The 71482-nt window shown below is 47.1% G+C and overlaps 1 protein-coding gene across 1 annotated transcript; it reads left to right on the top strand.

The window, feature by feature from the left end:
• Positions 1-33293: 33293 nt before the first annotated feature.
• On the top strand, positions 33294-57831 carry LBH (LBH regulator of WNT signaling pathway). Its single transcript, XM_060027601.1, has 3 exons — positions 33294-33531; positions 36120-36222; positions 57404-57831. The coding sequence occupies exons 1-3, from the start codon at positions 33506-33508 to the stop codon at positions 57590-57592; spliced, it is 318 nt and encodes a 105-aa protein (XP_059883584.1). The 5' UTR covers positions 33294-33505; the 3' UTR covers positions 57593-57831.
• Positions 57832-71482: the final 13651 nt, after the last annotated feature.

Here is a 71482-nt window from a genome sequence, read left to right as displayed (position 1 = left end):
ATTTGTAAACAACGCAGTGAAAACAGTGCTTTGTAAATATAGGCAGCTTAAAACAAAAAAGTACTTCTATTTTTTAACTTGACACTTAAAACTTGGAGAACATCACAAATGTTATATTCTTGTGGATAGTCTTATTTAGACTAAAATTGCAAAAAATGTTCACCAACTGAAAATATTTTTACAGCTCCCCCAAACTGTTTACTAACAAGCATCCAAAGGTTCGTTTTTATGGTACTGATGTAGTTTTGAATGTCAAATGACAGTCTGCTGGGATGGAAAATCAAAATAGGGCTTTTTGTTAAAAAAAAAAAAAATAGGACATCATTTAGCCCAAGTGGAAGATACTCAATAAAAAATTTTAAAATACACTTTTTTTCCCTGGTGGCTGTCACATACAGTCTTTCTCTCTCTCCCTTCCTCTCTCTCTGTCTGTACTGCATTCCCTCAACTTTGCCTCCTCTGAGCTTCTGCGCTGGCTCTTGGTTTCATTTCTTCTGTTCTCTCTTCACTGGGTGTTGACTGCTGTTAGTGACTAGTTGTGCTGCGGACGGAGCTCCCTAGGATGGAGGCGAGGGCTGCAGGCGAGGTCCCCTGGGCAGGGCCAGCTTTATAGACATGTGGCCAGTGCAGTCACACAAGGCCCCGCACTCCTAAAGGGTCCCTCCACTCTTGGTTTAATGCTCTGCAGTTGCTGTCTTGAAATTCTTAATAATTCTGTCTTTGAATTTGTGTTTTTGAGTGAAGTCTGATGGGACAGTGGAGCCTGGTCTCATTCATGGTCCCTCCCCTTGCCGCCTCCCGGGGACCCTCTTCCCTGCCCCCTGGGGCTCCAGGCCCTGCCTGCCTGCCCCTCCCCACCCCTCTCCTGCAGCCACTGCCATTCTCTGCACAGGGGGTGACCAGGTCTCACTGGAGGGACAGACCCATGGACCTGATTACAGGTATGGGGAAGGTCACGGTCAGGCACATGCCCTGCTCCCACCCCGCCACATCTCAGGGTGGGGCTGCCAGCAGCCGTCCTCCTTCAGGGCTGGCATAGGTGGCCTGGCTAGAACCTCCTGCCGACCCCTGATGGAGGTACAAGTGCAACTGGGTGTGAGGATTGCAATCCCTTGAGGTCACCTGGCCTCTGTGGCTTGAGGTGATAGCCCTTCAGCTGTGGGAGGGGAGAATGACTTTCCTAACCCAGCAGGGACCCTGAACTTTTATTTTGCATGGGGTCCCCAAATTATGCAGCTGACCCTTCCTCGGGGGTCTCTCTTCCAGTACTTCAGTGGGCACCAAGGTCCCAGGTCTTGTTTCATTCTTTTCCTGCCTCCTGGATTCCTCCTCCCCACTGTCCTTCACCTGTTTCCTCCCGTTCTTTCAGAACTCAACTTAGATGCCATCTCGGTGGGCGCCCCCGCCCCGCCATTCCCAGCCCTCGTTGGTGTCGCTTTCCTTTCTCTGCTTGTGGCACCCAGTGCAGCCTCTGCCATCAACTCTGGCTCTAGTCCTTGTACCCTTGACCTCTTTGGACCTCAGTTTCCTCTTTATAATGGGGGAGGGAGGGTTGGCGAGCTCTTGGAGGCCCCTTCCAGCTCTGCCTTCCAGTCCGTGATTCCACACGTGTGGGTCTCGACCCCCAGCAGGAGTGTGAGTAACGTGCAGAACGAGACCTACCCTTCCCCTTGTCTGTGCCTCAGTTCCCACCCCTGTGCTCAGCACATCGCAAACACCTGACAAATGTGCATTGAACTGGATTGTGAAAGTCTGTAAAACACTCAGTTCCTTGGAACAAAGGCACAGCAGGCCTTTCGGACTCTCCTGCAAAGGGATCTCTTCAGGCATGTGACCTGGTGTGGCTTCAGGCTTTCAGATCCATCTCATGTCCATCCAGCTGCTCCCAGTGGGCTGAGGCCATCATAGTGCAAAGCCTGGGTCAGCCTAGAGGTGGCCTTTCCTGGCTGTGTGTCCAGCAGAGGCCACTGCTGCCCCAATGTGGGTGCCCTGTGTGATCTTCCCTGATGGGCTGGTAACTGTCTGCTCAAGCAGGGTGCACCCTTGACCTTTTGCCCCAGCCTGAGAGTCAGCTGCCCTTTGCCCCTGGCAGCCAACTGGCAGCCACTTGGCCAGAGACCAAGGGGGACGATAGCTTGAAGGCAGGCAGCTGGCCTGGGAGTCCAGCCTTCAGATGTCAGCCCATTCCAGGGGGAGGAGCACAGGTGATGGGAAAAAAGCAAGAGAAAATCACCTCCTCCAAAGGGCATCGATGTCAGAGATATAGTACAGATTTGAACACATAGGGTGGGGAAAGGAAGACCAACTCTACTCCCTCGGACTTCTCAAACTTGAGAGTGCAGAGGAAACACTTGGACAGAGTATTTAAAATTCAGATTCCCAACCTCACACATGAGAGAGTCTGACTCAGTAGGTCTGGGGTGGGCCCTGGAATCTGCATTTGTATACTGTCATGGAAGAAGGTGGGCTTTGGAGAGTCTTGGGATCAAAGCCCAGCTCTGGGGTTTATCTTTGTGTCCCTGCACCCCTCACTTTATCCACTGGAGTTTGATCAGAGAGGCAGAGCCACGATGAGTGATACCAAGTAAAGACATTTGGGGGAGAATTAGGCATCACACAGTTGCGGATCTGGTTAAGCAGTCTACATAAAGTCATTGTTTCTGCATCCAGTGTTGGGCCTGAAGTCCCCTGGGCCAGCAGTTGGGAAGGAAAGATAGATGTGAAGTAGGGGAGAAAAGGACAAACTGGAACCCACAAAAATGAACTGGGCCCCTCAGGGAGAAACTGCAACTTGTATTTGTCTTGCTTCCTTTCAGTGACGCAGGTGACTTGCAGGGTTAGTTGGTGACCCACAGAGCCATACACACAGCTGGCCCAGGATTTGGAGAAGCAGATGGAGAAGACTGGGCTCGAGCAAGAGGGACATGGACTCACAGCTGCCACACACCAACGAGGTGAGCCAGGAGCCCAGCATCAGCCTGCGTGGCGGGTACTGGTTGGATGGGGTTTAAGGAGTGCCCTTTATACAAACAGATTTCCCTCTCCTAAAATATATTTTTAAAATTTGACAAGAAAACCTGAAAATATAGAAAGGATTAAACAAGGAAATAAACCCATAATTAAATAATCCACAGCTACTGTTAACATTTAGGGTTTTGTCTTTTACATATTATTCTATTATATATTATATACACACACACATCTGTATTACATATACTTTCACAATTATAATTAATTTGTGTATACAGTTCTGAATCCCACTTTTTTCTCTTAACATGATTCTTGTATTTGCCCAGTGATTAAAGTTCTTGGAAAACATCCCTTTTATTTATTTTTTTTTAAGATTTTTTTTTTGATGTGGACCATTTTTAAACTTTTATTGAATTTGTCACAATATTGCTTCTGCTCTATGTTTTGGTTTTTTGGCCACGAGGCATGTGGGATTTTAGCTCCCCGACCAGGGATCGAACCTGCACTCCCTGCATTGGAAGGCAAAGTCTTAACCACTGGACCGCCAGGGAAGTCCCCTGAAAACATCACTTTTAATGGATATCATTGTCCATCATAAAGCTGTAGCATAATTGTTCAACAATTTCCCTATTGTTGAACATTTATGCTATTTTCTGTATCTTTAGTGGCAATGTCATGAACATCTATATACACCTTAGTTCCTATCCCAGAATATGTCCTCAGGACGATGGAATTACTGGTTAAAGAGCACCAACATTTAATGCTTTACCCCCCAAAGAAACTATAATCCAAACATATAGAAAAAAATATACAAAGAAGGTGTTTCTTCCTACTCTCAACCCTCAAGCCAGGAATGCATCCAATTTTGACCGTTTGCCTAGTACTCAGTCAGGAATGAAGAGTGGTTCAGTGATACCCAGCTCTGATTCTTGAGTGATTAAGGCGTGAGCCCAGGCAGCAATGAGCACCCTGTTCAGGGTGCCAGGGGACTCTGGCTCGGGGCCCCTCAGCACTGAATCACTGGACTGACATGTGTTCTCCCCACCGTGGAGAGGAGATGCAGGGTGGAGAGGGGACACAGGGTGGAGAGGGGATGCGGAGCAGAGGAACCATTCTAGCCCTGCCCCCCCAGCACCCCCCCTCACTGGAGCCTTGCAGGCTGGGAGTGCCGGCAGAAGGCCCAAGAATCGATGGTCCTGAGGTCAGTGTATCTGAGGTTTGCTCTTGGCCAGAATTCAGAGTAGGGAAAAGAAAACTTCATCTGGGTCAAGGTGAGCCTGTCTGGTTGGAGGTCCCAAGGCTACACAGAGGACAAGAGTGATCAGAGCATTGAGCCAGGTGTGGCATTGAAGGAGAGCAAAGATGCTGGTTCACACAAGAACCCCGCCGGAGGAGCCCTTCCATCTGAGATAGTAGCCCTCCCTGCGGGTGGTCAGCCACACAGTCTTAAACCTCCACGACTTACATCTTAGTGCCAAGGCCATCCCTTCATTTTAAAAGGAAGAAGGAAGAAAACTAGTACCCACTGGGGATTTGCTGAGTGCCAGGCACTTTAAAACACAAGGGAGGCCCATTAATCCCCATTGTTACAAATGAGCACACCAAGGCCAAGAGAAACAAAATGCCTTGCTTAAGGTGACGGGGCCAATTAATTAAGGGCTAGGGCCAGAACTGGGTGCTTCTCAATCCCTGGGTACAGAGGCAGGTACAGTAGGGAGAAGACCACTGAGCTTGGGTACTCATCCAAGCTCTGCTGTGTATTAATTCTTTGAACATAGGGATGGTACTCATGCCTTCTGAGCTTCAGCTTTCCTCTTCTGTAAAATGGGGGACTGCTTGCTTTGTAGGGTTCCTGTTCAGAGTAACAGGGATGATGCTTGAAAAGGACCTAGTGTCATGCTTGGCCCACAGGAGGAGCTCACTAAAGCCAGTTGTAGCATTCACTACTTTTGCTTCTGTCCCACCTCTTCTGGGAGCCCTGATGGGGAAGCCCATCCAGGTATGGATGGATCACAGGGATTTCTGGGAGACTTAAGTCTCTGGAACGAATCCCCTCACTCCCTGACCACCCCACCGGCCCCCATCATGTTCGACCCCAGCGCAGAACGCTGGCAGCTTGATTACTTTGCAACACTCTGGCTTTTCTCTCAGAGCAGAAAGAAGGCTCCGGACTCTACATCACTTTCATGCTCCCCAGATAGACCTGGTCCCCAGACAGAGGAAGGACAAGGCTCAGAGCTGGGGGTGGGGGTGGGGAGGAGGTAACTGGAGCATTACCTGTACGAAGTGTCCAACGTCCAGGTGATATTTTATCCTGCTCCTTGTGAGGGTCTCCAGTGAGCAGAGGACTGTTAGTGGCCTGCGCTCTTGGTGCCTAGGCCTTTGCAGACCCACCTCAAGTTTTCCTGGGGGTTTGGCTAAGCGCTCCCACCTCAGCCCTTTAAAGGCTCTGGGCTGAACTCAGCCACCTCCGACAGGACCACGAAGGACCAGCCGAGCACTCGATGGCTGCTTCCCAGCCCGCCTGGGAAACATTTCATTTTCTATTTGCAGAATCACAGATGTTGACTTTTGATCTCTTCCTCTCTCCCTCTGGGCCTCAAATCAGTAATGACAACTATTTCATTTCTTTTTAATTTTTTTTTCTTTTCCCTATAAAGAGAAAATGTCATGAGGGCTCAGAAAGGCTGTTAAAATATTGTAAGAGTTTATTACACACTGGCTACTGGGGTGAGAAAGAAAAGATCTAGCCCTCTCCACGTAAAGCCAGTGGCAATCATCAGAAGGGGGCTGAGTGGGGCACCTTTAAAGGCAATGTTTTTAACCTTCCGCGTATTTGTACACCATCCAGGGATCTTGTTATGGTGCAGATTCAGATTCAGTAGGTCTAACGAGCTCCTGGATGAGGGAGGTCCACGCTGCTAGTTCCGGACCACACTCAGAGAAAGACGTTGAGGTTCTGCCTGTCTCTATCCTGCTCCAGTCCTGAAGTGCTGTGATCTATAAAACCCTCCCTGCCATCTCCATGCAGCTGGGGCTGTGTAGGTAGTGCTGGCCAAGCTTCTCTCAGCAGACACTTTAATATAATTAAAACCCACACTAGATTCTTATCACTTCTGTTCTGTTTAAACAGAGGATATTCAGATATATACACATTTCCAGAGGTGTCTTTGTTTTTTGGGTTTTTTTTTTTTTGTCACACCATAAGACATATGGAATCTTAGTTCCCCGACCAGGGATCAAACCTTCGCCCCCTGCAGTGGAAGTGCGGAGTCCTAACCACTGGACCGCCAGGGAAGTCCCCAAAGAAGGTGTCTTTAGACCAGAATCTGTCCCAATAGGTCACACAAAGACTCTTATTGGGGGTGGGGGTCTTCCTTCTCTCACTCCTTTCCATCCTTTGGGTTATTTGTCATTTTTTCAAATGAAATTCAGCTCAACCATTATGATATCATGCTGAACCTTTTGCCACTCCACAAATGGGCAAGTCTCTGAATACCCAGTGAAAATTACCTTTTTCCTTCTATATTTGCTAGTTACTTATTTAAAAATTCATGTTCTATGTATTTAGAGCACATAGGCTCAACTTTAAGAAAATGTATTATATGACTGAAACATAATGCAGTGGATAATTAGGGTGCATTAGAAAGTGACCTCAGTTTCATAAAAGGATTCACTGCAGCATGCCTTCAGGTGATGAGCTCTTTTCTGGTCATTTAACTATGAAAATCTTGCTCTCAGAGATTCTGATTTAACTGGTCTAAGGAGGGACTAGGGCTCTAATTTTCTTTTTAAAGCTCCTAGGGTGATTCTAATGCACATCCAGGTTTGAGAGCTACTAGACTAAATGATGTCAAGCTTCCAACTTTAAACTCTTCAGATGACTTGCTGTTCATTTAAATTCAACACACATTTTTGTACACCTGTCGTGTGCCAGGCACTATGTGAGGCTTCAGACACATGAAGTCCTGGTTCCTACATTCAAGGCTCCCACAGACTAGCAGGGGAGATAAAGCATTCAGAATTAATTTTTTCTGGAGACCCCACAAATAGTGAGTCAGGGAAACGGTGTCTGTATTGTACAAATAAAAGGCAAGGAAGGAATGGGCAAACCTGCCTGTATCTCCTCCACATCATCACTATCCCTCTCCCTTCCCTCCAAAGGGAATAGAAGATGGATTAAGTAGGAGAACAATGAGCTGCAGGGCAGACGCTTGGCAATCAGATTTGGGTTCTGGGGAGAATGGGAGGGCTCTGGGAGGCTGAGGTGTGTAGCCATCCAGACTGAGTGATTTCTTTCTTTTTTTTTTTTTTTTAATTTTTTGGCTGCATGGGTGTTCATTGCTGCGTGCGGGCTTTCTCTAGTTGCGGCGAGCAGGGGCTACTCTTTGTTGTGGTGCGTGGGCTTCTCATTGCGGTGGCTTCTCTTGTTGAGGAGCACGGGCTCTAGGCACACTGGCTTCAGTAGTTGTGGCATGCGGCTCAGTAGTTGTGGCTCGCAGGCTCAGTAGTTGTGGCGCACAGGCTTGGTTGCTCTGAGGCATGTGGGATCTTCCCGGACCAGGGCTCGAACCCATGTTCCCTGCATTGGCAGGTGGATTCTTAACCACTGCACCACCAGGGAAGTCCCCAGACTGGGTGATTTCTTAATGCAGGAATGCAAAACCTGCCCGCAAGTGGCAAAGAGTATGAGATGATTCTCAGCAGCTCCTCTGCCAAAACTGTCAAGAAATTCAAGTTGCCTTCTCCACCTCCTTTTCCGAACATGTCCCCAGCCTCCCGGTTTGGGTGCTCTTCTCCCCAGATGGCCTTCCCTGGTCCCCTCACTGCTCTAGGTCCCTCACCCCATCCAGGCTTACCTGTCCCCAAATAACCTCTCACAAATGGTAGTTCTGACCCCTGTGCTGCAGGCATCAGTGAGTGGGGCTGGCTTCCACATGGAGCTACGAATGGCCAAAAGACCCACTCAAAAACACTTGCATTGTAAGGTAGGGACTGTGTTCTTCCAAATGTCACTCCAACGTGGGAGAATTCAAGAATGAGATGTTTTAATAAAGGCAGAACCAGGCAGCCCCCAGCTTATACTAATCCACCGAAGAGCAGAGCAAATGGATTTTGGCAGAAAGTACCATATGCCCCAAGCATTCCCCTTGACCTTACTTCTGGGCCTCACTTCTGGGTCAAGTGGGATGCTCTCCCACAAGGGAGAGAGAACTTGCTCCCAGGCCAAGTTGGCCAAAGGGGAAATGGGCTGCTTCTCAAGACGCTCAGCTTCCGCATTTTGTGAGGATATGGGGTGAGGTTTGGGGGCAGGACTATTTGAACAATGAATAGGGTGTTGGCTACTTTTAATGTGCGTTACAGGGAGCCTCTAAAAACCACTTTGTGACCTGCCTTTAGCTGCCTTCCAGCTCTATGAATCTTTGAACTATTTGAACTGAATTTAGGAGGTCTCCTGCAAGTAGAGGAGTCCTGGAAATCCTGCAAAGCCATGAGTACGAACAAATATTAACTGGGACTCTCCTCAGACCCCACTCTGTGACCCTCAAGTATTTCCTATCACTCAATCCTCACGGTCATTCCAAGGGGTAGATATTATACCCATTTTACAAATAAGGAAACTGAGGCTCAAAGAAGCTGAAAGATTTGCCCAATATCCCACAAAAAACAAGCAGTTTCGAGCCGAGGTTTCCTAACTTTTAGTCTGATGCTCATTGTATGATATTATGATTTGTATTCTGTTCAGACACAGTAAGAGCTGGAAAAATCCCAGAGTATTTATTCAAGAAAGAAAGTGATCTCAAAGAAGAAGAAATGGATTTGGTGGAATTGAATGGATGGGTTAGCTCAGGGCAATCTCGTGAGTTGCCAGCAGAGGGCAGAAGCCTGCCATTCTATATAGGTGCTTACATCCTTTAAAGCCCACGGAGGTCTGGGAGTAAGAATTTTTCACCGAGAGGGAACCCAAAGAAAGAGTAGGAAAGTGCCGGTGTGGACCGCTGTGGTTTCAGGTGGCATGCATCTGGGAGCCAGGGGTATGGAAAGAAAAGCATTCTCCTCTTCTGGGTCCCCTGCACCCAGAAGGCAAGAGGCCCACAGCAGCACAAGACACTGAAACATGCACGGATTCGAATACAAACAATCCAAGATTTGGGTCCTGAATCCCCCAGTGTCTATCTTCTGTCACTCTCCCTGTTTGTGCCTGCGTCTGCATCCATGAAAAGAAGGTAATAACAACTGCCTCGTAGGATGATCAGCTAAAGTACTTTGCAAATTATAAAATGTGCTGGCAGGTTAGTGGAGCTGGGTTTGAATGAAGGCTGCTCTAGTGTCTCTCACTAGCACGTGAGCTGTTGACAAGGAGGCCAGGTTGACACCTGTGCTGGGAGGCCAGGGGAGGGGGTGTGGAGCTGGGGATGTGGAGGTGGTAGGCAGAGGAGGGGATGCCACTGCCCCCATTCTCTGATCAGGTTCACTCTGACCTCAGGACACTCCACTCCAGTTGACATGCTTCACATGGGCTGCCTGTCCTCCGGGGTCCTGTGTCCTCAGAGGAGAGCCCCAAACCTCCCCGGCAGCACCTGAGAGGCCTGATTTTCAGTGATGTGGCCCAGCTCCCTCAGCCCCAGGGATGGTGGGCAGAGTCCCTTCCCAGCCAGACAGCTCAGAACTGAAATGCTGCTGGTGAGGCTAAGTGCGAGAGACCAAGGACCCCGTTGCTGCTCACCCCCAACCCGGCACTCGTCACAGTAACAACACTTTACAGTTCTTCCCAGGAGCACAACTTCCCATCTCATTTGTGATTTTGTTCACCAGGCCAACAGTCCTGAGAGGGAGGTAGGACAGATACAGTTTTAACTCCAATTTTTTAAGAGAAAGAGACTCTCAGCCAGCTTAACAATTTGTCCAAAGTCAAGCAGTAGTTAAAAAACAACAACAAGAACAACAATGACAAAACCCCAACCAATTCAGAACCTGGTCTTATGGCCTTAAAGACACCACCTTGTACTAATTTTTCTATCAAGAGAGATCTTCTATCTCTCTCCATCTGCTTTCTCTCTTTTTAAACTCCCGGTATAGACATATAAGGTCATCATTCTCAACTTATGTACATTATCATCGTCAAGCTAAGCGAAGACCTTCTTTTGTTTTGTTTGATTTAATTTTATTTCCTTTTCCTATCATCCCCAATTTGTGTTCCCACTCAACACCTCTTCTTACCCCCTAAATGGGCACCCCCTCTGATTTGGTTGGTTGGTTCTTTCACTGATTGATTGATTTATTTATTCATTCATTTGTAGGCTTGAGCCAGATACATTTCTGACCAATAATGTGTTTATGATGCTATTAACAAGCATTTTTTTGTTATTGTCGTTCACAACTCATGGACCCTAATTTTGATTCCTTTTCTCCTACACTTCTAGTCATTTCCCATTTATATTTATATGCTTTACTCATCCCCTACTCCTGCATCCCTAAGTATATTACCTGCTACTTGTGCCTACTTAATTTGTTTTATTCTTATTGGCTTCTGATTTGTTTTATATTATTCTAGACTTTTTATCATCTTGGACGTGTTTCCCTCTTCGTTTTGTATTATTTGTTTATTTACTGTACATGCTTCTGAGTCCTTCATCCAGGTTGGTGACAGTGATGTACACAATCAACACATTAGTCAGTCCTCACCGTCACCTAAAGTCCGAGTAAGCTCCTTATGAGGCTGACAGTAAATCACTGAACTCTTGCTTTGATCTTCTACAAGTTTTTCGTACTCTTTAATAGTTGGATGCTGAAGCAGTGGTGTCCCATAGAACTTACCACGATAATGGAAATGTTCTATACTTTTGTACTGTCCAGTATGGTAGCCGCTAGCGACGTGTGGCTATTTGAGCAGCTGCAATGTGGCTTGTGTGACTGAGGAGCTAAAATTTAATTTTAATTAATTTAAATTAAAATTTAAATAGCTTCATATGGCTACCTATTGGAAAGCACAGATCTATTGCATTACTACTCAAAATGTAGTCCCTAGACCAGCAGCATTGCCATCTGGAAGCTGGGAGCTTGTTAGAGATGCAGAATTTCAGGTACACCAACTTCTACTGAATTCGATCTGCATTTTAACAAGATTCCCCATATGATTTCTATGCACACTGAAGTTTCTGCCCTCCTCCCCAGATTTACTGAGATATAATTGACATATAATCGTGTAAGTTTAAGGTGTACAATGATGTTGATTTGATATACTTGTATATTGTGAAATGATTACCACCATAGTGCTAGCTAACACCTGCATCACATCACATAATTACCATCTCTTTTTCTGTGGTGAGAACATTTAAGTTCTACTCTCGGCAACTTTCAAGTATAAATACAGTATTATTAACTATAATCACCATACTGTATATTAGATTCCCAGAACTATTTCATCTTATAACTGGAATTCTGTACCCTTTGACAAATATTTCCCCATTTCCCCCACCTCCAGCCCCTGGCAATCACCATTATAGTCTATTTCCATGAATTCAGCTTTTTAGATTTCATGTATAAGTGATATCATACAGTATTTGTCTTTCTCTGTCTGACTTGTTTCACTTAGCATGATGCCCTCAAGGTCCATCCATGTTGTCACAAATGGCAGGACGTCCCTCTTTCTCATGGCTGAATAACATTCATATATATATAAAACATATGAATGGATAGAGAAGATGTGAGATTATGTCTATATCTGTATCTGTATCTCACATCTTCTTTACCCATTCATCCACTGGCAGACACTTAGGTTGTTTTCAATCTTGGATATCCTGAATAAAATGCTGCAAAGAACATGGGAGTCCAGATTTCTTTTAGAAATCCTGTTTCCATTTCCTTTGGATATATATCTAGAAGTGGGGTTGCTGGACCATATGGTAGTTCTATTTTTAATTTTTTTGAGGAACTTCCATACTGTTTTCCATAGTGGCTGCACCAGTTAACATTCCCACCCACAGTGCAGAAGGGTTCCCTTTTCTTTACATCCTTGCCAGCATTTGTTATCTCTTGCCTTTTGGAGGACAGTCATTCTAACAGGTGTGAGGTAATATATCATTGCGCTTTCGATTTGACTTTCCCTGATGATTAGTGATGCTGAGTGCCTTTTTACCTGTTGGCCATTTGTATGTCTTCTCTAGAAAGAGGTCTCTTAAAAAAAAAATCAGAGCATTTGTTTGTTTGCTGTTGAGTTATATGAGCTCTTTATATTTTTTGGATTTTAACCCCTTATCAGATATATGATTTGCAAATATTTTCTCCCATTCTGTAGGTCTGATTTTTTTGTTTAATTTTTTTCTCTTTAAAGGTATTATGCTTCTTTTGTAAGAATGATACTCAAATACATCATGGCTTGTTTTGTTTTTGCTATTTTGAAAAAAACTGTATGTTTTTCATATATTTTCTATTTTAATATACTTTTTATAGGTGATATATCAATAGGAGAAAGATATTTGTGATATCTTCATTGAGCAAACGCTGAGCTTTCTTATTAGTGCTAATAATTTTTTTATTATGTTGAGTTGTCAGTGTGGTCGGTCAGAGTTCTCTCTCTTTCCTTCCTATAGCTCTTATTTATTTTTCTGATTTTTATTGCTTTAGCTAGGTCTCTAGTACTATGCTGAGCCATAGCAGTGATAACAGGCACCCTTGATTGTGGGGATGAATCTAAACTTTCTCCATGTAATATATATGTTGTAGACACTTAATATATAGCCTTCATCAAGTTGAGAAAATAAACATTTATTCTAGTTTTTTTGGAGACTTTTTAAAAAAATTCAAAAGTGTTTATTTGATACAAATGGTTTTCACAATAAAAGTTCAAATGTTTTTTAAAACATTTCTTGAGATAATCATGAAATTTTTCTTCTTCTGTTCATTAATGGTAAAAATTACATTAATAGTTTTTTCTCACATTAAACTTTCGTGTATTCTAAAAATAAACCTTACTTGGTCATAACTTTTTAAATACACTCTTGGATACAGTTAGGTAATATTTTATGTAGAATTTCATATCGATATTCAAACATGAAATAGCCTTATAGTTTTTTGTTTCTTTTTTTTTACCATCCTTATCTGACTTTGTAATGAAGGTTAGACCAGTCTTATAACAAAGGCGAAACTGATTTCTATTTTCTGGAACAGTTTGTATATGTCAGGGTATTATCTCATCCTTATGATTAGGTGGAACTTATCTGTAAAACCATCTGAGCCTAGGGCTTTTCAGGAAGAGGAGAGATCTTTGATTACACTGTAATTCTTTATTGAATACTTGACAATTTAGTTGGCTGTTTATTACTGTTGCAACTTTGGAATTTCATATTTTTCCAGAATTGTATCAATTTTAATGTCTCCAAATTTCAATTTTTCATAATATTGTTAGTCTAAAACTTTTTGTGCTGGTGCTTCTTTCAATATTAATTGCATGTTTACATATCTTTTTTCTTCTTCTAACTTTGTCATATACTATTTGTATATTTTACAACCTTTTCAAGAAACCAGCTTAATGTCTTGTCGTTTCTGCACTCTGTCTCTCTGATTTCTGACATTATGTTATGTTTTCCTTTCCTCCCCTCCTTCTGCTCCTCTTCCTTCTTCTCCTCCTCCTCCTCCCTCATCCTTCTCCTCTTCCTCCTTCTAGGTTTATTCTGGAGCTTTTTTCTAATTTCCTGCATTGAAAAATTGGCTCTAAGAATGTTTCAAAAGGGGTTTGGAGTAAGCCCTCTGAAGCCTTATATACTTGATACTACTTTTATTTTACTTGCATTTAAATGATGTTTTGGCTGGATATAAAATTCTAGGTTTGAAGTCCTTTTCCACCAACACTAAAAATATTACTTCATTGCTTTCTTGTATGCATTTTTGTTATTGAGGTTTCATATAATTCTGATTCTTTTTCCTTTTTCATTGATCTACTTTTTCTTTATAAATATTTTGAGAATTTTCCTTGTTGTTAATGTTCTTAACTTTTACTACAATATTTCTAGGTGTGAGTTCCTTTTTTTATCTATCTTGTTTAACACTGAATCCTTTCAACAGAAGTTTTATATTTTCTTTATTTCTACAACATTCTCAATTACGATACCTTCAAATATATCCTCCTGCCTTAATTCATTTTCCCATTCTGGCTCCAAAGTCTGTGATACTAACCACTTCACTATCCTCCCGCTCTTGAAAAGAGAGTCAAGATTTCGTTGCCCTCGTCTGCTTAGCCACTGCCTCCTTCCCCCACGCTAAAAGGCCGTGATAGGGGCCTATTTTGCCTCTGTATTCTTAGTGTGTCAGTGCTCACTGTGTGTTGAATGAATGAATGAAGAGAATGGAGGAGTGGCGGTGACCACAGGGCTAGAGCAGGAGGTGCTGTTGCAGCCGGGGCAGCAACCAAGCCTCATGACAGTACTGTGTGCCCACACCCAGGTGTATGACCTCTACAGGGTGGCAGCTCCTTAGCAGAGCCCTCCCTGTGGGAGGAAACACCTAGGGCAGCCAGCCCAGCCCAGTCATGTTCTAAGATAATGACCTGGGGTGAGTGCCTGCCATAGCTTTGACCAGCTCTCCATTTGGCTCAAAGCTCCCTTCTGGCAGCTGTGGGGCTCCCGATGTGAGGCCTGTCTGACTCCTTCCTGTCCAGCTGTGGAACCAATGGCAAGTTGCCCTCCTCTTTGACCCTCCGTGTTCTCTTCCATATCTTGGGGAGAATGTTACTGTCCTTTCCAGCTTCCAGGGGTGTAAGGGGCAGCAAAAAAATATTTAAGTGCTTGTAAACAGGGTGCTGCTCTCATCAGGGACAAACCACAGTGCATGTAAAACTCTCTGACCCTGGAGTCTGCGTTCAGAAGGGAGATTCCCACATGGGCACATGTGGGCCTTGATCTAACCCTGCTTCCTTGGAGGGGGTCAAGACTCCCCACAGGTCTGTGGCTCTTCAGATCATTTGAAAGAAACCTCTGGGAGCTAGAGCCAACTCCAGGTGGGTGATTCCATCCACCCTTCACCCTCCCCTCCCACACCCTCACTCACAACCCTATACTGTATTACCTCACTCCATCCCCCCACCATTCCCTGCTCTGGTTTCATTGAGGCTCCATTCTGACCTTCCCTGCTTGTAAGAGGGTCCCAACGCCCAGAGCATTTCCCTTCCCCTCTGCCCAGCAGAACTTCTTTTGCTATGTATATAACTTATGTCCTGCTCTTAGCTAGGCCTAAGCTGAGGAATTCAATCTAAGTGTTCCTTGGATGATATGGGCTTACTCCTCATAAATGATATATATATATATATTCTTTCAGTAGGGCACCCAAGGTCTTAACACAAAAGTAGAAGTACCAGGTCTCTTGGCAGCCTGGTGGCAGGAAGAGGGGAGCGGTTGTTCCAAGACCTTCAAATAACCCATTTAGGCAGTAATGTGGACTCTTGAGAATATGCCCTTGGTGTCCAAGGCACAGACATTTTTCTGAATGAAATTCTCTCTTTTGGACCCAGGCTATCAGCTCTTTAGAACCACCCCCCTTACTTTCAGCTTCTCTTTTTTCTTTTTTGCGGTACGCCCGGCCTCTCACTGTTGTGGCCTCTCCCGCTGCAGAGCACAGGCTCCGGACGCGCAGGCTCAGCGGCCGTGGTTCACGGGCCCAGCCGCTCCGCAGCATGTGGGATCTTCCCGGACCAGGGCACGAACCCGTGTCCCCTGCATCGGCAGGCAGACTCTCAACCACTGCGCCACCAGGGAAGCCCTCAGCTTCTCTTAATGGCCACTCCCAGCAATCTTTGAAACTTTATTGATTCATACTATTTTCTACCATCTCCTCAGTTTTATTTTTTAAGTAGATCTGATACCCTTTCAATATTCTTGCTTTTCTGATCTTCTTTCATAAAAGTCTTCCTCTTCTATAGCTTTATTTTAAGAGGTTTCAAGCATGAGGTAAGAAATTAGATTTGATTTTCTTGGGCACCATCCAACCCTGAACTCAAAGATTCTGTGAAATTTGCAACATGGTTAACACTAAACTAGCACCACTGAGGACCACTAATGATTAAACCTGCAATAATGTGGCTGGTGCCCTTCTACCTAATGAGAGGATACAACACTAACCAGTAAGTTCTCTGTCTGGTGTTAAGATTACTGAGTTACTCTGACATTATCTAGTTGGAACATTCAAACTAGCCACATTCCTGGTATGCCATGGTAATCCTATCTTAGTAATGACAATAATAGATAACACACAATATACCAGGCACTTTACATACATTAACTTATTTATTTCTCATACTAATGCTGTGAGATAATTAATATTTTCATCCCTACATTACAGAAGGGAAAACTGAGGCAGAGTAAGGTTAAGTAATTTGCCCAAAATTGGAGTTGGTAAATGATAGAGCTGGGATTCAAACTCAGCAGAATGGCCTCTTTCCCATACTACCTCCTGAAGATCAGAAAAGATTATTGTGCACCCCCCTATATGTAATTATGCTGTCATATCTGCTCATAGGAGACTATTGGAACCCTTTTCTTTACCCTTTGTCGTTATGATATGTGTCTAGGTTTTACCTTTTGCACACTGGGAAAAGTTGGAAGAATTAGGAGATCTTTGAAGCAGATAAGAAATAGAAGTAAAGGGCTTCCGTGGTGGCGCAGTGGTTAAGAATCGCCTGCCAATGCAGGGGACACAGGTTTGAGCCCTGGTCCGGGAATGTCTCACATGCCGCGGAGCAACTAAACCTGTGTGCCACAACTACTGAGCCTGTGCTCTAGAGCCTGAGAGCCACAACTGCTGAGGCTGTGTGCCTAGAGCCCGTACTCCACAAGAGAAGCCACCGCAATGAGAAGCCCATGCACCGCAACCAAGAGTAGCCCCCACTCACTGCAACTAGAGAAAGCCCGTGTGCAGCAACGAAGACCCAACGCAGCCAAAAATTAAAATAAGTAAATAAATTTTTAAAAAAAGAAATACAAGTAAAAATACTGAAGCTGCAATAAGAAATAGGAAGTAAGCAATGCTTGAGTAAAAGTGAGAAGGGTTGGAGAGGGGAGCAGAGGAGGAAATGAGGAGTCTTATGGAGGGTTTGGAAATCATAATCACATGTCATACAAAATGAAATGAATAAATAGGAACATTCAAAATCATAAAGATGTCAAATTCATCTATGGAATTTTAATCAAAGTCCAACAGGGTGTTTTGTTTTGTTTGGAACTAGACAATCTGATCCCAAAAGTGATTTGGAAGAGGAAAGGGCCAAGAATAACTGAGAAGCAATTTTGAAAAAGTACAAGGTAGAAGAGCTTACCCTACCAGATATCAAGACTTATCATCAAAATATTTAGTAATGAAGACAATATCATTTGGGCAAAAGGATAGACCAATGGAGCAGAATAGAGAGCCCAGCCACTGGCCCACCTGCACTTGGAAAGAATATAAGGCAGAGATGTCACAAATCAGTGTGGATCTATTTAGTAAACGAGTCTAAGGAGCAACTGTTTTCATATGGAAAATACAAAAGTAGATTTCTACCCTAAATCAACCCCAGGTAGATTAAAGAATTCTTCAATAAAAACAAAAAGCAAAAGTTTAAGATACAAGATGAAACTATAGAAAAATTCTTCATGACTTTAAGATAAAGAAGGATTTCTCTAAGAAATGCACACACACAAATAGAAACCAGAAAAAATGGATAATTTTGACTACATTAAAATTAACTTCTACACAACAAAAGGCCACTACAACAAAGTGAAAAACAAGCCATAGCCTGGGAGAAGATATTTTCAGTGACTATAACATGTAAAGAAATCTCTAAAATTAATTAGAAAAAGATAAACAACACATGGGGGGAAATGGGCAAAGAATATAAACTATCGATTTGCAGAAGAGGAACCCCGGGAGGTCAATAAAAATACAGAGAGATGCTTGCTTTCACTATTAATCAAAGAAATACCAATTAAAACAGTAATGTTATACCATACACACCCACCAGCTCAGCAAAAATTTATGTTAGACAATGCCAAGTGCTGGCAAAGATCTGTTATGTCATGGAGCCTGATTCACTGCTGGTGGGATTGTAAATTGATACAAGTATTCTGGAGAGCAATTTGGCTGTTACTAGTAAAGTTGTAGGTGGTCGTGTCCAGAAATCCCACTCCTAGGCGTACAGTCTTGTATATATGCACAAGGAGACATGTATTAAGATGTATGCTGCCACATGGAAACAACCTAAAAGTCCATGAGACTGGATGACTAAATTGTATTATAGTTATACAATGGAATACAGTACAGTGTGTGTCAGCATAGATGAAAATCTCATAATTGTAATGCTAGGGGAGAAATGCGCATTGCAGAAGATTATGATTATGTATACACACACATATACATGTATAGTTTAAAAGCATAATAATACTTTATAATGTTTATGGATACATAAAAATGCAATAAATATAATAAAAAATATAAAAACATGCACGAGGATGTTGAATTCAAAACAGTGCTTCACTCTGGGAAATGAGAGAGGAGAATGGAGTGGGGAAGAGGACAGAGGGAAACTCAGCTGTGTCTCTAATATTTACTTTCTTTGAAGTAAGAAGACCTGAAGCAAATAAGACAATATGCTAATATTTTCTAAAGCTGATGTGGCCATCATTAATGCTGTCCACCGAATATTTCTGGCTCTCTGCTTTCCAGGCCCATGGTAAGATTGCATTTTCCATTCACTTTGAAGTTAGGGGTAGCCTGGAGACTTTGGCCAATGAACTGAAGTGGAAGTGACTTACATTTCTGGTGTCAGTGCACAAAAGTGTTGGCCAACATGGCAGCCCAGAGACAAAGTTTCTCTCCTCCCCAGGCCCTAAGCAGACATGATATTTCCAGATAACCTGTGGAGTACAGGTGGATGAGTGAGAGATGAACCTTTATTGCTCTTGGCCACTGAAATTTGGGGATGTTTGTTACCACAGCACAACCAACTCTGTCCTGACTGATATAGCTGTGAAGTGTGTCCATAGGTGTTCACTGTGTTAGTCTCTGATTTTATCTACATGTTGAAATATTACAAATACATTTTTTAAAGTTTTTAAATTGGACTGGATTAATCATATTTCTCAGTTCACGGCACATTGTCTTTATTGGTCTGCATAATGCCCTTCTCTTATTCTATTAATTCTCATTTTCTTAGTAAGTACCTCAGACTTGAGATGGAAGCAATGTTGAATGACAGGACATCTTGATGTATTGACAAAGGGAATGAATGATGGGCTCGCACTCCTAGCACGAGTCCCGATTTCCTCCAGTGCTCTCTGGTCAGATTGTGGGAGCCAGACTTTCCAATCAGAAAGTCTCAGCTCTTCTCCAGAGAAATGTAAACAAGAATTGTGATGAATGCAATGGTCCCAATTGTTGCTGACTCTTTGTATGGTTTTAGAAAAATCATTTCACCCTTTGTTCCTAATTCTCTGATGTGTTGGAAAGTGCTAACCTTGCCCCCAGAGAGTTCCTTCCCTACCCACTTAGAGCCAGCACCTGCCCTCCATCCCCACCAACCAGCAACTGTTTTCCCAGACGCAGGTCACCTGTGAGAGAAATGCTAAGAAAACTTTCCACACCTCGTGGCTCCCAGGTTCCTTTTGCAGGGCTGCCTGCAGAACCCTCAGGGAGTGAAAACCCCAGAAAGAGAAGGAGGAAGGGGGCAGAGAGCTGGGAGAAGGAAGAGAAACTTGTGCTTCTGGCCAGTTCTGTTCTGTACTGTGGAGCGAAACACAAGCAGTGCCTGGAAGTCACCGTGAAATTTGATGCCTTTGAGAAGTTCCGTGGAAAGAATGACATCATGACCAACCACTCCCCCCCAACCCCACCTTTTTTCCAGTGGGAGTGAGAAATAAATAGACTGACACATTTTCCAGTCAGGGAGCGATTCTGGAGAGCAAGTTTACCTTGGCTCAGGAGCTCAGGTGGGGCTGTGAGAAACCTTATCTGTGCTTGCCCTGTAAACAAGGGGCCCTCCATCTCCCCGGAGCCTTGGCCACTGAGCAGGTGACCGCGGCAGGCAGGTGAGCAGGGCAAGCCACGGGCTGGCCAGAGCTACCGCAGAGCCAGCCTGGCCCCAAGCAGGCTGTGTTAGGTAAATATTGCCTAGATTTGACTGACAGACTCATTTACTGACTGTGGCTGCCAAGAGAAATGCCATCAAATCCACCAGATTCAAAGGTAAAACAGACGTCCCTTAATTTGATGTTTCTCAAACTGTAATGTGCGTATGGTCACCTGGGGATCTCCTTAAAATGCAGCTTCTGATTCAGCAGGTTGGGGCAGGGCTGAGAAATTGCATTTCTAACAAGCTGCCGGGTGATACTGATGGTGCTGGTCTATGGAGCACACTGTGAGCTGGCAAAGCCTCAATGTTGAGATGACCGTGTGCATTTTACACGGTCGAAATAGTTACCATTTAAGGAGCCCCGTCTGACTCTGTGACAGGTGCTGTTCCAGGTGTCTTCTGTCACTGAGCTCTTTTACTCTTCATACCAGCTCTGCAAGGTAGGCATTATTATCCCTGCCCCTTCCTTGGCAGACAAGGAACTTGAGGCTAAGAGAGGTTAATTCCTGCTCTGTAAGTGTCATTTCCAAAACCTTTCATTACTATCTTCCCTCCCCTTCCCCACGATCTGAAATAACCCAAAGACAAAGGATAATACACACCCTGTGTAGGGCTGGGCGTTGTCTGCTTGTGGTGATCGGCCCACTTGACATCCGAGAATGAATAATTCCTTTTGTACAGAATCATCAGGGCCAAGCACAGGACTTCAGGAATCCTGGAGTGAATGTTTGGCCCAGTAAGCCCTGGCCACAGTAGAGATAGTCACTCAGAAAGGTGGACACGTCTGGTTTTCAAATCCCTATTGTACTGATGTGTTCACCCCTAGGAAATGCGGTTTAAGATTCTAAATACCAGGAGGAGATGCTTTGATGTGTCAGCTTGGAAAGAATGCCTCTTAAGGGCCATTTAGGACTGCAGTAGGGAAAAAAAAATGCCCCAGCTTGTGTAAACACCAGCGTGAAGGCAGTTGTAATTGACTGACCCACCTGGAGATATTTAAATACCTCCAAGAACTGTGATGTGCCCTTGCAAAACCCAGACAACTTCCGGGTATGAACTTGCATCACATCTGCATCTCAACCAGCAAGGCAATCCAGCTAGCTGGTCCTGGCCACACACAGGGCAAAGTAGGAAAAATATGATACTCTCCCCCAGACCCTTGGAAGACCTGAATTCTGGTGACCACTTAGGAAGTCAGACTGCTCTAGGACTCCATTAGCATTTGAACCTCATCCATAGTGGTTCCAAGATGCGACCATGATTTGTACTGCAGGGTGGGGAAGGCCAGGTTCAGGTCCTCCTGGAAGCCATTACAACTCCATCCTTGTTACACAGAAGAAAATACTCAGAGCAGCAAGTCCCAAGACAAATTGAAGGCCTCCAAAAAGTCACATTTAATTTTGTTATTTACATATTACATCATCCTACAAAGTATTTGAGGGAGTTTACGGAAACCACATAAAAGAGAGCAAACTTTAAAAAAAAATAAGGAGAGGGAATATGGGAGGAAGGGAAAATAAAAGAAGAGGATTAAGCCTGGTGTGGTCAATACCTTATCAAATATTTTAAGGTCCCACGCACTTGGACTAAGTTATCTTAAATCGAGCTCTGACTTCCTAACCTACAAAGCAAAAAAGAAAAGCATGGACAGCATTCACTACACCTATGCTATAAAAATGAAGCAGCTGCTTCAGAGAAGCACAGCTATTCCTGGTGCTGAGGTTCCCCATGGGGCTTCATGAGGGAGAACCAGAAGACACAGTGGAATGTCATCAAGAGTGTCCTCAACACCAGCTCTATGGGAAGTCCCACGGGTTGTTTCATGGGGATGTTTCCTCTAATTCGCCCAGTGCAGGCTGACGGCCATGCCAATGCCTAGTCCATCGAGAGCAATTGTGAAAGATTCCAGAATGACCCCTGCGGAGCTGGCTTCGTCCCAGGATAAAAATCAGAGGCAAGGAACTGCTCTGGTAATCTGACAGTCTGATTTCTAAGCACTCCTCACGCCTGCCTCTCTGCGAATCTGAATTTAGTCTGCTCTCCAGGCCTTGTGCCCACCTCACTTAATTTTGGGGTGTGCGTCCTGAGCACTCCCAGCAAATCTGCAGACAATGAAGGTGAAGACGGGGCACAACCTGTAGCCCATCCCCGAGCTAGGAGCAACGGTCTGCCTGCCATGACTTGCTGGGCACAGAGCAGTCTCTTTTCCTGGGAAAGCACAGGCTGAGGAGCCAGAGGACCAGTGCTGGTCCTGAGTTCACGCTCACTGACTGTCACAACTGAGGAAAGTCAACTCCTCTCTCTGGGCCTTACTTCTGTTGCCTGCAAAGGGGAGAAGATGGGCTGGCATCTAATCTGTCCGTTCCAGGAGGATTCCCCAAGCTGTGGTCCTCCGTGATGCACGGCAAATGGAAGAGAGGCAAGAAAGCAGAGTTGCAAGCTTTGGGGTCTGTGATAGAAATGGAAATGTGCCACCTGGATCCGCTTCAGGGGAGCACCTGCTGCCCAGCTGCTGGGAGTGGGGTCAGCAGACTGCATCCAGCTCCCAGCTCCTTCAAGGTCAGCCTCGGCTGAAGAGGGCCTCCTCTGCCAAGATCAGGCCTTCCCCAGGACAGCCCACACTGCAGATGCAGGAGAACAAAGGCCCAGGCATTTTGTCCCAATGCGGGACACTCTGACAGGTAATATTTCCCCCACAGCTCCCCACAGGATTGGCTGAGATTTGTTGAGCCTGCATTAGACTTCCTTCTCGGCCCAAGCCTGCTTCTTCCCCTTCCTTTCATCAGTGTTGGCCCCAAACCCTGTCTCCACAGCTGCCTCTGAAGAACCTAGTCTGCAACAGCTTCAAAGCACCCACGGCACAGAGACTTGCCAGACCTGACCTTCAGAACAGAAGCCTTAGCCACCAGGGATCCCAGAGTGAGAGAAACAACTAGTGTGGATGGTGTGACAACACTTATAGCCACAGCCGCAACTCAACAGGCAGTCATCACGTGGACGCCCCACCCATCTAAAACTGACATGATCCTCTTCTCCCCAAATCAGTCCCTTCTGGGCTTTGTTTTCCCAGCGGATGGTGGCAGTTTTCCAGTCACCCAAGCTCAAGACTTTTCCAATTCCTTCTCCCTTCTGCTCTCACATCCAAACAATTACCGAGTTCTAAAGCCTCCATCTCTGCATGGCCTCTCACCTTGTCATCTGCACCTCCCATGGACACAACCTCTCTCTTGGGCCATCACAGCAGGTCCCCTTCTGACCTCCCTTGCTCCAGCTCGCCCCTCCTTACTTACCGTCAGATGGTTATACCTGTGCGGGCTCCTGTCACGGTGATGGCCCCCACTGCCCCCCGTCATCGCTCTATGGAAGGAAGAGAATGTCAGAGATACTGGAATCACACCAGTCCTTCACACCTGTTTCCCCTGTAGTCACTGGGAGGTATTTGTTGCTGCTTGTGACAAACACTTATACACAAAGTGGTAAAACAACATGAATTGGATAAGTTTCTGTTTCTATTTGGATTGAGGTCAGTGTGATTTCCCTACCTTAGACCCAGAAAACAGAGCACTTGTTCAACTGCGGAGGTGCCCCTGGCATGTAAGTGTATGTGCCTGTGTGGACATGTGGAGGTCCCAAGAACAAAAAAAGAGCTGGGTGACTTGCTGGCATTCAATACCAGGGTATTTCTTAATGTTCCTTGTTGAACAAATAGCTTTCATCTGCTCGTGTCCCCATGTGCAGAAGGGCAGGCTGTGAAGGCGGGATGCCGTCTGCCTGCCAATTAAGGCTGGTGGAACCTCCCTGGGCTTTGATGGAAATGCAGCAGTTCACACACCGTGTGCTTCTAGCCAAGGCATTGGCAAGTGCAAGACTAGTGCAAATACTCTGAGAAATGTGCTGGGAAGAGGGAGAGATGGGTTATCAACCATTATATTTGGCATCATCCTCTTCTAAGAGAACTGGCTTGGCCTCTCTCAGAAAACAAGAAAGGGTTGCTACCTTTGCTATGTTTTCCTGTTAAGCAACAAAATGAAATAATTGATGTGGGTTTCACTATCCCTTCTTTTTACTGTTCATCTTCAAGCAGATCCAGTAGAGAATAATTTAACACTGTACCTTTCTGCCAAGGAAGCCGAGTGTCTGCCCCGACTGCACCCTTATGTGTGACGAGCTGAGGGCAGGGAATATAAGGTCCATTTTACAGAGGAGCAAACTGAGGCCAGACAAGTAAAGAGACCTGTTCATTCTCTTATTAAGAATGTCAGACAACATCATATATGGTGTGTAATTCATTAGTCTTTATATATTCTTCTTTTTAAGTGAGGAAATTAGTAAGAACTGGGGAACATTAGGGTCCTGGAGGTGGAGGCAATAACAGGAGAATAACCCTGGGGAACATGTGTGGAGGAGACCTCCTCCAGTGAGGAACAGGAAGTGAAGTGGGTCAGGGCTTTCAGTTGGGTTCTCCAACTACCCCTAAATAAAAAAAAGCCTGTGGCTAGGGGCGGGGGCCGCCCGCCCCCAGCCTCCTGAAAGACTGGAATGCTCTAGCTTTTTTCAATAGTAACATCAGGGCATTAAAGAGTGAAGTTAGAAAACAGCCTCAGGAGGGTCTCCTTCCCTATTTCTGGTTTTCCTTTCTTTTTCTTTTTTTTTTTTTTAATTTATTTCTTTAATTTATTTATTTTTGGCTACACTGGGTCCTGGTTGCTGTGTGCAGGCTTTCTCTAGTTGTGGCGAGTAGAGTCTACTCTTTGTTGCGGTGCGCGGGCTTCTCATTGTGGTGGCTTCTTTTGTTATGGAGCACAGGGTCTAGGTGCGCGGGCTTCAGTAGCTGTGGCACGCGGGCTCAGTAGTTGTGGCTTGCGGGTCTAGAGCGCAGGCTCAGTAGTTGTGGCGCATTGGCTTAGTTGCTCCGCAGCATGTGGGATGTTCCTGAACCAGGGCTCAAACCCGTGTCTCCTGCATTGGCAGGTGGATTCTTAACCATTGCGCCACCAGGGAAGCCCTGATTTTCCTTTCTTAAGAGGATGCCAGGGCTTCCCTGGTGGCGCAGTGGTTGAGAGTCCGCCTGCCGATGCAGGGGACGCGGGTTCGTGCCCCGGTCCGGGAAGATCCCACATGCCGCGGAGCGGCTGGGCCCGTGAGCCGTGGCCGCTGAGCCTGCGCGTCCGGAGCCTGTGCTCTGCAACGGGAGAGGCCACAACAGTGAGAGGCCCGCATACCGCAAAAAAAAAAAAAAAAAAAAAGAGGATGCCAGGGTGATGAGGAAGGAGACAGCCAGGTGCTCTCTCAGAAGGCAGGTGGAGATGCAAGGCAAGGGTCCTGCAGTTCAGGCTTTGATGTCAGGGTCGGGGGTGGAGGACGTGGGGGCCAGCTGCCCCACTGTCCTCAGTAGCTGGTGAGCAGTACTGTCCCCGGCTCTGCCCGAGCCCATGTGCCACGCCGTCCACTCGCAAGGCTTAGAAACCCTTCATGGAAGCCTCTGACGCCCCAGGGCCTCATCAAGCATGTGAAAGGGCATTTGGCCTTCCTCGCCATCACGACCTGTCATCAGCTTTGCTCACACTGGTGCAGGACTTCAGTAGTGATGTCAAGGCCACCTCTCCTGGTGCACACGTGGGCTGCTTGGCCTGGCCTGGGCAAGGGTGCTGGGTGCCTGGGGTCCACTTGGAGAAGTATCCTTTGGTCTAAAACTCCGTCCCTTCTTAGTACAAAGGAAGGAAGGAAATGATCTGCCCAGGCTTTTTATACCCCTCCCCATTGATCACTGGCGTTAATCTGCTCCAATGCTGTCGTCAGATTCGAGCTGGGGTCAAAGATTCCCATCAGATCCCTCCAGAAGGGCTGTGACCGACTAGGAAAGTCATTTTCTATTGTGCCCATGGTTGCACCCACGAGCCCTTCTGAGGGGTTCACTTCCTTCTCTGTCCTCTCAGGGCATGGTTTCCCCTCAGCCTCCGACCATCAACCATACTCCAGGCTCCGGGACCACAGAGATCTTCCCTCTCACCCACTCAGCCTGCCTGAAATGGCACTATTAGTTGGAGACCCTGGAGGTACTGTGAGCATGTCGTTCTCACAATAGTGTGAATTTGGCAGATCAAGTTCACTTGCTTGGCAGCTGCCTGACATTAGGGCATTGAAGAGTGGACTTTTCTTTGGAAAAGAAAAAAAGATGGCTTTGGAGTTTGGAAGGCCAATATGTAGGAGGGAGCATGGGTTTCTTGAGATCAGTGGGTGCCTGAGGCGGGTCAGAAAAAAGGTGTGAAACAAGAGGAGATGGAAAGGGGAAGTCTCAGAAGACACGATTCACATAAATTCAATCTGACCTACTTAACACTTCTGCTTAGGCCCCACCCAACTGGAGGAGAAATGCTGATGTTAACTCAAATAATGTAGAGGTGAGGAAAACTGGACTGGTTTGGCTAACAGAAGTTCCAGACATTTTTCCTGCCAGAAATTTGGTGCACAGCCCATGCAGCTGAGCACAAGGCCCTTTCCTAACAAATAAGTATTGCATTTCACATGCAGACTTGGAGCCTAGGGGCCTCCAGTGTCCCCCCCCCCCCCCCAAGCTCTAGATTCTTTTGCTCACTCCTGGTTCCCAACACACCCTGGCACTTTCTCACCCCTGGGTCTTTGCTTATGCTGTTCTTGCTGCTAGCATCGCCTTTCTCTGGCTTTTACCCATCCTTTGAGGCCAGCTCAGTAGCATCCTTTCCCTTTCGCTTCTCCTGATACCATTCATTTATTCAACAACTATTTCTTGAGTGCCTACTATGTGCCAGGCACCCTTCCAGGTGGTGAAGGTACAGCAGTAAACAAAACAGACTCAATCCTTGCCCTTGTAGAATTTATATTCTGGTAGTCAGCACCCTTCTCCCCAGGACAAGAGTAATCACGACACCCCCCATGCTCACATCTCTATCACAACAGCTATCAGATGGTCCTAGAGGGGCTGGCATCTCCCAATCTCCCCAGTGACGGACACCATGCCAAGCACCAGAGGCAACCCCTGATTTCTTTATAAAGGGAACTCAGGGATGGGAAATCTGGTAGGAAGGGTAGAGGCTATAGGGCTTTTTTGTTTTTGTTTTGTTTTGTTTTTTGGAGGAGGACAACACATTTCGTTTTATTTCAATCAAATCACAGAGGCTCGGGTTTTTATATGCAAACGGTACTTACATAGCACACGTGCTGTTTTTATTCGGCTTTACAATTATTTAGGGGATCGCTAAAACAATTTAGTGATTCGTCTTAGAGCTGTGTTGGCCCATCAGACCCCCTATTATCACATAGTGTGTGTGTCTATTTGAGATGGTTTTGGGGGTGATGGAGATGGGAGAGAACTAAAGACCTCCTAAAATAATTCCTTGGAACTCCACCATCTGGCATGTAGTAGGTGCTTAATACCGCCTTAATTCTACCTGTTGGTAGAATTGTTGTTGAAAGGTCAGGAAGGTGTAATATGGACCCAGCTATCTGATCCCAAGGCTGGGCACCATGTGGGTGTGAAGTACACGGGGGACTCCAGTGAGCTGGTGTTAGCTTGGGTTACAGAGTTGGCAGAGGCCTTCAGAAGGAGCTGCTCAGCGTGCATAATTCACTGCTTGTTCCTCCAGGGAGGAACAGTGGGTGTGAAATCAAGAGGGACACAGCTGGCCCTGGAGGAAGCTAGCTGACATCCTGTATATTTGAAAAGAAAACTGAAAGTGCTTTTCTTCACAAGAAACTATTGTAAGTGTTTTTCTCTTTTTTCCTAACCCCCCAGGAGCCATGGAGTTTCTCTGGTCCAGAGGTGTGGGTGAAATGGCGGGGGATAGGGTGGTATGAAGGGAATTTGGATTGTTCTGTGGTCTGTGCTCTTTGTCTAATTCGAGGAAGGTATCAGCCTGCTGGAGTCCACCCCGAGGAGCCCTCTGCTATATGATCTGTGTCCTGGTGATAGTAACCTCTTTTCTGGCTGTTAAAGTACATTCCTGTGTAGATGTGGAAAGAGAGAAAGCACGCTAGGGCCAGAGCCAGGACAGGAATGTGAGTATTTCCTTAATTGGACACGAGAGCCTTGAACTGGTTCCAGTTTTAGTGTTTTCTTTTAAGAGCCTGGACCCTAAAGATTCCATAGAGTTTTCTTTCTCTGAAAAAATCCCTTTGGTTCAAAGCCCCCTTGATAGAAATAAAGAATAAGCCAGGGCTGAAATCTCTTTGATATTTGGGAAGGCAAGAGTTCATGGGCTGCCAGATCCCAGGCTTCTTTTGGGGGTGAGAACGTTCTGAGCAGAACGGTGGAGGCTCCTCGTGAGATGCACAGGGCAAGAGCATCCACGGGCTTCATACTGGGCTGCAGGGCTCTGATGATAGGATGCAGAGCACTTCGCCCTTGAGCATTTATTAAAGCAACTTCTCTCAGCCTTATTAGTGCCCTGAGAGCTAAAAAGAGACGCTATTGCCTGCCTTATTGCTTTAGGAGTCTGAGACAGAGAGTTTACACAACTTGCTGAGGACTTAGAGCAAAGTCAGTGGAAGGCTAGAGGATTCTGTCTGGTGGGTTTGGGTTGCTCTGTGTCATGGACTGCTAATTCCTTAACGGCCAAGGTGGGAGAGCGTGCCCACACTCTCAGGCCCGCTCATTCATCGTGTGCCCAGAACCCAGCTGAACGCTTGCTGGGAGGCACCGAAAACTCCATGGGGTGTGAGGGGAGCTGCTAGGACTCTGGCACCACAGCAGTGCCCACCAGGCAGAGCTTCACTGCTTGCCTCTGATGTCTGCCCCACAAAAGCTGGAAACTTCAGTCAAGGGGCTCCAGGGGAAAATGGGGCAGTCTGTGGTTGAAATAAGTGAAAAACTGAAGCAGATGCAATCATGTCTGCCGAACCCCTTCTTTCCTCCCCCTCCACATCTTAAAAACAAGCCGTGCATCTGCTCAGTGCTTTCCAACTTACCAAGTGTTTTCATAACATTATCTCATTTCATCCTCACATCAACCCACACACATTCTTGCCTTTCAGATTTCTTATATACTCAAATGAATTTCACTGAAAAATTGGCTAGAAACTCCCTTTCTCCCACTCACTTTTTTTTTTTTTTTTTTTTTAACCCCAAGCCTTTGACTGATAGTTTGAGAAATTCCTAGATTCCCAGGGTGGGAAATTTTATTCTGCCAGCCCTACTACCCCACTGGATGGTCACAAAGTAGTCCTGATCTTTGCTATTGGAATCAACACCTGTGTATTCAGTTTATAGATTAGCTGTTAAAACAAACAGAGCCACAGAGGGGAGGATAAATGTCGCATTGTGGGGAAAATATAGGCTTTAGAACCAACAAGCCCCAGAGTCAAATTTTAGTTGAGCCATTTGAGAGTCACGTTACTTAACCTCTCAGAACCTCTTTCTTCAGCTCTAAAATGGGGCAATAGTGCCTCTGTCTTAAAGTTGTTTGTGAGGCATAAGTGTTCTAACAGATGGGAATGTATCTCAGCAAACTTACCTTGTGAAGTCCCTTCTAGCTATAACCCAAGAACCAGCTGCACCACTACTAGGCAAATTGCGGGCAATGCTGCCTTTTTGCAAAGGCAGAAGGGACATAAAGTGTGGGAATATGTTGCTAAATGAATGTGGATGGAGACTTTTTTACTCAATGAGTAATTAGAGACGTGTCCTGCATACATGGCATAGTGGTGTCTGAGATATAAAGCTCAGTACCTTTATTCTTTTTTTTAACTCTTATTTTAGGTGAGAGTGAGAAGGAGCTGGGAAACTGGATTTATGTAATGTTGGAAAGCATTACAACTTGGATTTTTCAAGTTGTAAAGTTCTCATTACACTTGGATTTTTATCGAAGCAGAATTGCAATTCAACTTTCTAGTTCCTGGGGACAAAGGTAGGAGAAGGGACTACGGAAACGTATTTAGTTCCCTGGTCTGCACATAGTAAATGCTCAATAAATGGTGGTGGTGGACTCAGGGGGTTTCAAGAGACCGGGTCGTGTGTTTGACTTCTGTTGCTGACTTCCTGGCAAGTGCAATGCAAGGCGTGGGGTTGTCGTGGAAAGAACATTTGACCAGCAGTTTGAAGGCCTGCGTTCAGGTTCCATCAATACCACTTAATAGCCTGGCGACCTTGGACATGCCACTTAATCTTCGATGTCTTCTCACCTGTAAAATGAGGAGACTGGACTCGGTGATTTGGAAAGTCTCTTTCAGCTCTAAGTTTCTGCAGCTCAGTGCAACTTCATTCGTTTGTGTTTCTGTTTCTTCATTTATTCAAAGAAAGCAGAGATAGAAACCTATCTCATGGGGTATCGGGAAGAAATGGTCAGTCTGCAGGTTAAAATAACCTGTGTCTTTAGAGAGATGAAGGAAACACAGTGCCCCACAGCGATGTAGTAGAGTGGCGGTATGATCCTTGGAAACCCCCTTCATTTATTTCAGCTTCTGTTGGCATATTTGTAAAGTTGTGCTATGGTAATCTTTCTACATTCTTTTGAAAGTTGAGATCATGGAAATGTTTTGAAAACCTGCCAGGTGCTATAGAGAGTATTCGGATTGAGAAATGTTATATTTGTTATAGTTGTATAAAAGTTTAGCCCTATGCTTCCCATGTTTTCAAATGAATGAATGTGTCATGGGGACCCAGAGGGGAAACAGAAACTATAGATTTGGGGTCCCAACTCAACGCTTACTTTCAACTGCATCCTACTGACGGAGGTGAAATTTAGCTAAAATTGGCATTAATACAAATTTTCCCCAAGAGGAGCATAAGATAATTACCTCAGTGTTCTCCAACGTAGGAAATTTTTCCAGAGGCCCGATAGGCCAGATATCTGCTGATGGAGGCCTTATTTCCCATCCTCTTCTCAAAAATGAGGCCATTTTGACACTAAGGGGTGTGTGTGTGTGGGTAGCTTTCTGAGTTTTGAAAGTTTCACAAAGCAATAATCACAAAGATGTAATGCACGGCTGTTGGTGTAAAAGTGGTGAGACAGTCTTTCATGCCAGGCCTTGCCACGGGTTGCTACTGGGGAGAGATGGCAGAAGGCATCAGTTCTGCTCACCCAGGCTCTAGCTCAGGCACTCTCCTCTAAGTGCCCCAGAAAGTCCAGCCTGGAAACCAGTTCTCCAAGCACTGGCTTCTCCTTTGGTGGAGTAGATGACATGTCACACCCACCCTTTGAGAAGCTTCCCCACCCTACACCCAAGGCACAAACAGAGTCCCCTGGCGGCAGTAACCTCACACCTGGAATCCCCACCCCACCATGGCACCTGTCCACAGAAGCATCATCGCCCTCCATCAGGACAGTACCTCCAGAGGAGCAGAATGGAGGTGGTACTTAGAAGCACAAATCAATTTCTGATTTATCTTGTGGGGAGGGAGTGGAGATGGGGGTGACGAGAAGCTCCTGAATTTCTCTGGTTGGAGGGAGCAACTAGGGGGCTGATCTTTTTTATTTTATTTTATTTTATTTTTTGGCTGCGTTGGGTCTTTGTTGCTGCACTCAGGCTTTTTCTAGCTGTGGCGAGCGGGGGGCTACTCTTCGTTGTGGTGCGCGGGCTTCTCATTGCGGTAGCTTCTCTTGTTGCGGAGCACGGGCTCTAGAACTCAGGCTCAGCAGTTGTGGCACACAGGCTTAGCTGCTCCGCGGCATGTGGGATCTTCCCGGATCAGGGCTCGAACCGGTGTCCCCTGCATTGGCAGGTGGATTCTTGACCACTGCGCCACCGGGGAAGTCCCTAGGGGGCTGATCTTGAAGCTGCATTTTCATTAGAAGTTCACTGTTTTTATTCAGGTTGTATATATGAATGACTAAAAATAGCAAAGTTAGTTTTAATTTAATTATTCTTGTCAATTCTTAGCGATTATTTTTATTTGGGTTGGCTTGAGAGGGCTGATCAAATTATGAGCGCCTCCTCATGGCCCTGCCACTGTTAAACCCTCACCATTAATCCTATCCTCCTTTACCTGAGATAAACCTGATGTTTCTACTTTTAAGCGCATATATATGGATTCAATACATTCACTATCTTTCAAAGAGCTGACTTCAGTGCACACTTCATTTTGCCTAGTTTTGGATACCGTCCTCCCCCTGTCACCCCTCCTCCCCCCTCCACACACACATAGACTTCCTCTGTCCCCAGTACACACTTAAGTCAGGGTTATAAAGCCATTTTACAGGAGTCTCTGTGGCAGAGGTGTGAAGCAACGCACTCCAGCCACAGAGGGGCAGACTCCCATCCCTGCTCTGGGGGCTGCGCAGCCTGACCGCACGGAGGGACTCCCGGCGTTGCAATTCCCGGGCAGTGTGGGAGGGGTTCGGCTGAAGCTCTTTGTTTCTTCTTCTTGGAGGAGATCTGGGAGCCAAGGCTGGTGGGATGTGCTTGTGCGGCGTCCTCCAGCACCCCCGTTCCCCCGCCACGGCTCGGGTGTGTATGTGTCCAATGGAAAAACCCTACGACGACACCACATCCTTTCGCGCACCCTCCACGGCGCTCAGGGCTGCAGACCAGTCCCTTGCAAGCTAACGTGACCCCCGCGGGCACTCGGTCCCGCAGCTCCGCGTCCCCTCCCACCTTCCCACTGCCTCTTTTTTAGCTGTGCTCTCATTTGCACGCATCTTCCCAGGGATAGAAGAGACGCGTCTCGGGCGCAGCAATCCAGGTGCCACGGGCGAGGATGTCAGGGGAAGGCCTAGTTTGGGGGATGTACGCTGAAGAGGGATCCCGAGGTGTGGGCCGGGGACGGCGAGTGGGTACAAAAGAGGGCACTGGTTGAGGGATGGCGCCCGCCCCCGCGCCGAGCGGTCACGTCCGGAGCGGGCCCCGGCGCCCTCCTCACACCACGGTCCTCTGCCCCCAAGTACCCCCCCACCCGGCCCCAGAGGTGTGTGCAGGGAGAGGGGCGCGGGGCGCCAACGCCCGCGGGATTGTAGGTCTGAAGTAGCGTTGACATTGAACTCCGGTCCCCTTGCGTGCGTGTGTGTGCGCGCGCGCGTGGCCACGCGCGTGTTTGAGTGTGTGAGTCGTGGGGTGGGGGCCGGCTAGAAGCTGCAGCAAAGCACTGCCCTCGGGGAGCAGAGCCGAGCGCGCCCCCGAGCCGCCGCCAGCGGGAGCTGCGAGCGCCGAAGCCATTCATGATTTTGGTGACGTTATTCCAGGAGTGGGCGAGGGGGGGCGGGGCCTCCCGGAGCCGAGCCCCGCCCCCGCCCCTATAAATACGGCTTCCTGGGCTCTTTGTGGGGCCGCGAGCTCGGTGGAGAGCCGAGAGCTCCGTCTGCTTTGCCGACGCTGCTGGCAGTGGGGCTGTCTCCGGGAGGCGGACCGGCGAACGCCCAGTGCCCACACTCGGCAGCCTGCCGCGCCTGTCTGCGCCCGTGACATCCTTACCCGAGACGCAGTGACCGTGTTTAAATCACAAGGGCGTGGGTCAGGCTCCCCTAGGACTTCATGTCTGTATATTTCCCCATTCACTGGTGAGTATCCTGCGCCCTCGGCGGGCATCCGTCTCACGGCCGTGGCTGCGGGGCCCAGGCGCCTGCTCGTGCCTGCTCTGTGCGAGGGCAGTGGGTGGCGCGGGCGCCGGGCACTAACCCGCCGCCCAAGCCGGAGCAGGAGTCAACGTCAAGGTTGCAAAGGTGGGGGTGGGGAGGTGGCGCTGAGAGCATCCAGACAAAGGAAGTGAACTCGAAGCTCTCACTTAAGTTACGGCTGGGAGGGTGTGCGTACGGCCGTAGTGGGGTCGGGGGAGAACCAGGGGTCACGGCTGAACCCGGCTAATAAAAGCCCCTTCGCGGAGGGCTGCGGGAGGCGCGCGCCCTGCCTGGCGTAGGGGGCTCCTGCTCTCCCCGGGCCCCTCCCCTTTTCCTTTTTGTTTGCATGCAAGTCTTGGCGTCGAGGCCGGCGGCAGCGGGGCTGAGCTGGTGCAGCGGCGGCTTTTGCAGAGCTCCGAGGGGTGAGGGAAAACGCTCTCCCCACACGTAACCCGACTGAAGCCACAGGCAGCAGCACAGTTCCTCGCTGCACCCTCTCGATCCCTTTTCTCTCCATAGACCCTAAACCCGACGCGCCTTGATGGGGGCCCGGGTTGGGGAGGAGCCGCCCTCACCGGGCCCGCCGGGAAGGAGCCCGGGCCGGGTGGGGGGAGGCGGAGGTTGCACCCGACCGGGTATCGGGGCTGGGAGAGATGCGCCCCGGGCGCCCGCCTCGTTGAAGAGCGAGGCCCACGGCCGCTGGGACTTGCGCACCGTCTGCTGCTTCCTTCCTGCTCTGGGGAAGAGGAAGAGCTGTCGGGGGGCGAGCGCTGGCGGCCTGGAGCTCGCTTCCAGGTGCGGGCGTGGAGAGCCCGGCCCCGCAGGCTCCGTGTCCGCGCAGTCCTGCTCAGCTCAGATACCGGAAAGTTCATGCTTCTTGCTTCAACTTTTCGGCCCCGCGCCACAGCCGGGAGCGAGGAGCGAACGCCCGGACACCAGGCTAAGAGCCTGGCGAGAGCCCGGTGGGCGCTCTTCTGGCCCGTTACGTTGGGGGTGGGCAGTAGCCTCTCCGTAACCCAGGGGGAAACTGACTTTGGAGTCCTAGCTCCTGACCCTAAACTTGCCCGGAAGCCTAGCATCTTCTTTTAGTCTCCCCTCCCCCAATCCAGCCCGTCTCTGTTTAGAGAGGAGACTGAACTCTCAAAACAAAGTAAAAATTTCCTCACCCCGGAGGCTTGCGTACCTCTCTCCTCTGAGCTCTCCTTCCCTCCCACCTCCAGGTACCATACGGGTGAAACTTGGAAGGCAGTGGAGGCTGTGTGCCCCTGGCCACTCAAAACTTGCCAAAATGGTGTTCAGACTCATCAGGGTTATTGTCCCGTGAGAGATTAAGGTTTGGTATTATTTTACAGTTGATTGGCATTTCATAGTTTGCAATGCTTTCCCCCCCAGAGATTAGTCCTTTACCATAGCTGTGAGATATGCATTATTAGCATCATGGTAACAGACTAACAGCGCATCTGCAGCTCAGAGAGGTTATACGACCTGTTCAAGATCACACAGCACTTGAGTGGCATAGCTTGGACCAGAACCTATTGCTTCTGTTTCCAACTCCTGTGCCATTTCTACTCTATGTAGTAGCTGTAAAATGAAGAAGAGTTTGGTACCCCTGTTTCCTTAGATACAGTCTTTCTAAGGCCTACCCTACGTTTTTTTTTTTTTTTTAACCATGTGTAAAGGCATGATGGTGAAAATATTGCCTGTTGGGTAGGGAGTACACTGACTTTGGTATGTGCTATTTGGCATTACACATTCGGGACCCTGTACGTGCCCATGGCTTGTGTGAGGATAATGGAACATTTGTATCCTGCTTACAGAGTACAAAGCACTTTCACATGTCAGCCATTGGTGGGCCAGCTTGGCCCCTCTGGAAATTTCCTTTGCAGTCAGAGTCCGGGCATCCTTAAGGCTTTTAATCCAGGGGATGTTTTTCAAGCTGTGAGCTTGCAGCTGCTGTGGCTGGGGCTAGAGAAGGAGGTTGGATGGCAGATGTGAAGCTTTCAGAAAGCTGACCCTTTGGGGCTTTAAGTGGGACATTTTGCAAAAAGGAACACCAGAGACACAGAGAGAAATTTAGGAAGGCAGCATTATCGAACTTGGTTTCTCTGAGGTTGACCTGTTATCATTATGTAATGATAATATTCAGTTCCCCTAGAGACGGGTTGAATTGGTTTTAATATAGATAGACGGCCTCAGCTACTTACTGTTTTTATTTTTTTTCTAGTTCTGTCACTTAAAAGAAAATCCAGAGTCGCTCTGTGCCAGTAGGGACTAGTACAGGAGAGGAGGGAAGAGGAGGTTTGCCAGAGCGGTTTTCAGACAATGAGCTTTGTTGGTGGAGGTTGAGAGCCCTGATGCTCTAGGCTTGTAAGGTGCTTCCTCGGGGCATGAGCTCGTTTTTCAGCGAGTTCTGTTTTGAACACCTCTCATCCTGCTTCCAGGCAGTCCTCTAATTTAACAGCAGAAGGCACTGAGAGTAGGCATGTGAAAGTGCGTGTGTTTGTTGACTTTTGCTCTGGGTTTCTTGGCAGCCCTGACTATCTGAGATCAGCCGAGATGACTGAGGTGATGATGAACACCCCATCCATGGAGGAAATAGGCCTCAGCCCCCGAAAGGATGGCCTTTCCTATCAGGTAAGTTCAGTACTGGTTTCCTTCTGGTTCCTTAGAGCCTAGTGTCTTTTGCTGGGGCTGGAGGCAGACTTGGTTCTGTATCCCAGTGCTGTTTGTAAGAGCTATGCACCCTTGAGAAAGTCCCCTAATGCCAGTAAGCCTCGGTTTCTTAATCTGTAAAATGGGGCAACAAGAGTCCTTACTTCACAGAATTGTGGTGAAGATTCAACATGATGAGATGACATGGATAAGGCATTCACAGTACCTGGGAGGCAGTAAGCGTTCAGGAAGCATGAGCTGATGTTATTAATTAGTCATCCTGGCTGCTGTGGACTCTCCCCTTCATGGTGGCAAAGGGGGAAGTGATAATGGGCAGTCAGTTCAGATCAGAACTTCCCTCCCCACCCAAGCCTTGGGCAGTAGCAACACTGCTGTGAGGGGCAGCTTATGGGGAAGGGTAGTCTGGTGGAGGCATTGCTGTGTCAAATGCTGCTTTCTTCCTCTGGTTGATGGTTGACCAACTGATTCCAACAGGGTTAATGTTCAAACTACTTAGAATTGAAGAGACCTTTCCCAGAAGGGTAGCTGTCTCAGGGATGTTATTGCCAGGATCCAGCATAGAGATTATGCTGTGTGGTGGATCCAGAATATATAAGGACCAAAAAAGTGGTCTAAGTAACACCTTCAGATTCTCAGCCCATTCAGATTCTGGCCTGCCGTTCACTTTCCACTGCCCACAGCCCGCTGCAGAGACCTCCAGATAGCGCCGAAGCAGTGAACTGTTTTCAGATTTCCAAGAAGAGTGCCTACGTTATTACCTTCAGGGGAGGAAAGAGTCTGTTCTTAAGGGAAGATCTCGGAGCTAGGGAAATTGTGTAGGATGGCTGTCCGGGGAAGATGAATGAAGTGTGATGGGCTCATTCAGCAGATATTAACTGAATGTGGCTATGGGCCATGCACTTTACAAATGTTACTCATTCACTGTTGACCGTGGGCACTGAGATGGGAATTTTTGTTCTGTTTCACAGATGAGGAAACAGGCTCAGACTGAGTGGATGACTTGAGTCTCGAACTCCAAAACCTTGCTCTTCTGATGTATCATGTGTCTGTGCCTTGAGGTTGGCTCTTGGCTAGAATCTAGACTTGTTCTGCCTTAGAACCATTCCAGGGGCATTTGTTTTGTGAAGGAAGAGAAAATAGAAAGCTGGGTGGGTGTGATGGAGGGAGGGTGATCAAAGAGAGCTGAGATGAAAGCTAAGGTTGGGTAAGGTAATTTGGCAGGTGACAGCAAGAGTCACCTCAGACACACTTGGGAGGTTAGAGAAGGCCCCTTTGTTGTGTGTCAAAATGGCCAAGCCCCTTTTGCTGGCTGGAAATAAGTATTCAGGTAGGCTGCGGGGATTCAAAGGGAGGGGGAAAATACCCTTTCCTGGTTGGTTTTGTACCTTCCACCCTCAGAGCGGGTCTGAGAGAGACAATTGAAAGCCCCACAGCCTGTGGGAGGGTAGAAGTTTCCTGACCTACCAGCTGGGGTGTTTTTGGATACCAGTTTCCAAGCCACTGAATCAGACTGAATCTCTTTGTGGTTACAGGTGAGGTGTTTTTTGTTTTTTTTGTTTTTTCAGTTCTGGGTTTTAGATTTCCATCACAAAACCTTTCCAAACACAGTCATCAGTATGTCTGTGTGTGCTTTTTGATATTCTCCTTTTGAACATGTTCCAGGATAAAGGACCAGGTCCTACAGGGCAGTTTTCTTGACCTTCAGCCCATTCCGCTGGATCTGAGGGTAGGAACAGGTCATGACCCAAGAAGGGGCTGCAGTGCTGGGTGAGGACAGCTGAATTGGGGCTGCCACGGCAGGAGGAAAATAAAATCGCCTCTGGGTTCCTAAGATAACTCGATGCTGCCTAAGAAAAGGGCCCGCAAATCTTCCTTTGTGGTGCTAGACTTAGGGCCCAGTTTTCACAGCCTCTCAGGAAATCTGCCCTGCTACCTGAGTGGGGACTACTGCACAGTTCCAAAATATCTTACCTAGAACTTCAAAGCACTCTGTCACAAGATTTCAGAAAGGTCTTCTGGTTGCCTGGTGAAAAGAAAGGGGAGAGGTGGTTATCGTCAAGCAAGCAGTATTTATTGGACACTTGCTGTACGTAACATGCTATGCTGGGCATTGTAGGAAGGGTCCAGGGCTCACGTGGGAAACTAGCATGTACATAACTGGAACACAGGCCATCTGGTGGAGCAATATGAAGGCTACAGTCAGTCCAGGGATGTGTGGCAATCTAAAGACTTGGGAGAAGGAGGTCAGACTGGGCTGGGCCTTGAAAGAGGCTTTGAGAGGACACTTCCACCTCTAATTTTGTTGCACCTTCAGATACCCCTTGGCTTGCCCCTGTTTCAGCCAGGCGCAGCGCTGTGCAGCGAACTGATCTGCCAATTGTCATGAGACCGGTATTTTCTGGGCCCACTCAAAGCCAGTGCCATCCAATTAAACACATTCCCACCAGAGCTCTGGGGATTGGCTGGGGCTGCACTTGGCTGGATCCTGTCCATTGTACATGCTCAGGCTAGGCTTGGCTCTGGGGGCAGGAGATCTTTGAACTCTGTTCTTGGCATTCCTCCTGAGGGTAATAATAGTACATGGCTTTTACTGCGACCTGCTTTTCCAAGGAACTAAAAGTGGGAAGGAGACATCAATCCCAACTTGGCAGTTGAAATAGAATCTCAGACTTGTGGTTTGACCTTGAAACAAGGCCATAAAATAAATAGGCACACTGGAATTTGTCAGTTGTTCCCCCACCTTCCAGATCTACCCAGAAGGAAGCTTTCCTGATTTCTCTGCCCCAGATGTGATCTCCTTCTTCTCCAGCACCTGTGGCATTTGTGCTTAAACGATGCTGCCGTGGTCCTGCCTGACCTTCTCCCTGCCCGTGTGTCCGAGGGCAGGGGATGACTTATTCCCTCTTTGTGCCCATCAGCCATCACCCCTCCTGCAGCCCTCCCCAACCCAAGGTGCCTGCTGGCCCTGGGCCTTCACAGAGCAGGTGCTAAATGGATGGTGGTGCTTTCAGTTAAATTGAGTCTCTTGGTTCTGAAGCTGCCCACGTTCACTTCTGCCTTAGAATTTTTAAAGGGCCTCCTCAGGGTCAGATAGATGTCTTTTTATCCCCTGAAAGATTCGGGTAAGCCCGTCTCTTGTGCTTAGGGAGTTAGCATGTATAAAAAATCCACAGAGCCGGTGCCTTGTTTTGTCTTTAACATTTATTTGGAGAGTCAATTCAGTATGTGCAATGCACGTCAGCTCTCTCACTTGGCATGAATTATGACACCCCGTGGGGTGGGTGAGTGAATGGTTACTAGAAAGTAGAGGACATGTTGGGTGGGATGGGAGTGGCGGCCAGCTCACAGGGCTGAGTGGGAGGGTCTCCATGTGGACATTTCTGCCCCTGCTGGCTGCAGCTCGCTTCCCACACTGCATCTGTCAGCCTCCTGTTCTCTGGCCCCTGGGACGGGAACGTCTGCGCCTAATGCCTTCTTCCTTTCCCTAATTCAGGGGAGCAGGTCAGTGGCTGCCTTGCAGGCTCCCGCATCCCAGCTCTAGGGACTCTAAGAATGTGGCAATTCAGAATGCCTCTCTGACTGGGTCTCCTTCCGTGCTGGGCCTGAGTTGGCCTGGAGAAGGGACCTGGGCATTTGCCTGTGGACACTGATGCTGCCACCACAAGGGCTGTGCTGCCTAGCTTCCCCCAGCACAGTTTGCTGAGGCTTTTGCAGTTCTATCCCTCTTGCTAAGTTCTAGACAGAGATATGGCTCCCCAGTTTTCACTTAAGACTCTCCCATCTAAAGCAACTGGACCAAGATCTGATAACTTTTATCCTTCCCAAGGCCCTTTAAATTCCTCTCTGATCAGCATACATGTCCCTCCCTGGTCACCTTTTGTATTCCTCTTGCTGTTCTTGGTCTCATACTCCTACCATTTAACGGCCACCCACCAGTCAGATGAGGGGAGCCAGGGAGGATGCGCTGTAAGCCAGAGGCGCTAATTCTACATGTACCACAGTGCCCCGTGTTCTGGGCCTTCCTTAAGAGCTTCCCCTGCATTTCCCGACAGGAGGGAGGGATATCCTGGCGTTTGATAGGATAGGGAGAACGGACAGTGGTGGGTGACCTTCTCCTGCCACAGCCCTGCCGTTAGCTTCTTGCAGTCTGAGCCTCACTTTTAGCTCTGCATTAGGACGGGTCTAATGCACTGTGTTGGCTGAGAATAGCTCCTCCCCAGATAGAAGCTCTCTGCTTCTTCCATCTCCAAGGCCCAACAATAGACGACTCCTTTATCTCTCCCTCCTCGCTCTTTATCAGAAGCAGCAACTCCTCTCTCAAAGAATAGTCTCAGTTGAACCTCTAAAGTCAGGTAGCACTTCGGAAACACTTTCTCTTCACTCACCTCTCTGCTGAGCCTTTCTTTATGAGACCCCCGAGGCTGGCTCTCCTTGCTCCCACCCGTGTAAATGCAGGTGTTGAAATCAATGATGGGCTGGGGTTCCTGCGCCTGTCTCTATTCGCCTCCCTCAAGCCCCCGCTCACAAGGCCACTCCAGGCATAAGTCATCACCTCCCTTTGTCTCCTCCTCCTGGTGCCCTTGTCTCGTTGGATACTCCCAGCTATGGTACCCCACATATTCTTAAGAGTTTTGGAGGCCCAGCTGGGCAGGCGCACAGAAGTCCCATGGTCACCAGGAAAACATCTTTCACATCAGACTTAAAAAAGCCTCAGTTGTCCCTGAAGAAACATAAAGCTAAAATTCCAAAGCACTTGGCAGGAGATGTCCCCCCATGGACACGACATGCTCCTGGAATCCCAGTGAGTTTTCTTTTTCCTCTCCCTACCCCGTCCACCCTGCTCCCTGCTTGGTACAATTCATAAGAACATGAGGCAAACAGGCAGTTAGGGCCACAAGGTTCAGAGGCACAAGGAGTTCATGTCTTTGGGTGGCGTTGGGCCTGTGTCTGAACGTGCTGCCTCTTTTTTTTTTTTTTTTTTTTTTTTTTGCTGTACGCGGGCCTCTCACTGTTGTGGCCTCTCCCGTTGCGGAGCACAGGCTCCGGACGCGCAGGCTCAGCGGCCATGGCTCACGGGCCCAGGCGCTCCGTGGCATGTGGGATCTTCCCGGACCGGGGCACGAACCCGTGTCCCCTGCATCGGCAGGCGGATTCTCAACGACTGCGCCACCAGGGAAGCCTCGTGTGGCCTCTTTTTGAGCCAGTGCCCAGGTCACGTCAGTTTCAGGTCACGTCTCCTTTGTATGAGGGATCCAGCACCTTCCTTCAGTGCCCAAGGCCTTGACACAAACATGGTGTTCAGTGTTTTGCAATGCCCCTGGGTGAGGGCCTGCAGAGGGCTGGAATTATTCCCATGGGGTTCCTCCCCAACACACACACTGTGGTCACAGCAGTGAGTCTGTAGCACTGCCAGGGAGAGAACAAGCTTTCTTCGCTTCCCTAGCCAACGTGACACACACTGGAGCCATACAACCTGGCCTTCTCTCAAAGGGCCTGTGTTAGGCCTGAGGCCTCTCAGGCGGTGGTGTGTTCATCCCTCTCCAGGCCCAGGGTCTGTGTCTTAGACGGCTTTGTTCCCACAATGCCGGGCACAGTGTCCTGCGAGTAGTTGCTTAATGGATGCTGTATGATTGATTGGACACCTCCTCTCTCCCTTTCCTGAACTGAGAATTATGCCTCCACCTCGGCTATCCCACGGCGCGGGTTTTTATAGAATCAGCATTTTCTCTATGGTGACCCAGTCTCCCGGGTCGGATAGAGAGGAGGATTGTACCATTAGGGAAATGGATGAGTTTGGGTGGCGAATCTTGTGACTGGAGCCAAGAGCTATTCCTGGGTGTCTAGTGAATGTCCTGAAATGATCTGTCAGGCCCGAGTCCTGAAATACTCCTCGGAGGATGAAGACAGGCCCTCATTCACACGGGGCCCAGAGTTGCTGGGGCTTCGTTCCTTTTCAGTCTCATAGACCCTGCGCCCCCCTCGGCTGTCTCTCGCCTCGCCACCTGCCCTTCCCTTGTCCCGGAGCCCAGCTCAGGAGGATTCTTGATCAGTCAATCAGCTCCTGTGTCTGCTCCCCACTCCTTGACTGGGGGAGGGCCCCTCGTTGCACAGACCTATCTTAGAAAAAAATTAATATTTGCCAAAAGTTTCTCCAGCCTGTTTTGACCTCAAGGGAAGTTTGGGAGCTCCCTCAGTCCCCTCACTGCTAGAATTAATTGCCTTACACTGTCAGAAGCCCCTTTTAGGTAAACTGTATAGAAGAGGCACCCAAGCATTTAGCTGAAGCGACATCGACTGCTTGCAACTCAGCCAGTAATTGTACTGGAGCCAATAGGAAGGAAGGTTCCAGATCTCTCATCCAAAGGAGAACTGCCCTGAGCAAAGAGGGAAGTCACAAACCTCAGTCCGGGGGGTGGGGAGGCGTTGGTCTCTAGGTCTGACTTTCTCCTAACTTGAACCTGAAGGTGGTTGCCAGGCAGAATTAATTAGTATACCTTGAATTCATCTCCTGTCTTTACTTTGTAGAACTTGAAACACATGTCCACCCTGGATTTGAGAGCATCCTTGGTTTTCCCAAATTCCTAACCATTTTCTCCAGACACAGCCCTATGTGTCAGTTCTAATTTATCCGCAGGTGAGCATTAGCCCAAGGTGTGTGGGCAGCCCCAGGCTCAGCCGCTGATCCCCATGGGACAGAGCCTGAGATGCCTACAGAGGCTCACACGCACACACACACACACACACACACACACACACACTCGCATGCACTTACATGAACTCACACACACATGCGCACACACACACACGACCAAAAGGGCAGACAGCAGAATGTTAATAGCAGTTGTTTTAGATCAGAGTGCTGTAATTACAGGAAAATTTTCTTTTCCTTCCCCTTTTTTGAGTAATTTCATATTTTCACTGGCAAACTGTATTTTATTATTCTTATGCTTACTTTTCAAATTTTTAAAGTAGCATAGGCCCATTATGGAATTTTTATTTTCTTCTTTAAACTTTTTTTTCCAGTCACCATAATCTCACCATGCATAAATCACAACTGTTAACATTTTAGCATCTTTTCCACAGAAGTTGTTTTTATATGGCCAAGATCACACAGGGTTGTGTTCTGCTTTTTTACTTAATGGTATGTAAGTCATCAGCATCACATCATCACAACTTATCTTTTTTTTAATAAATTAATTTATTCTATTTATTTTTATTTTTGGCTGAGTTGGGTCTTTGTAGCTGTGCACGGGCTTTTCTCTAGGTGCGGCGAGCGGGGGCTACTCTTCGTTGTGGTGTGCAGGCTTCTCATTGCGGTGGCTTCTCTTGTTGCGGAGCACGGGCTCTAGGCACGCGGGCTTCCGTAGTTGTGGCTCATGGGCTCAGTAGTTCTGGCTCATGAGCTGTAGAGCGCAGTCTCAGTAGTTGTGGCACACAGGCTTAGTTGCTCCACAGCATGTGGGATCTTCCTGGACCAGGGCTCGAACCCGTGTCCCTTGCATTGGCAGACGGATTCTTAACCACTGCACCACCAGGGAAGCCCAAAATTTATCTTAAAAATGCTTCAAAGCCAGCATTTTAATAACTGCACAAAGTTATAAAGTTACAACATGATTTTTTCACCATTCTCCAATTGTTGAATTATTTTTAAATTGTATATATTTTTCTCTTATAAATAATGTGATAATTTATATATAATTTTATATATAAATCTTTGTCCATAGTTTATACTATTTCCTTAGAGTCTTAGGAATAGAATTTCTGAGTCAAAAGGTGTAAGAGATTGTGTGTGTGTGTGTGTGTGTGTGTGTGTGTTATAATTATAAAGGTGATATTAATTCCTTTTAGAAATTTAGGAAAATATAGAGAAGTACAAACGAAATTTTAAATGCCTATATTCCTATCACTGAAATATTTTGGTATGTTTACTTCCAGTATTTTATATGCATTTTTATTGAAAAAATAAAATTGAGGTAAAACTGTATGTGCCAGAGTGAATCTTTTTTCACTTCGTATAATATTGTGACTATGTTCCTGTCACTTGGTTTTCTTTGTAAAATGGCATTTCATTTTGTTATGTACCACTTATTGCTGAATATTTAGGTTGTGGCATATTTTGTTCTTACAGAGAACACTGCTTTGAATATCATTTTACACAAATCTCTGCGCAGGTCTGATTTGTTTCCTCAGAATAAATTCCTGGAAGTAGAATTGCTGAATCAAAGAGATTAAACATCATTAAGCCTCTTGATTATATATTACCTTAATAACAGAAGACAAATAAAAGAGTTTATCATAGTATAAGCTCCCAGCATTGAAAGCTCTACAAATAGAATCTCAGGGTTGTAAAATCTATACCAATGGGATGATGGAGGAGCTTTGTGGAGAGAGTCAGAAAGGTGTTTGGTTACTTTAAAGTGTTTGGGAGATGTTGTACATCTTCCCCTAGTTTGTTAACTGCTTATTTTGAGCAGAGATGATAACAGTTAATGATGTTTAGGCACCATTTAGCCAGCATTGCAAATTAGCCAGGGACATTCTTGTCCCCTAGTGGGTATGTTGACATGCTCTGTGAATTACAAATGTATATGAGTTGGCGATCCCCCTACTTATCTCCTTTATTCTGTTAATGACATTGGAGCACCGTGTGACCTTGAGGAAGACCAGGGTAGTTGCCTTGGCTTGGATACCCACGAAGGTTGAACAGACGCACGTTTAGTCCCCTGAACCATCTTGGTTTTCCTGGGGTTCCAGGTCTGGCTTATGGAATGGTCATGGTTTTAGAAATATTGCTTCCCTGGAATCAAGGATAAACTGGGCTCTTAGAAGTAGATCTGAACATAATGGAAGTCTTGGGCCAGTGTTCAATGGCCTTCCACCCAATAGCACCGCAAGGCTCCAGGTTCTTTGCGACAGGTAAACAGCCTAGGCCAATGTTCCAGTAGAGTCCAATATGCCTGGCGGTTTACAAAGTTAATTTAGGTGTTACACAGACAAACTTTGAAAATGTTAGTGTATTTTATGGTTATTACCTATGACAAGTAATACTACTTTTCCATTTATGTAGTGATAGAATTTTATTTTATTTTTTAAATGTTTTAAACAAGTGAGTAAAGAAAAAATATAATTGAGCCATAGTGTGTATGTGGACGGGAAAGCGTAACCATGGTGGTGCCTGACTTCCTGGGACTGGTGTCACCGTTGTTACCATGAAGGAGTTTTTTTTCTTCAAGAGTTGAATCTGTCCTCTTGGACGGAAGCATTCTTAAAGATAAGCTAATACTAAATTATGATTTCTGTATTACTTTGGTCGTTTGCCCCCTTGGATATAGCAGTTAAAGCCATATCAGAAACGTTCTTGGCTGTTTTCCTTGGCACCCTAATATTGGAGGTTTTAATGCCAGATTACTTCTTAATCAGGTTCTATGTATACACCCCTTCATGTTTTAACAAAGTGTTAAAACCAAAGTGTTAAAACCTCAGCTGCCCCTGAGGTTCACAGAAACTTTCAAGGGATACGACAGCAGAGAGCATTTTGGAGAAATCAATTTCCACATCTTTAGCTTCCTTCTGTTCCTTTTCTAAAATTGCGTTTCCTGAAGACAGGCTTCACCAGTTTTCTTTTCCTACCTTTCCTATCAAGATTGCCCTCCACCCCCTTTGTAAGAGGACCTGCTTCTCACCTACGTGAATCTTTTAAGGTGCCTTCCCAGCGTATAGAAACCTTAGGAGAATCGAACAAATGGACCATTTAAAAATGTTACTGTCTAAGAAGCGTCATAAATCCCACCTATCTATAAAAAAACCAGTGAAAAATTACCTTTGCGTTTAATTATTATTTGTGGTATGTTTATTGATTACTTATATACTAATAGCTGCAATAAGCCAATCCAGAACTTAATTTTTTTAACTAACAAGGCTTAGGGTCATGGGACATAAAAACATTAAAAGCCAATTTACAAATACATCTTTTTATTGCAGAGAAGTATGAAAAAAGCTAATGACTAAAAACTTTCAAACATGAAAATACATTAATATAAAATTCTATGGAGCAGTAGAATGGAAATACATTTTCAAGTAGAGAAAGGAATAAGATTTGACTTACGAGCTTGCTTATGAGTTTTTAAAATAGGTGATGGTAGATATCAAATTGCTATGGTGTTTATAAGCCATTGAGTACTTATTTAAAAGAGTGGCATAAAAATTTATTTTTAAATGGTAATATTTATAATATAGCAGAAGTTTTAGGTGTCGGTTTTAAAAGGTGTGAAAGGAGACAGTTTTTCAAAATTCTTTCAATTCTTTCAAAATTCTTTCAAGATTCTTTCAATCTCCAAGTTTGGAGATCGTGGATATAGATATTTTCCTTGGGATCAAAACTGAGATACAATAGCATCCCAGAGGGGGAGGGTACCTTTGAGACTGGGCCAGTCTCTATCAGATGTGAGAATGCACTCTACAGTAGCGTGGCACTGGGTCACTTACGTGTTCTTTGGACATTGCCAGTGATACGGAGCTCAGAACCTTTCAGCGCAGCGGGATTATGAAGTATGAATCTGGATAACTGGTTTCTAATCTTGGCTTTGCTACTGTCTATGTCATTTCAGGCGACTCCCAGCATCTCTTTGGACCTTGCCTTCCCCATCTGTAATGGAGAGAGTTGATTCTATCATTTTTGTTAGAAGTTGTATAATGCAGTGAAATCCTCCATTCTGATTTTAGATAGGCCCCCTGGAGTTAAAAAAAATCTGCTCTCTCTTAGACTTCATGTCAGCCTTTTAAGTATTTGAAGGCACCTCTTATGTTCCCCTCAAATCTTTTCCAGTTTTAAAACATATTATCCTTCAACCTTGATTTATGGAGTCATCTTTGTGAAGGTATTTTTTTCTCCAGGCCATTGGCTCTCAAATTTTTAAATCTCAGTTCCTTTTACTTTTTAAAAAATTATTTAGGACCCCCAGAGATATTTGTTTATGTGGGTTATATCTTTTGATATTAAAAGTTTAAAAATTTTATTATTTATTAATTCCTTTAAAATGACAATAAAACCATTACATGTTAATATAAGTAATGATTTTTAATAAAAATAAATATATTTTCCAAAACAAAAAAAAAGTTCAGCACAAAGAAAGGTTTCACATTTTTGCAAATCTGTTTGATATCTGGCTTAATAGAAGACAGCTAGAGTCTCACATCTGCTTCTGCTTCCAATCTGTTGTGATCGGTGTTGGTTGAAGTACATGAAGAAAATCTGGCCTATGCAGATATGTACTTAGAAAAGGGAGAAATATTTTAGTAGCCTTTTCATATATTTTTCTTTGATATTTTGGCAAAACTCAGTAAGTGGTAGTTTCTTAAAGGTTAGTGGTAATGTGGAATCTGAAACCTTATCAATGAACTTTCTGTACTCTTACATTAAAATTCATTAGCCTATCTTGCACTTTGAACGAATCTTTTACGCATGCTTGTTTTCATAACGTGCTGTACTGATCATTTGGAAAATATAGGTTTGCTGAGTTATGCAGATCTTCCAAAGTTAACACATTTTGTTACATAATATCAAAAAAAATCACATTAGTTAATATGTGGTCTCATCAGAAATTCTTCAAGTGATAGGAAACTGTCAAGATTATGGTGGCTGATACAAGTTTTACAAAATTCTAATTTTTGCTTGAGACCTCAGTTTTTATCATTGGTAACAAATACCATCAGTCATTTTTTTGAAATATCAGGCTCATTTTCTTTGAAATATTAGGCTCAGGTCTGCCAAATACCCAAGTCTGAATAACCATGGTTGTTGGTCAGTCATTCTTTCAACTAAAAATGGCGTCCCATGGAAAAAGCGGCTCACCACTCAATCCCATAAATGCTTTTCTGCGAGACAACCATTGTGCTCTGATGTGCACCAGAAGTGTTGTATAACGACTTTGCATTTCATCACAGAGTATATTAAACAACATGTACTTAACAGTCAATATTTAATAAAAATTAATCTTTACTGCTTCATCAAGGACATGAAGTTTTTTTGTTTTTTTTTTTTTTTTTGCTGTACGCGGGCCTCTCACTGTTGTGGCCTCTCCCATTGCGGAGCACAGGCTCCGGACGCGCAGGCTCAGCGGCCATGGCTTACGGGCCCAGCCGCTCCACGGCATGTGGGATCCTCCCGGACCGGGGCACAGAACCCGCGTCCCCTGTATCGGCAGGCAGACGCCCAACGACTGCGCCACCAGGGAAGCCCGAAGTTGTTTTTTTGTTTTTTTTTAATTGCAAGTGGGAGGTGGTGACGAATACAATGACCACCAGCACAGTTTGCAGCTGCCGCCAGCATTAATTCTTGCTCAGGTGCCAGCAATTTCACCCACCGTTGCTTTTTATACCATTAGCGCAAGTATCAGCACAGGAAAAACGGCAAATAACATCTTAGTATTACTAAGAAAATATTTTAACTCCATGGACACTCTGTCCCTGAAAGGAGCTCAGGAATTAAGCTTTGAGAACCACTGCTCTAGACTGAACAGAATGTGTCTGATCAGACGCTAGCTGGGCATCACCTCCCTGTTAGTGCAGGTGGTGTAGATGGTCTCCATGAGATTAGCGGACCTCTAGGAACATAGCCCTGTTTGCTTCAGTGTTTTCACATCAATACTGCAGTTGCGATCAACTATAATCTCCAGGCCTCTTTTACTGGACCTACTATCAAGCAAGGCTTCCTGTTGGAGAGGGGAAGAAAAGTTTTTAACTTAAAGAAAGATATAAACTAGCTGATGACCTCACTTTGGGAAAAGGTGAGTTGGGGGTGATGGATGTCATCCAAGTGGAGACTTTCACAGATGGTGGAAAGGGCAGTGAAGCCGTGGATTGGGGAATCCTCAGCCTAAGATGGACAGTGGAAGCCAGGAAGCTGCCTGAGTCCAGAGAAAAGCCTAGGCTGACACCAAGTCCAGGGAGGGCACAGGGAAGGTGAGGTTAGACAGGTCAGGTGAACCTGAGCAGGGTCATGAGAATCAGGAGAGAAGCAGCCTTGAAGCAGGCTGGCCTGGTAGTGTGCTGCAGAGGTCGTGGTGACTGAAGGCCAAGCAGGGCCCTGGGCCTGGGCTGTAAGCAAGTCCTCAGAGACTTGAGAGTGGTTTCCATCCAACGATGGTTTTGGAAGCCAGGTAATAGGGGAACCCCAGACAAGAAGAGAATGGGAGGCTATGGGACCAGGCTAAATATTCAAGATTTTTGTCTCCAAAACAAAGAATGAGGGAATGGTTGGAAATGGCAGCCCTGTCAGTCTGGGCTTTCTGAGAGAGGGTGTGTGGCTGTGGGACACCTGGGTGGCACCAGCAGGAGAGAGAGAGAGAGAGAGAGAGAGGCCATCCCCCAAGGCCCAGAGATGACTGGGAAGCATGTCTTCTTTTCAAAGGGCAATAATGAGATAGTCAGGGGGCATATTTGGATGGGGGTATTTGAAATCATCCTATGCCAGAAAGCTGCAGTGTTTTCTTACCACCCTGGAGAACTTTGAGAGATGTTCTGTAACATTACAAAAGCCCCATCAGCTCGCTGGGCCCGAATTATCTGCAGCGATTCGTGCTAATTAATTGGAATTTGGAACTCCTGACTTGCAGGATGGGTGTGTGTTGGAGAGATGTTTATGAAAGATGGTGTTTATCCAGAGGATTTCCTTTTCTTTTAAGTTTCAAGGCTGGAGGCTTAAGCATCTTTAATCCAAAGGAAGGAGATTCAACAGTTGTTAATAAAGCCCCAAATCTCTGCTCAAGTCTCCTGTAGGATTAGAGACACCAGAGAAGTGTAGGAGAGGGTGAGGTGGATAGTCTATAACCCCAGTCCAGGGGAGATTTGCGTGACGTGAGTCTCAAGGATGGAGAATGAGGTCATTAGCATCTGAGTGGAGGTGTTAGAATGTTCTTCCCCATCCTCTGAATCCAGGCAGTAGCCACTGTGCCCCTTTGCTATAATTCTTTCTGTTCTTGCCACCCACGTTTCACTCTGAAAAGTCAATAAAATGCAAATAATGATGATGATGATAAAGTAGCAGGAGGCGAGGATTTCAAAGAACATATTTCTTGCCTTCACGTATTGTTAGGGGACAAAAAGCAGGGTGTACTTTTCTTTTGAATTAGCTGCCCCTCATTCACTCAGCCTTTGTCAGAGCAGGATGCTGGTAGAGATCTGCCCATTGTTAGAAACCAGCCCTTCCTAGGAACGAATAAACACACAAGGCCCATCCATTGTTATTCTCCAGGAAAAATAAGAAACCCAGGCGGCAGGCCCCTAGAGTAGGCTGGGGGAAGGAGGGGAGGGTGCGTAATGGGGAGACTTAAGCTGCAGGGGCTTCCACTGAAAGGCCAGGATCTGGACAAGGCAGTGGCTTCCATTCCAGTTGGCCTAACCAATGCCCTGGGAAAAGAGAGGTACTGTAGGAGAAGTCCAGAGAACCTGGCCTAGACTTTGTGAGCACAAGCCCAGGAGTGCTGCTAATTTCCTCCTGTCCCAAGCCACAGCTACAGACGTTCCAGTGCCTTACTGTAAATGCTCCCTGGGGACCCCAGCTTTACCTAATAAGAACCATCATTAGGAATTTAAAGTTTATAGAACATACAGACATACCTGTATTTAATTCTCTCCAAAGCCTATAAGATGGGAATTAGTAGTAATCCCAATTTATAAATGAGGAAAGGGGGGCGATGGGCCTCCACATCTTTGAGCCTGTTGGCTTCCGTGCTGGCACTCAGGCTGAAGCATCGTGTAATCCTTTCAACAATACTGTAGAGTGGAAATTCCTTCCTCATCTTACTCACGAGGCAGCTGAGGCTCAGAGAAGTTAAAACGACTTGACCCCAGTCATAGAGATAACAAAGCACGGGGACAAAGGAAAAGCCAGATCTTTCAGACTCCTGGTCTACCTGTGGGAGTGGAGATTTTCCATCACAGGTTTGAGGTTCATTTCTACCCCCTCCTCTGGAACCAGAGAGGGGAGAGACACACTGTGTGGTTTTGGATGCCGAGGCAGATCCCTCTTGGGGCCTTGGAGAGCCACCTGGTTATTCATCGCAGGCCCTCTGTCCCACCTGCCCTCTCCCCCGCACCCCAGCACGCCTCCTTCCTCTGTTCCACCCCAGCAAAGAGGAGCAGGATGGCCGAGCTCCCTGGGTCTCAGCTTGCAGAGCTGGTAATTAGCCCTTTGTATCTAGTTAACCACCTTTCATCTCCTCTACCTGCTGGTGTCCGCTTTCCCTATTAGCATCTCTCAGCTCTTTGCCGAGCCCTCCACCTTCTTTGTGGCCAGCTCGGGTTGTTTGTCAGGGGTGACGGCTGAGGGATGCACGCACACAGGGGAGGGCTGCTCCAACCAGAGTCGCTCATTTTCCATCCTAGGTGCCAGGCATCTCTCTTCTCTCCCACCCCAGAGGCAGCCAGGTTTAGGTCACCTGGCTTAGAGGCAGACAGTCGATAGCTAGGCCCCCAAATTTCGGGCCTTTGGAGCCCTGGTATTACCTTTCAGTTCCCCTCCGTAGGTGAAATGGGAGCCGACTGACCGGTGACTTTTATACTTTCAACAAAAGCCTGCTGACTAATTCCGCATCTCCAGGGGCTCACCTTCAACCCCAGACTTCTCTGCTCTCAGGCCTCCCGTGTCGGTCTATTAGCCAAGCATCCTGAGCTTTCCTGGACGGTCCTGCTTTCACTGTCCTCATATTTATCTATTTATTTGTGTAGCTGTTTCAATTTATATTAACTTTACATATTTCATATAAATTTATATTAATAAAAATGAAAGGGAATTAAAAATTTTAGCCTCGAGTGCTTAAGAGACACATGTGGCTGGTGTTTGCCATTGGACAGCGCAGATAGAAAATATTTCCATTATTGCGGAAAGTTCTGTTGGACAGCTCTGATCTACAGGCAGAAATTCCAGTATATTGGCATCCAAACTACATCTCACAGACCATTTCTTCCTAGAAGGTCCTAAAGCTCCTTTGACCTTTTTTTTTTAATTTATTTTATTTATTTAGTTTTGGCTGCGTTGGGTCTTCCTTGCTGCGTGTGGCCTTTCTTTAGTTGCGGCGAGCAGGGGCTACTCTTTGTTGCAGTACGTGGGCTTCTCATTGCGGTGGCTTCTCTTGTTGCGGAACACAGGCTCTAGGCACGCGGACTTCAGTAGTTGTGGCACATGGGCTCAGTACTTGTGGCTCGTGAGCTCTAGAGCACAGGCTCAGTAGTTGTGGCACACGGGCTTAGTTGCTCCACAGCTTGTGAGATATTACCGGACCAGGGCTCGAACCCGTGTCCCCTGCATTGACAGGCTGATTCTTAAAACCACTGTGCCACCAGGGAAGCCCCTCCTTTGACCTTTTGAGTGAACTCATTTGAGTTCCCAAAATGTCAGATCCTGTTGGGATTGGAGGCCACCTGGCAAAGGATGCCTTTGAAGAAGTGTCCGCTATAAAATTGACCATTACCAAGTTTTTTGTTTGTTTATTTGTTTGTTGTTGTTTTTGTGGTACGCGGGCCTCTCACTGTTGTGGCCTCTCCCGTTGCGGAGCACAGGCTCCGGACGCACAGGCTCAGCGGCCGTGGCTTACGGGCCTAGCCGCTCCGCCGCATGTGGGATCTTCCCGGACCGGGGCACAAACCCGTGTCCCCTGCATCGGCAGGCAGACTCTCAACCACTGCGCCACCAGGGAAGCCCGACCATTACCAAGTTTGAATGCCTGCTGTTCCCCACAGTGGGACATGCAGGGCCCGGGATGTTCTTGGTGCATGTGATCTCCAAGATGTCATTTGCAAAGGAGGGAACTTGGTGTCTATTAGTTTCATCCAAGCCATCAGCCCTGGCAGCCGAGTGTAACAGCTGGATGTGGAGTCCGGTGTTGGTGGACAGAGGAAGGGGCAAGGCTGAGAGAATCACAGCTGGGATGGATGCTTTGTGATCTGTTCTGCCCTGGAGGGTGAGGGTGGGAAATGCTTCTCAGAGCCTCCCCATCTTCCTTTCTGGACACCTTAGAGAGGAGCCTTTTGCTTCAGAGAGAAACAAAAAGGATTTTTTTCCCCTTCTCCAGTCCAAGGAGAAGGGACGCTTTGGGGTAAGAGGTTTAACCAGAAGCAGTTTCTTTTTGGAACAGGGGCAGTGCTTTATTCCTGGCCAGTTCCTGCAGGCAAACAGCATGCTGGGCTGGCCTGCTGCCCCAACTCTACCTGTCATGTGCTTGGCAAGTCTGACTTGAGTCCTTTTTTCCACTGCCTTCCCCACCCCGTCAAACTGCCGTTGCAACCTCTCATTTTTCTGCTGCCTAGATGATTAAAAAGCATGACTTAGTGGAAAAATCTTGACCTCCTTGGGGTCAGCCTCTTAGGCAGCTGTCAGAGATAAGATTGTACTGGCAAAATACTCAGCTTTGCTCTGCAAGGCTTTCTGTCTGGATGTGAGGAAATGAGAAGCTGGTTGGTTCTGGGTGCGTTTTGTTTGTCTTTGGAGAGAGCTACAATTTTCAGAGGCATAAATTGGTATTATCTGATAATACAATATAATCTCTGATGGGAGGGTTAGATTATTATAGTGATTTTTAAAAATGTAATTAACAGGCTTTGTAAAAGAAAAAAAGTTTTTTTTCCATGGCGCCTGCTTTGAGCAATTCAGGGAGCAAAGTTCTCTGGCAAGTAAGCAGTATCAGAAGTTCAATGCTCAGACTTCCCCCAAGGACTTAAAAGACTTAATTGTGTGGCTCCTGGTATGAAAGGCATTGTTTAGAGTTATTTTAATTACTGTGTTAGTATTTCTGCCTCTTGCTTGGAGTTTGAAACTGCTGTTGGAGACTGCTCTCGCAGTCCTGTTGAAACTGCTCCAAAGAGGACATTCCGATTTGAGTTTAGCATATGTCTTCAAAGCATTTTATCATCTCTGTATTTGCCCAGGCTTTGCACCCACCTAGTGAGACCAGAAGGCCACTTCACTTCTTAAAAAGAGAAACTGAGGCCCGGGCGTTTGAGAGGTCTTGGTTAGGGTTGTACAAGTGATGTCAAGGTTGATGTGGCTTGACCCAAGTGTTGTCAAATGAGCGCCTCATTCGAAGTCCTGTGGGTCTGAGTTTGGGTCCCCGTTCAGCCACTTCCTAGCTCTGTGGCCTTGAGTAAGTCACTTGCCCTCTCTGTGCTTCAGTTTCCTCATCTATAAAAAGTGATCACACCACTGCATACTTCAGAGGATTATTGTGAAGATTGAGATTCTGCTCAGCAAACGTGCCTGGCATATCTTCCATCATCAGCAGCCTCCTTATTTTAACACTTTTCCCCCCACTTTTAGTTAAAGACGCATTCCCGGCTTAGAACAAAATCATATGCTCTCCGCCCTTGTCGTTGTCCTCCTGCTTCTGCTGGCCTTGCCGCTGCCTGTCTCTCTGGCTCTTCCTCAGCGGGTGCGATCCTAGCTAGGAGCCGGGTGCCACCTCTCTCAGCCAGGGGGTCACAGCGCAGGCCCAGCCCTGGGCTTTAGGTCAGAGGGTAGAGGCAGGGGCCCAGGGCTGTCTTGGGCCAGGTGTCCATCCCCTCTTGATATTTCGCAGCTCTGTCCTTGAAGATTTAGAACAACCGTTTGGACGGGGCAGCTCATCTTCTGGGCCTAGCTGCCCAGATGGTCATCCTGGGGCCTGAACTGCCAAATGGGCCATTAAAGCCTAGGGTCTTGGGCTTCCCTGGTGGCGCAGTGGTTGAGAATCCGCCTGCCAATGCAGGGGACACAGGTTCGAGCCCTGGTCTGGGAGGATCCCACATGCCACGGAGCAACTGGGCCCATGAGCCACAAGTGCTGAGCCTGCGCGTCTGGAACCTGTGCTTCACAACAAGAGAGGCCGCGACAGTGAAAGGCCCGCGCACCGCAATGAAGAGTGGCCCCCGCTTGCCACAACTAGAGAAAGCCCTCGCACAGAAATGAAGACACAACACAGGCAAAAATTAATTAATTAATTAATAAACTCCTACCCCCAACTTAATCAATCTTAATCAATCCTAAATTAATTAATAAACTCCTACCCCCAACTTAATCTTAATCAATCTTAATCAATCTTAAAAAAAAAAAAAAAAAGCCTAGCGTCTTGCCCACCCTCCCTGGTCAGTTTTCTGTGAAGTGGGCATGTTGACCCAGTGGCATCCATTCATTGTTCAAGAGGCACAGGTGTTGAAGACAGGAGATCTAGGTTTGAATCCTGGCTCTTCCTTGTGACCCTCAGAGCCCCAGGTCCCTCTGCTCCTGGGCAGCGGGGGAGGGGGGGAGGGGAGGCCTACCGGAGGTATCTGAAAAAGCTTTGTAAACTGTAGCATACTTTCCACTCGTGGGGGTTCCCCTCACTCATGCCCAAGGCTTGTGCTCGGAAGGGCACCTGTGTCCTCACCCACAGCAGGAGGCTCCGGCTCCCCAGAGGAGAAGTGAGGAGGGGCCCAAATAAGCCACTTGACCTTCTCCCTGCTCGGCATGTGGGTCTGTGCGCAGAGCCCAGTCCAGGGGCAGACCTGCAGGGCTGGCTGCATCAGGAAGAGAAAGCCCGCAGGGGGGCGTCATCTTTCCCGCCCTCCCTTCACCCCACTAGCCGAGCCCCTCCCTGCCTTGTTTTCCTCCTGGCCGCCATTACCATCCTGTTTATAAGCCCCGTTAAGTCTTTAATGATGCCTGGTTGTGCAGCTGGCTTAAGACTTAATCCCCCAGCAATAGGGCTTTATTGGATAAATGGTTAATAATCACTCGTCTGCAGGGATTGGGGAGGTTGTGTTGAGGCCCCTGATTCCCGGAAGCCCCACGTGGCCCCTGACATGGTCAGGGACTTGATGGGGACAGCACTGCGTGGGGCTAGGTGCAATAAGATTGGGTACCCTCATAACACCCCAGAAGTTGGGAAGGCCTGAGTTTCTAGGAGAGCGCTTCTGCTACCTCCAAGGAACAGAGCCAGGCACAGGGACCCCCCGGGATCTCTTCAAATGTGTGTCTCCACCCCCTCCAGGGTCTGCTTTCCTTTCTTTTGCCATTAACAAGCTGTGTGACCCTGAGCAAGTCTCCTGACCCCTCTGGGCCTCAGTTTCCTTATCTATCAAATGGAGAGGTTGGAAGAGATGGCCTTGCAGGTGCCGTGTGATTCTGTGAGCCCAGGCGTCCCAGACAGTCTCCTCTCTCCGGCTCTCTGGCGTGTACCCGAGAGCTGTGTGTGGCAGGAGACCAGCAGCCCATTGGATTAAGTACTTAAGCTGCTGGGCAAAGAATTGGGTCAGCTGTAGTCACAGGGCAGTGTGCGCAAAGGGAATCCGCAGAGCCTGGATTTTATAGCCCGGTTTGGGGTTTCTCCCAGCTCTGGTCAGGACACACAGTAGGCATCAGAAAAAGGAACCTCGTTGACAGGACTGTGGAAAGAGAAGTAGACTCTTTCAGGTGTAGAGCCGTCAAGGAGCCGGGTGTTGTTTACAGGTGAAAAAAGAGCCTAGGATTATGTTCCCATGTGCCTGTGTCTGGGGCCATGCCTTCAACCCTGATTTGACTTTGACTTTACAGCTACAGTGAGATCAGAACCCGTCTCCTTGAGAGGCACGTGATATTGGCCACGGACTTGGGAGTCAGGCAGACCTGGGTTTGATCCCATTCTACCACTGCTCGTTTCCAGGCTGAATGGTTTGGGCAACCTCCTTCTCCAGGAATCTCCTGGATTCTTTCAGGTGGCGTGAGCAGCACCTATGTTTCTGCCTGACTGTGTTGGGTCCAAATTATATATGTAAAGTACCTGGTAGGTGCCAATAATTATCCTGGGAGGAATTTAATGTTATAGCACCTGTTGTATGCATTGTACTTCTAGAGTAAAATGCTTGCTGCAAATGGAGATGTGACTCACTGTGGACATGATTTTGAGTTCTTTTATCTGAAAACAAGACCAAAAAGTACAAACGCAAATTTGGTGGCACTGCCATGAAAACTTTCAGCTTCAGGATTAGTCTGGGTTTCCCTTGTTGCCCCAGAGTTTGTTCCCTGGCTCCTGCCTGATGCTCTGCAGTATCCCACCTGCTGCTCCCCAGTATCCCAAGGGCGTAGCACGGTCTCTGGTGTATAGCGGGGGCTCGGTCCTGCACGTGTACCTGATGGGGTTCTCCGCTTTTATTTCAGATCTTCCCTGACCCGTCAGACTTCGACCGCTGCTGCAAACTGAAGGACCGTCTGCCCTCCATCGTGGTGGAGCCCACAGAGGGGGAGGTAGAGAGCGGGGAGCTCCGGTGGCCCCCCGAGGAGTTCTTGGTCCAGGAGGATGAACAGGACAACTGTGAAGAGACACCGAACGAAGACAAGGAACAGTAGGGTCCACGCCAGCTCCCACAGGGTCACACCAGACAGCATCTGTACCTGAACTGTGTTCTTTCCCGCTACCATGGAAGGAGAGCATGAGCCACAATAGTTCTGAAAAAGTCAGACGATGGCTTCCGTTTTGCACCTGCAAATCACTGAGTTGGTTTTCTTTTCTTTTCTTTTCCTTTTTTGAGATGTCGGGCAGTGGAGCCCTCTGCGACAACACGCCGGACCTTTGAGAAAGGAAGCTGCTTAGAGCAGGGGTTGGGGGGTGCGGGGAGGCGGGCGTCTTGGAGATCTTTATCTGAACTCAAGCAGGCTGGGGGCAGCCGTGGGATTCCAGTGGGCTCTGGGGGTGGGCTGGGATGGGGGGATGTGCAAAGCTAGCAAGGAACATCTGGGGCAAGAAAACAAACAGGAGATGAAAGAGAAAATACACATTTTAAAGAAAACATTGAGCAGAGAAGTGCAGCCAGGAAGTACCTACCCAGCAAGCATTCGCTCTGGCTGCTGGGACATCAGACAACAAAGTCTTCATCTCTCTCTAGATTTGCCCACTGCCAGCCTTTGTTTTTGTTTCAGGTGTGTTGGTCTGTAATGGGGAGGCAGGCAGAGGAGAGCAGTGGAGGCTGGCTACCTGCAAAGCCAGCTGGAGGTGATGCCGATGCCAGGAACGCCTCCCGTTTCCTTCTCCAGACCCTCCCCTCAGGCCCTAGCAGGTGCGTGTGCCCCCGTAATCTGGAGGTTTTTAAAGAGGCTGCAATGTTGAGCGCTCCCCTGATTTATCCTTTTTGCCTCCCAGCCCTTCTGGAAGTAGCGAGAGCCCTTCCCACCCTTGTTGGAGGGCCGATGTAGATGCTTGGACACCAAGGTCCATCCCCACCTGCCCCCCCACACACTTGCTCTCCCTTTGGGCAGAGGCACAGAGTGGTGGGCTCCCCCTGGCTGGCCCTTCCTTCTCCTCATCTCCACCCCCCCAGCCCTGGCACAGCGGTCAGGCAGGGTGGCTGCCAGCCCTGCCACAGATTCCAGCCAGCCTGGCCAGCCACAGCACCCATTCCCGCATGGGATCTTGGCCTCTTTTTCCGGTGGGAGCTGAATGGCGAATGGAGGATGCTTTTTCTGTTTCTTGTGGGGGAAGTGAGCTTTAACGCAGGTCCTGAGAGCTGGCAGAGCCTGGGAGTTATTGGATGGCAGTGACAGGCTCTCACGCAGCAGCCTGGGGATTGAATTTGAAACTAAAGGGTGTCATGAGGTCTTGGGCTTCTTCCGCGGTGTGTCTGGATGCAGGGGACAGGACGAGGGAGCATCGTCCCTCCTCACCTCCCACCTGACCCCTGCAAGGGCAAGTTGCAAGAGAAGGCTAGCTTGGACTTAGAGCTTCTCGTCATAGTTAAGAACCATCTGGAGCTGCAGAGATTGCAGGACAAGCCCTTCAGACCGTCTCTATCTCAGAGCAGGACGGTGCAGCTAAGAGGTGTGCTCAAGACCCTCCCTGGGGCCGTACTCGGCCAGCGGAGGCACCCACCGTGTCCCCTCGGGGCTCCAGTCAGTCCAGCTTGATCCCAGCTGGGACATGCGTGTAGAGTTGTACTTAATACCTCAAGGTCAGTGTGGCTCTGGAGAACGCTGGTGCAGGAGGACCAGCGTGTGCTGTTGTCACATCAGCAGGACTTGGTCCTGGGAAGCCAACGCTCACCCCCTCACCCCTCTGCCCCCAACCTCTGTGTTGTCTGCTTGTGTTGCACACACTGATGGCAATAACTTCCTCCAGCTCCTCGAGCAAGTGGGAGAGGCCTGCAGCCTGCCCTGCGAGGGGGCTTCTCACTCTCGCTCTCCCTCTCCTTCTGGCTGCAGGGAGCCTTTCCAGTTACCCTCACACCCCCGCAGCTGCAGTTCTCATCCCGTGCCTCCCTGTGTGGATGGGGTCTTGCCTTGGAAAATCCCATGTTTCTGTGTCCCCCTCTCATCTGCTCCCCTGTATCATCTGTCCTGGTCTTGCCGTCTGATGGGAACGTGCTTGTAAACTGCATAACAAATCTACTTTGTGTATATGTGTGTTTATGGGGGTGGTTTATTATTTTTGCCGGTCACTAGACCCCTTTGTACGGTCACGTGCAGTCTGAGCAGGCCAGGGGCTGACAGCTTAAGTCAGGACCCTCAGCGGCGAGCCTCTTGGGGTGACCCAGCTGCTCTTGGACAAGTGACTGAGCTCCTGTCTGGCCTCCTCTTTTTTTTTTTAAGTAACTTGTGTGTATTTCTAACTGATGCTATTGAAACAAAACAAAGCAAAACAAAAAACCCCCTAGTATTTCAGTAAAAATGCCTGTTGTAAGATGAACCTCCTATAACTTCTATCTGTTCTTTTTTGAGGCTCAGGGAGAAACTAGCATTTTTTTTTCCAAACTACTTTTTGTCACTGTGACAGTTGTAAATAAAGTTTGAAAATGCTTTCCACTCTTGTCTGGTTTCTTTCTTTCTTGCTGCTCCATTAGAACAGACAAAGCACAGGAGATACTCTTGCAGGAGGCTGAGTTCAGTGGAGCCCCATGTGAGGGTCCTTACATATCTCACCTTCTGGCCCTTCTGGGGTGAGCCCATCCATGGTTTTTATCAGCTGGTTGAATGAAAGCAGCTTTTTTCTTCTATGCTAGAGGTTCTAACTCTGGATGTGCATCAGAGTCACCAAGAGAGCTTTAAAAAAATACAAATAACCTGGATCCTACCCCCACAGACTTGCATTTCAGTTGGTCTGGGGTGAGGTCCAGGCATTAGCATTTTTTAGAATCACCTAGATTTTAACACACAACCATGGTGGTGGTTGGTTTTTTTTAAAATTTTATTTATTTATTTTTAGCTGCATTGGGTCTTCATTGCTGCACGTGGGCTTTCTCTAGTTGTGGTGAGCGGGGACTACTCTTCGTTGCAGCGCACAGGCTTCCCATTGCGGTCGTTTCTCTTGTTGCAGAGCATGGGCTCTAGGCACGCGGGCTTCGGTAGTTGTGGCATGTGGGCTCAGTAGTTGTGGCTTGTGGGCTCTAGAGCGCAGGCTCAGTAGTTTGTGGCACACGGACTTAGTTGCTCCACGGCATGTGGAATCTTCCTGGACCAGGGCTCGAACCCGTGTCCCCTGCATTGGCAGGTGGATTTTTAACCACTGTGCCACTAGGGAAGTCTCACAGCCATGGTTTTAAACCGCCCTTCTAAGGGAAGAGAAACATCCAAAATATATTGTAAAGTTGTTCACAAAGACTGGGAGTGAATGAATGGGTGTGTATATAGCTCGAGAGAAATCCAGGAATCATTCAAACCATTGACTGAGTGCCTAGGACTTATCAGGCATTGTTAAAGAGTTTGGGTGAACAAAATAGCAGTGGTCGCAGCTCTTACTGCACTGCTTTAGTGTAAAATTAAAGGAAAAACAGGTGCTCTAAGAGTAAGTGTCTGTTGGAAGGGTCAGGAGAGGCATCTGAAGAAGTGACAAGGGGTAGGAGAGGAAGCGGATGAGGTGCATGGAGAGAGTACTTCCGGCAGAAAAGGCTTGGGATGAGCTTGACTGGAGGGAATGGGGTGGAGGAAACAGTGCAAGGAGGGATGCTTAGGCCTGGGTGAGGAGTTTGGGTTTTATTCTAAGTGCAGGGCCTAGGACAGTATCATTTACATTTTTACACAATCTGGCTTTATGGAGATGGGATTGGAGCGGGCAAGATGGAAGGCTAAGAGACCAGGAAGGGGGCTTCATGGAGGTCAGAGTGAGAGAAGGTGGTGCTTTGTGGAAAGGGTTTTTGGACATTTGTTGAACCTGAGGCTGGCTATTTTTGCCTTCACTCAGCCCACATCTGGGCTCTTAACCATGGGCAGTATAAGTAATCAAGTGATCTGTGCTGAGCTCAATTGATATTAGTGGAAGATCAATCCATTTTAACATTAGCCTGTCAGACCATTAGATCTATGGATCTGCTGCCCTGAAGATAATGTTCAAGCCTTGATCATCCTCATCTTGGATTGCCCTCTGTGTCCCCCAGACAGCCTGAGGATAGAGTTTATTACAACACAGCCTCCTTGAACATAGCCCCACAGAAAACTGTCTTTATTCACAGATGATATCATTTATGTAGAAAAATCCTATGGAACCTACCCCAAAAATCTACTAGAGCTGACATGTGAATTCAGCATGGTTGCAGGATCTAAGATCAATATACAAAAACCGACTATATTTCTGTATACTAGCAATGAATAATTGGAAATTGAAATTTAAAATTCCACTTATATTAGCATCAAAACATAAACTATTTAGGGATAAATCTGACAAAAGATGTACAAAACCTATTCAATAAAAACTACAAAACACTACTGAGAGATATGAAATAAGACCTACGTAATCAGAGGGGTATACCTTTTTCATGGCTCTGAAGACACCATGTTGTTAAGATGTCAGTTCTCTCCAAATTGAGCTATAGATTCAACACAATCAAAATCCCAGCAAGTTTTTTTTTTCAGAAATTGGCAATCTGATTCTAAAATTCCTGTGAAAATGCAAAGGACCTAGAATAGCCAAAACAACTTTAACAAAGAACAAAGTTAGAGAACCCAAATCTCAATTTCAAACTTGATTACAAAGTTACAGTAATCAAAACATTTAGCGTTGGCATCAAATAGACAAAGAGATCCACGGAACAGAGTCCAGAAATGGCCCCAAACGTAAATGGATGATTGATTTTTGACAAAGGTGCCAAGGCAACTCAGTGGAGAAGGGACAGTCTTTTCAACAATTGGTGTTAGAACAATTGTACATCCACATGCAAATATCCCCTGGGGATGGAAACATGAGTCTTTACTTCTGTCTCCCATTGTCTCCATGTGACTTTCTAAATAGAATATTTATTCATTTAGGAAAAAATTCATCTTCATGGTTGGTCAATCGCTTCAATGCTGTCCCCACTCCACCCCAGGTCACCTCCTCTGTCCCTAAAGGAGGAACATTGGTGGCAACTGGTGACCTTTGCTGTGTTATTCAGGACGACTTGTATTCAAGTCCTGCTCAGCCCCTCCATATGTTATCTGGGACCAGTTTCTTAATGTCCAGGATCTTCAGGTTTCTTTTCTAGTACCTCTTGCACAGGGATGTGAGGATTGAACACTCAGTAGGCACTCCACAAGTCAGGGTTTTACCTCTCTTCCCCTTAAACATCTAAGGAACCGGCCCCTTCCTTCTCTCCCCTGTTTTTTGCTCTGAGTCCTGTGTGCACACCAGAGTCAAGGAGAGCTTCAAGGTGAAGACAGCTCCCTACTCACAAATGCACCTCCCTTAGTCTGCCCCTTTTATTTCTCACCATGAAGGAGGGGAAAACAGGGAGAAGAAGGGAACTTTAATGCCTTCTGTCCACCGAAATATTGGAGAGGGAAGGGGGAGACATCTCCCATCAAGCTAGGCCTGATGTCTGGCTCCTTTTTAAAGAGGAGATCCTTGGGCAGAAACCTGTTTGAAATGATGCTTGAGTTTTGTGTAGAGGTGTGGGTGACCGCAAATGCAAAGGCCCTGTGGTAGACATTGACTTGACTTTTTTGAGGAATGTCTGCGAAGCCAGCAGGGCTAGAGTAGAGGAAAAGAGAAGTAGCTGAGGCCAGATATCACAGAGCGGAGTTTAGAATCACTATTGCCCACTCTGAGAAGCCCACTGGGGAAGGAAACAGGCTCGTCAGGCATCCCAGCCCCCGGAAATCCACTGGTCAGCCCACCCAAAGTTGTCTGACCGGGTGGCAAATGGCAGTCAGTATTGATGGACCTGAGGCAATGTCACTGCCTGAAGGGGCTTCTGGATCATCAAAGGAGAATTAAATTAGGTAGAATTCAGTTTGTATATCTGTCTTCCAATTACTGAAGTGTGGTTATGGCTAAGAGAATGGGCTCTGAGCTCAGGGCCCTGGATCTGTAGCTCAGGCCTGCCTCTTACTAGCTGTGTGACCTTAGGTGAGTTACTTTTCTTCTCTGGGCCTCACTTTCCTCCTCTGTAAAACGGGTACCTACCTCACAGAGTTGTGGTGAGGTTTAAATGCACTATTACAAGTAACATGCTTAGAACTGTAGCAGGCACACAGTGAGTGCTCAAAATGTTAATCATTGCGGTAGGCAGAATAATACCCCCAACTCCCGAAGTTGTCCACAGGCTAACCTCCGGAGCCTATTACTCTGTTATGTTACATGGCAAGTGGGAGTTAAAGTTGCAGGTGGAGTTAAGGTTGCTAATCAGCTGCCCTTGTCTTGGGAGAGCCTGGATTATCCAGGTGAGCCCAATCTAATCACAAGCGTCTTTACAAGGGGGAGGCAGAAGAGTGAGTGCCAGAGTCAAAGAGAGATTTGAAGATGGTGGAAGGGGTCACCAGCCAAGGAATGCAGGTACCTCTAGAAGTTGGAAAAGGCCAGGAAACAGTTCTCCCCGAAGCCTCCAGAAGGGACACAGCCCTGCCGACACATTGACTGTAGCCCAGTGACACCCATTTCGCACTTCTGACTTCTAGAACGGTAAGATAATAAATTTCTGTTGTTTTAAGTCACTACCTTTGTGGTAATTTGTTAGAGCCACAATAGGAAACTAATACAGCCGCTGTTACCGTATGATGATGGTGATGATGATATAGACTTTTCCTGTGTGGCCTCAGAGAGCAGGGTGGCAATGGACCGGAGGGGGTTTCAAGCAGGCCGAGGCCACTGTCCAGAATTAGAGCCCATGCTGTCCTAAGGCTGAGTCTTTTCTGGGTGTCACCAGGCAGAGGTATCTGTCAGATGGAGGGGGCACCGCTGCACTGGGACTGGGTAAGTTTGAGGCTGTAAAGAGCTTATTCTAGAATTTTGAAAATTAGTGATTGATGTGTGATATGTTTGTCCTTATAGCCTATGTATCAGAACATTCACTAGAACACTCCCTTCTCCCCATTTACCTGCATAGAAGGTCCTGCTTTGAAATGTAATTCCATTTGCACTACTTCTGTTGCCATTTCCAATCAGAAAAGTATGAATTCACCCTTTTCTAATATTGGCTACTATTTATAGAGCACTGGGCTATAGGTTTACCGTAATTTCTTCTAACTCTCACAACAGTTTTACAAAGTGTGGGTTTTTATAGAGAGAGGTTTTTTTCTGTACAAACTACAATTAGCAATGATGGAAATTATACAAGACGGTGGAGTTTGGGGACCTCATCTTTCAAATCCCATTACGGTGGCAAGTGATGGGATTATTTGCATTTTTGTTTCCTTCCATTGTCCCTCATACTTACCAGAATGTACTCAATATATTTTTTTCCCATGAAGTCGGCATTTTTAATGTTATTTTACAGATGAGGAAGCTGAGGTCAGAGGGCTTTAAAATATACCGAAAGCAGGGTTAGAATCAATGATGTGTTGGTAAATGTGTAAAAGCTGGTGCTCAAGGGAAAAAAAACCAAAAAACCTGATTTAAAACTTTTGCCAATTTCCATGGCATAAATGCTCCCCCTCTGGCTGATTTCGTGGACAAGCCACTCAGCCTGAGTCTCAGCTTCCTTTTCTGTAAAATGGATATAACTCCAAAACCAGGACCGTGCCTCGTTCAGAGGCCCTCTATAAACTCAAGTGCCCTTCATTCAGAAAAGAGAAATAGCTCCAAAAGATGTACCTGGCACAGTATTTTTCCAACTGAATCATGAATCATTATTGGGTTGTGAAATCGATGTATTTGTGGTTTGCAACCAGAATTTTTAAAAAGAAAGATGACAGAAAAGACTAGACTAGAACAGGAAAAACATATCAGAGTGCAGCAGACATGGGAAGATTGTTATTCCCTGAAAACTTGGTTTCATGCCTACCTATGTATGGATGTGTGTACTGGGTCATGAGAAATTGTGCGGCTGTCAAAACAGTTTGAGAGTCACTGAGTGAACCTGGCTTTCTAGAAAGCAGTGAGTGCTTTTACCTCATAGAGTTGTAGGGTGGGAGAGAGGCAACTAGAAAAAGTACCTTTATACCCTTCTCTGCAGAGGAAATGGGGCTGAGGCACCCAAGGGTGGGGTCGGGGTGGCCTGTGTTGAGGGGACCAGCCAGAGAAGAAGGCCACGATGCCCTTGGCCTCCTCCTCGGAGGCCAGGGTTAAGCTCCAGGCAGCCCTCAGATTGCCTCCTGAGCGCTAGAGGGAGGGACCCTTGCATGAGGGAGGAGGAGGAAGCTGCACAGGAAATCCTGGCTGTAAGTTCAGTGCTGCTAGACCCACCACAGCAGCTCCCAGGCAACCAACAATAGCGCCGTTAGATAAAAATAACCCATGTGCTCTGCAGCTCTGCCGTGCGGGGCAGGGGCGTGCGGTCTAGAGGGCTGGATTCTCACCACTCTACAGCTGGGGTCATGCTACTTGGCTCCGTGCTAGGCCTTGATTTCCTGATTGCTAATTAGAGGGCAGTTTTTCAGCTGGAGGTCATTTGGGCTGGTGCCAGGAATGGGGCCCCTTGCCCCCAGGGTCTCTGCTCCCCTGCACTCTTACACAGGGTGATATACAAAATCGTTCATGCTGAGATCTTGAGATCTGAATGCACCACCTCTCCCAGGTGGACTTTCTTCTTAAAAGAGGGCCCCAGCCCAGGAGGGCTTACCTGAAACCTGTCTCGATGGGGGTTGGGGGGATACGTGTGGAGTGAGGACAGAGGCCTTCCCTGCAGCTCTCTCCCTTGGCTATGGGCATGGCCTGACCCCGAAGCACCTCCCACTGTGCCCCCAAAGTCCTCTCTCCAGGCTGAAGAGAGAGGTTCCCTGTTCCCCTCAGTGCTTGAGCTCTGCGAGCGGTCAGTCTCCCTACACGCTGGGGAATGGAGGGAGGGGGTGAGGTCTGGCCCAGTGTTACTTTACTGGAGCAAAGCCTGCTGAAGATCAGCCGCCAGGTCTGAAACACACAGACCAGGCGGCCCTGTTTGCTTCTGGCCTCGCAGTTTGCTGGCCAATAATCTGGTTTTAGCCTGCTTCTCATCCTCCCCTGCCCATCCCAGAAGCACCCGCATCCCCCAAGGACGACAATATTACACGGCACTGCACTCTACAGCTTACAATACACACTTCTGATCTTTCATTCACTTACGCAGCACTTTTTTATCCTGGGCACATGGGCAGAATTCAGGGGTTCATGTGAATTTGGATTGGGACAGAAAGTACATCTATATTTTCCTTAACTACTAAGTGAAATTTAGCATGTCCTGCTGTTAGGGATGTAGGCAACAAAGCACTGTAGTGTCAGCAGCACCTGTGATTGTCACCCATAGATATCACAGGTATTTTCATTTTCACGGCACACTTGTTGCAGGTATCATGAATTACCATCTGTAGTCATGGCTACCTCAGAATATCACACCTGCTGCTTCATTTTGTTAAAGCATTAATAAAGGACACTTATGACTTTGTCACAAAGGCTTAGCTGTATCTCAGCATAGTTGATTTTCTTTGCAACACTTTGCATTTTATTTTATGCATTGAAAGCATTACTCTGAGAAGAGGATTAAAACTTTTTCCAAAAGGATCCAAAAGGATCTATGGCCCCAGAAGACGAGGAAGCCCCTGAGGGCCTGGTGCTGGGGCCCTGAGCAGAGCTAGAGTACAGCACGCAAGGGCAAGGAAGCCTCACCCATAACCCCCAGGGGCGCAAAGCCAAGAGAAATACCCATAAGCAAATAAGCAATTGCAAACTAGCCTGATGGGTGCCATGAAGGCAGAGACTGGACAGAAGCCACATCTAGGACGGCCACGAAGTAGGTGGCCGCTGCCTCATTTCAGACTCTGCGGAGTCCCAGCCACCGCGGGCTGAAGAGGAGAGAGCCCATCTCCCTAACCGTCCTGGGGGCCCTGGGTGGGGCAGCTTCTCCCTGGACCCGCTTCATTTCCCTGCCAGCCTCAGCCCAAGGCCTGGGAACAGGGTGAGGAACTGTCCCCACTGCGTTGGCCTGAGATGTTTCCCAGAATGCAGGACTCTCAGGGCTAAAATCAGGAGTCCTGGGCAAACCAGTATGGTTGGTCACCCTACGTGGATGCCAAACCCCACCCTTTTTACCTAGGACTAATTCAGCCACCTGGAATTCGGGTCAGCTTATTCCCTTAAGCACCTTCTCTGTCCATCTCTGTCTGTACCTGTCTCTCTGGGTCTGTCTCCGACTCTCATTCTCTCCCCACCTACCCAGTTTCTGCTTTAGCTCCCAAACCAGCCAAAGTCTCCCGGCTCCTGGCTATAAAGTGATTTGAACTTTTTATTCCCCTGGGGGCCTGCCGAGCACTACTTGCTCTTTGTTTTTAATTGAGGTATAATTTACATAGTCTTCAGTTCCCAGGTGAATAGCTCAGTGAAGGTTTATACACCCATAAAACCACCACCCAGGTCTAGATATAGAATACCATCACTCCCCAGAAGGCTTCCGAGTGCCGATTTGTTGTCAATTACTCCTCCAAAGGGTAACCACTACTCTGACCCCCGCCACCTTCCTGTAAATGAAATCATACGCTCTACCCGTCAGGAGCACACCTGCTCCACCTGAAGCTGCTTCAAGCCCCAGTGTTGCCAGCCTAGCTGGGAGAAACCCTCTTCAGCAGGACCATAAAGCAGGAGGGACAGAAAATGTAGGGGAAACTTTACACCTTATGGCTGGAGGGAATAAATAGCCTCATTTTCAAGTGACGACACCAGGACTCAGAGAGACGAGTCACTTACTTGGTCCTTCTTTTGGCTAGCAGTGACTGGGCTCAGGGACACAGCCTACTGGGGAGGCAGAGTTGGGATTAGAACACAGAATCTCCTTCCTTTAAGCCCTGCAGCCTCCTTTAGGCAAAAGCCAGGGCCGACTCCTGCTGTGGCGAGGTTTTGCCTGGGAAAGCTGAGCGGGCAACCTGTTCTTTCGGCTTCACCCCCTGCCCAGATCCCCCAAATACCTGAAAGCCCAGGGATGCAGAGTGGTGGTTCTCAATGCTTACTGCACATTAAAATTACAGAGGAGCTTTCAAAAGACTCAATGCCCAGACCAATGAAATCAGTGTCTCTGGAGGTGAGACCCAGGAGCCCGTAGTTTTTAAAATACCTCAGGTGATTCCAATATTCTCAGGCAAGTTTGTAAAGCAACAGCACTTCTCAAAATTTACAGTGCATGTGAATCTTCTGGGGCTTTTGTTAAAATACGGATTCTGATTCAGCAGGTCTGGGGTAAGGCCTGAGATTCTGCACGTGAGGCTGATGCTATAGTCCAGGAACCATGCCTGAGTAGCAAAGATGTAGAGGACCATTCTGTATCCCAATTCTTCTTCATACAAATATATTTTGCAGTGATGCATTTTTCGGTTTGTCTTTTAAATATAAGGCTCACCTAACCACACCCCCCCCAGTAATTATATATTTACCCACCTTTACCAGGAAAGAGTACAATGATTTATCATGTGCTTTCTATGTGCCAAACATTGTCCCTCAACAACTTTGAGGATAGAGAAATAAAGAGCTTAATAACATGAAAACATGGAGTAGAAACAGAGAACAGAGATAAAATATCTAATATACATCCAACTGGGGCTTATGAAGGTGGTAAGAAGGAAAATAAAAGGGATATGATATTCAACAAGAAAGTGGATAAGGAGGGAGTGGCCAAGATGGTAAAGTAGGAAGACACTGAACTCACCTCCTTCCATGAACACACCAAAATTACAACTGCTTACAGAGCAACTATTGATGAGAATGACCTGAACACTAGCAGAAAAGATCTTCTAAAATTAAAGATATAAAGAGGGAACCACAACGAGATGGGTAGGAGGGTGGAGATGTGGTATAGTCAAGACCCACACCCCTGGATAGGTGATCCACGAATGGGAGGATAATTACAATTGCAGAGGTTCTCCCCAAGGAACAAGGGGTCCAAGCCCCACATTGGGCTCTCCAGCCCAGGGCTCCTGAACAAGGAAGACTAGCCCTCAGAATATTTGGCTTTGAAAGCCAGTGGAGCTTACTTTCAAAAGACCCAGAGGACTGTGGGAAATAGAGACTCTACTCCTCAAGGGCACACACACAATCTCACATGCTCTGGGACCCAGGGCAGAAGCAGTAATTTGAAAGGAGCCTTGGTCAAACCCACTTCCTGATCTTGGAGAGCCTCCTAGAGAGGCAGGAGGCAACTGGGACTCACCCTGGGGACATAGATGCTGGCAGCAGCCATCTGGGGGAGTTCATTCTACCATGAGGCACCACTGTGCAATACTACCTATAGCTTATTAGCACTGGGACATGGTCCTGCCCACCAGCTGGTCAGCACCAGTCCTGGGAAGCTCATGGCCAAGCAGCTACATGGACAGAAACATAGCCCTGCCCACCAGCAGACCTGCTGTCATAGGACCACCAGAAACATAGCCCCACCCACTAGCAGACCAGCTGTCATAGGACCACCAGAGGCCCCAGCTACCCTGGGGTCTGGCCCCACCCACCAGAGGGCTAAGGACCCAGCCCCACCTACCAGTGGGCTGGCACTAGCCCTAGGACTGCCAGGGCCCTGCAGCCAGTTAACCCAGGACCTGGATTCACCCACCAGTGGGATGGCACCAGGACTGAAACTCCACAGGCTATACAGCCAGCTGTGCCAGGACCTGGCCCCATCCATCATTGGCTGGCAACTTCCACACCAGGCAGGGCCTGTCAACCAACCAGACCAGAGGTCAGTCACACCTAATAGCACGTCCACGGTAGTCAGCCCACCACAACAGAAGGGCCCATGCAGCCCACACAGAGGACATTGCTAGACCGTATGGGTCTGGTGACCAGAGGAGGGTGTGTTGCTGGGCCCCAGAGGATGTCTCCTTCATAAGATCACTTCTCCAAGATTGGGGAACATGTCTGACCTACCTAATACATAGAAATAAAAGCCGCAAATTAGGCAAAATGAGGTGACAGAGGAATATATTCCAACATATTCAAGAAACAAGATAAAACCCCAGAAGAAGGACTAAGCAAAGTGGAGATAAGCAATCTACCCAATAAAGAGTTCAAGCTAGTGATCATAAAGATGCTCGAGAAGCTCAGCAGAAGAATGGATGGACACAGTGAGAAGTTTAACAAAGAGTTAGAAAACATAAAGAAACAAAGGTAGAGAATACAATAACTGAAATAAATACACTAGAAGGAATCAGCAGTAAATTAGATGATACAGAGGAATGAATCAGCAAACTGGATGACAGAGCAGTGAAAATTACCCAAGCTGAACAGAAAAAAGAATTTAAAAATGAGGAGTTTAAGAGACCTCTGGGACAACATTAAGCATACTAACATTCACTTTGTAGGTGTTTCAGAAAGAGAAGAGTGAGAAAAGGAGACAGAGAACTTATTTGAAGAAAAAATAGCTGAAAACTTCCCTAACCTGGGAAGGGAAACAGACATCCAGGTCCAGGAAGCACAGCGTCCCAAACAAGAACGACCCAAACAGGACCACACCAAAACACTCTGTAACTAAAATGGCAAAAATTAAAGAGAAAGAGAGAATATTAAAAGCAGCAAGGGAAAAGCAACACTTTATGTACAAAGGAACTTCCATAATGCTGTCAGCTGACTTTTCAGCAGAAACTCTGCAGGCCAGAAGAGGGTGGCACAACATATTTAAAGTGATAGGGACTTCCCTGGTGGTCCAGTGGTTAAGACTCTGTGCTCCCAGTGCAGGGGTCCAAGGTTCGATCCCTGGTCAGGGAACTAGATCCTGCATGCCACAACTAAGACCCAGTGCAGCCAAATTAATTAATTAATTTTTAAAACCTATAAAAAAATAAAGCCATAAAAGAAAAAAAAACCCTATAGCCAAGAATACTCTGCACAACAAGACTATTATTCAGATTAGAAAGAGAGACCAAGAGTTTTATAGACAAGTAAAGCTAAAAGAG

This window comes from Delphinus delphis, chromosome 12, assembly GCF_949987515.2.
Source record: "Delphinus delphis chromosome 12, mDelDel1.2, whole genome shotgun sequence".
Lineage (NCBI taxonomy): Eukaryota > Metazoa > Chordata > Mammalia > Artiodactyla > Delphinidae > Delphinus > Delphinus delphis.
This window is presented reverse-complemented; position numbering and strand designations above follow the sequence as displayed.

Bases quoted from the DNA above. Each gene is read 5' to 3' on its own strand.
- LBH (XM_060027601.1), top strand. From the start codon at position 33,506: ATGTCTGTATATTTCCCCATTCACTG. The intron at 33,532-36,119 runs GTGAGTATCCTG...GTTTCTTGGCAG, and splicing joins GTATATTTCCCCATTCACTG to CCCTGACTATCTGAGATCAG. The intron at 36,223-57,403 runs GTAAGTTCAGTA...CTTTTATTTCAG, and splicing joins AGGATGGCCTTTCCTATCAG to ATCTTCCCTGACCCGTCAGA.